General features: G+C 34.7%; 2 protein-coding genes across 3 annotated transcripts; one reads left to right on the forward strand and one right to left on the reverse strand.

The window, feature by feature from the left end:
• The first annotated feature begins 6,655 nt into the window (after positions 1 to 6,655).
• Positions 6,656 to 8,251, forward strand: LOC148869446 (transcription factor MYB114-like). Of its 2 annotated transcripts, XR_016107405.1 has the most exons (4): positions 6,663 to 6,824; positions 6,933 to 7,062; positions 7,212 to 7,676; positions 7,791 to 8,251. XR_016107405.1 is itself a non-coding variant. In XM_088970702.1 (3 exons), the coding sequence occupies exons 1-3, from the start codon at positions 6,698 to 6,700 to the stop codon at positions 7,600 to 7,602; spliced, it is 648 nt and encodes a 215-aa protein (XP_088826828.1). In that variant the 5' UTR covers positions 6,656 to 6,697; the 3' UTR covers positions 7,603 to 7,769. The 2 variants fall into 2 exon arrangements, 1 of the variants encoding a protein (XP_088826828.1); XM_088970702.1 differs by lacking the exon at positions 7,791 to 8,251 and having other exon boundaries at positions 6,656 to 6,824; positions 7,212 to 7,769.
• An 887-nt stretch (positions 8,252 to 9,138) lies between these two features.
• LOC148869447 (RabGAP/TBC domain-containing protein) lies at positions 9,139 to 41,466 on the reverse strand. The gene is made up of 15 exons (XM_088969910.1): positions 41,181 to 41,466; positions 39,796 to 39,969; positions 39,614 to 39,692; positions 39,415 to 39,522; positions 34,998 to 35,082; positions 26,977 to 27,031; positions 26,174 to 26,578; positions 21,987 to 22,103; positions 16,251 to 16,310; positions 15,828 to 15,926; positions 15,611 to 15,733; positions 13,599 to 13,730; positions 12,981 to 13,130; positions 10,333 to 10,433; positions 9,139 to 9,713 (listed from the first exon to the last, which is right to left on the reverse strand). The coding sequence occupies exons 1-15, from the start codon at positions 41,259 to 41,261 to the stop codon at positions 9,389 to 9,391; spliced, it is 2,094 nt and encodes a 697-aa protein (XP_088826036.1). The 5' UTR covers positions 41,262 to 41,466; the 3' UTR covers positions 9,139 to 9,388.
• Between the last annotated feature and the right edge of the window lie 13,238 nt (positions 41,467 to 54,704).

The raw sequence follows: 54,704 nt of genomic DNA on the forward strand, positions 1-54,704 counted from the left end.
GCCACAAAATAACCGTTTAGCTTGGGAAACATTCACATCCCGTTCTGTTTCACCCTTAAGCCAGTTTTTGGCCAAAAACCATTGATTTGGTTAGTGATTGATTGATCCGGACAGTCAAACCATTAATTCGTTCAACCCATTCAATGGTTTTGACCATTTTATTTTAATTACTTTTTTAATATTTTATTTTTAAGTTAGAGTGACCGTCTATTTGAACTAGATGATCGAACGGTTGACTTAGAAACTAGTGGCCAAAACGGTTCTAATCCTGGATCAGTTTTTAAAACCTTGCAAAATAACATTTTCAATGAAAAGTGCAAAACCAATCATTTTCCTCCATTTGAATGCAACCAAAATAACCCTCAGGAAAAAAAAAAAAAAAAAAAAAATCAACCTTCTCCTTAAGGCTAAAGCTAGAACCAAAAGGTGAGATCTTATCAATTTGAAGTGCGTAGGTGGCAAAATCTTATAGACTGAAAACTTTCCCACAAAACTAGAAATGAAGAAAGGATTTCAGAAAAGCCCCAGGCTTTGCAACAGGAAAATTTTCTGGATCATTTACTCTTCCTCACTTGATTTACCTTTCTCAATGTCCAAGAATGGCGTGTGCATCTAATCATAATCATCTGAGACAATAGCGCACAAGTTACTTATTGAATGCAAATCTTCAGTCTTACCCATTCAAAATTCAATGACAGTACCATTTGGGCATCAATGAAAAGAGAATATAAAACTCTTCAATTGTACCATCACACAAAAACTAGTTTATACATCCCCGTTAAAGTCAAACCCTCACCAAATTCAATGATCAATAAACAGTTAGAGAAACCGAAGATGGATTCTACTTCCATAAATTTGATTATCTCTGCGAAGAAAAGTACCCTGATTCAGAGAATAGTGTTTCAACGATGGTTTGAATCCATATAAAGATGTGATAATCATGGCATCCACAATACTTTAGGCTGTCTGTGGTTGCGGTGCACTTTTATTTGCACCAGTACAAATGTATAGGAGTGTAAATGAAAAAAAAAAACGTAAAATTTTAGTTAATTTTGTTTTGAGTTTTATTTAATTCTTCTTTATGTCTTAATTTATTTTATTTATTTTACAATCAAACAAAATAAGCTAAAATTTAAAACGAAAATAAGTCAGAATTTACACTCAAAATATTTACATTGCCATAGTTTTACATCAGTACAAATTTATTTGCATTGCAACCAAATACAACCTTAATATATACATACATAACACCCCAAATACAAATAAAATATATATTATCACAGTACCAGACATCAGGCAATCTTTCCTTGGAATGAAAAAAGGAGAAAAGAATAAAGTAATCCTGGGTAATAATCTTTCTCAATTTAAACAGTGTAATTATTGAACCTAGTAAAGAAGATCTCTCGGATTATTTATAAAAAGTAGGGTGATCCGGTCCTTATAACCATCATTTGAGTAGATCTTCTTTTTATTTTGTATTTATGAGCTCTGACCATCTTGAAAATAGTTTTATATATAGAAAAATTGCCCGATGAAGCTGATCAAAAGGATGCTGATTAGGGCACATCTCTTTTTTTTTTTTTTTATAAAGGGTACATCTCTAGGTGAAAAGATTAAAGAAACCACTGTTTGAACAGAAAACATGGGAGTCTTGTTTTTTCAATTTTCAAACATGTAACTTTGTAGTATTGTCTTATGATATTTGGGTGTGCCCTGGTCCCTGGATGTGCCCCTATCACTTCCTTGGAAAAATGAGAAATGCGAGAATCATAAACTGGCCAGTTAGTTTATATCAATAATGCATGCACAGATGTATATGGAGCCACAGGTTCACTAAAGTATGGTTTGCTCTTAGTTTGTTTGGTTTGAACATCTGAGCAATCTCTCTTTAAGACAGGTTGTTGACTCCAAGACTAAAACATAGATATCGAGTTTATCGGTATCGGTGCATTTAGATATGTATATATAATGCACGTGATTAACGTTTTAAAAGAACTATTCGAAAATGGAATCGTGTTGACTATCGGTTTTTGGGTTGGTGGTCTGACTATCTAGTTCCAACGGATAATTCATTCTGATAAAAAAAGTAAAAATATATAAAAAATAATAATTAAAATAAAAATGACTAAAAATCGTTGAATGAGTCAACGGGTTGATAATTCGACCACCAGGGTCAATAGGATGTTGACTTTTTAATGGTTTTTGGCCAAATACCAGGCTTGGGGTAAAACACAATCGGTTGCCTGGATGATTTCCGGGCCAAACGGTCTAACCGTCCGGGTCAATGGTGGTTTGAAAACCATGCATGTAATATAAAAAAGAATTTAAAGTATTTAAAAAGTTTCACGTTTTTTCTCTAAACCATTAATAATTATAAAATAATAATAATAATAATAATAACAGATAAATATAAATCATATTGATATACCCAACTTTGGGTATTGGACTTGGACATATCGATAGCCTATCCTTGATTCTCTTCTCCAAAAAAGGGTTCAAGGCTATTTTTTGGGCCCTAGAGACCTTGATAAGCACTAGACTCCACCATAGGAGAGAAGAGTACTTAAAAGATGTGAGCAAGTAATGGGACAATGGGCATGCAGCTGAGGTGGAATCGGCCTTCCTCATGATTCACTGCCAAGTGGACCAGAGCAAATACAAATGAATCAATTAATCAATACTTTCTTTTGGTACATGCTACTACCACATGTGCACACACACATATATATTGTCTCATTTGCACTCATTTTGTAAATTTTGCATCTTAAAAATTGATTCTCACAATTCTCCTACCTTAATTCTCTCTCATTTAAAGTGGGGATTGCATCATTTTACTTTTTTTTTTTATTCCTAGACAAAAAGAAAAAAAAACTTCTTCTACCTTCATTCTCTTTTATATAAAATGGGGACCATATCATTATCCTTCCCATTTTACTCCTGCAAACAAACAAAACAAAGTAAACTTAAAACAAAAGTGAATCGGAATTTACAATACTCACCCCATTTGCACTCCCATGCATTTACACCATCTATTTGCATTGCAAACAAATGGAGCCATATTAGCAATTAAAGTCTGTTGGAAACTTTGAAACATGTGTTACAATCTAGAACCTGTAGTCCTAACCCCACATTACATTGGAGCTTTGCCCATGAGAAACTAGCTGCCAAAAGCTTTAACATTTTAACTCAGAAATATAAAATGAAAAGACTTCTTTCTATATGTGAAAAATGCTTTTAGGCTCAAATCTGCCCTATAAAATGGAAGGTGGAGAGATGATTATGTCCACCCTTAGCAAACCCAAATCACAAACTGATTTGGGTTGGCAGGGCAAGGGCCAGGGCCAGGCCCAGGCTGCTGCCCTATTAGCTTTCCTGTAGAAAACAGCCAAGTCACTCAGTGGGAGAAAGGAAAAGCTAAAAAGAGGAAAGGAGCCAAAAGATGAACCATGTCTATCCAAATTCCCAATTGAGCAGTAGTGTGGCTCCATGCCTCCATTACATATAAGGCTTTAATGTACATCAAAGGTAAGCTTCTTGTGACACTAGACAATCACTACAGTATGGAATAGTATCGATCCTCTGAACCACTTCACAGCTCACAGCCTCACACCATGTTTTGCGTGTCACATGGGGCTTTGGTGCAGGAATGATGGAGAGAGGAGGCAGGGGGTCACTCTATTACTTTAGGGAAGATTCGTAGGGCTTTCAGAAAGTGGCATATATTACTTGAATTGAATGCTTGGAAAGAAAGAATCACTACCCAAAAACTAAATTATGCCAGCTTAAAAGCCATAGCTTTTCCAGACAGATTTGCACCAGGACTGTGAGTTTGTGAATGTGTAACATCACATTCCATGTCTCAGACAGACCATATGTACAAAGAAAAGCTTCTTTTGCAGCTTTTGCCATTCTTAGAGCTTCAAAGCTCAGAGCTGTTCAAACCAATATTGGAAGACTGAACCCAAGCAAATCCCACTCAGTATTCTTCTCCATCCATGTACTCTCGTGATACAGCTCTTGGCTATACTTGAAAGGGTCCATGAAACTTTTGTCATCTTCTCTGCAAGTTCCAAAGTTTTGATTTTTGCTTTTGATGCTAAAAACATGAAAGAGAAACATGGGTTGTTGCAGAGCTTTCCAATGTAGCAAATAATAAGAATAATGGAGAAGATTTCTTATTACATTCATGAACGGCAATGGCAGATACCCATCATAACTTCTTAAAGGTGTATCTGCTTTTTGGTTCAAATGCTATGTTGCCCGACCCGATAACTGTTTTGTAATGATGAGAGTGGGTTTAGTGAAAAACCCAGGAAACTTCCACCGCCTAGTAAGTTGTTGTGACTTGTGAGGCTGAGAGGCTCAATCTCAAAAAGGGTTTCTCAGTCATTTTTTATGGTTCAAAAGAACACCATGGACGAGCGGTTCGGATCATCAAACCCGAACTTTTTGGCCCTAGAAAAGTTTGATTCTAGGTTTGCAACTATCGGCCCACCTACACGTGAGACATGATTCGTCTAACAACAACAATAACCCCTAGTAGTAATTAACAAGCCATACGAGAAGCTTTCTTCCATTCTAAACTTTTCATGTCTGTTATCTGGGGCTCATCATCAACAAATGGACCCATTTTCTGCGCATTGCACCATGTAATTAAACCAGTAAGGATATCCAACTTACATACACTGTTCATTGTTGTATAAACTATTGCATCCTTTGAACCTAAAGTAAGGCTATTGTTACAACCCATTTCATTAGTCTGTCAATACATATGCTATCTTAATTAATACCTAAAATTTTAGGTACCCTTTTAGGTCAGCTTCTAACTTTTATTTTGTCAAGGAGCTGATGAAAAAATTTTTGGGGAACATAGTGAGATAGTATGAGAATGAAATTGATCACTAGGGAGTACCCTATGGATGGAAGGTTTGAATTTGTTAGAAGGAAGGATAAAAAATATTAGACCAACATTGCATAGAACCCAGCTTCTATGCTCTAGCTATAGGCAGGCTTCAGGCTTGAAAGCTTGGGCCATACCCAAACAGATTACATTTGGACATTTAATTAACTCTGTTAGAGAATAGGGGTGGTCAGCTTTTGTGGAAAGCCTAGAAGAGACCCACATGTTTGCCATATCACAAAGAACTTTGGACTTTACTAGATTAATTTGTTAGGGGATGGGTCATGCATGGGAAATATCATTTTCCAAGCACGTGACAAGTTTCGGCTGATATGAGTCATAACAAAAGAAAGCCTACACTTTCAGGCTTTTGTATCCATTTAACCTTTCAAGAGCTAGTCCACACTCCACAGTGAGATTATAGAGCTGTAGCAGACTAGACAAACCTTTGGCCTAGCTATCTACGTTGCGCTCTCCCCTTGAATGCTTGAAAAGAAAAATCTTATGTGTTTGTGACCCATTTCTTTAGAATTTTAATTATATGTTGAGAATATCCTCACACAACTTCAGGTTTTTATATCCATTTAACCTTTCAAGAGCTACTCCACTGTGGGATTATAGAGCTGTAGCAGATCGAACATAAACAATATTTGGCCTATCTACGTTGGTTTTCCCTTGCATGCTTGAAAAAAAATTATGGGTTTGTGAGTGATTTATTTAGAATTATAATTATTATATGTTGAGAATATCCTCACTCAATGGTTTTAATCTTCTTTAAATCAAGTATACTTGGTGGAAAAAAAAATCAAAAAAGTTGACAGATATGAGTCAATTACAACAAGAAAGTGGGGAGGTAGCTTTGTTATTTATTGTTGGTGGTTTTTATTTTTAATATTTAAAGAAAACTGGGATGGGGTCTCTGAATTCAAGTGAGTAGAGATTAAGAATGAATGAACTGAGAGGATAGAATAGCTAGCTAGGAGGCTAGCTGCTTAGCTCTGCTGACACTTCTCTTTGTCATTTGTCCCTTTGCTTCCACTGAGGACGCCATTAACTTTAGATTTATGATGCATAAAGAAAGATGAATAAGATTAGAGGAATCAGATCATTATACGGAACCATTTCCTATGATATTTGACAAGGAATCTTAGTGTCATGGACCACATCCATGCATGGGACCCATAAAGAGCTACACTCCAACAACAAGGCTACAAAAACAAATAAGTAAATAAATAAAATCAAGGGTATTAGGAGTTGGGTATTGATATACCAACTATTTTAAGGCTGATAGTATACCTCCCAGATCATGGGGTGCACCATGATGATCAGATAACCTATATTGATTGGAAGATCGGATGGCTATCCTCAATAGTTCAATAAGGAAGGCCATCCAAGGTTAGATCCTATCCATAAAAACTGTGGACTCGACTTCCCTAAAGGAGTGTGAATTTTATCAGACTGTTCACCATGAATGGCTCCTTCACTTTGTATACATGAACATAATCTCTCACATCAAACTATGATAGTGCCCATGATCATGAAGTGTAAAATCTTTCAGTCCCCACGTTTGGAGAGAACACAGATTTGCTTTCAAAGGGCAAGAGAAAAGCTAAAGTGAAAGGCTGAAAGCAGTGTAGGACCCTTGCTTCAATCATTGAACATTGCTAATAGGGAATCCCATGCACGAGTAAAGAGCTCTTGGAAGGAAAGCCATCTTCACTTCTTCTATTTAAAGCATCCCATTTCCTATGTTGTCATACAAAGTATATTCACTCCTTTAGAGAGAGAGAGAGAGAGATGGAACGAGAAGGAACCAAGCAAGTGCTTAAGAAAGGTCCATGGAATCCAGAAGAAGACAGACTACTTAAGAAATACATAGAAACTCATGGAGAGGGAAAGTGGGCAACCGTTTCCAAGAGATCAGGTGATGCTCCCTCTGTTCTATTGATATGCAGGATTTTTTTTTTTTTTTTTTATATGAGTAGCTACTAATCAACTGTCCCAATTTTCCTCTTACTCTCTCTTTGGACAGGCTTGATGAGAGGAGGAAAGAGCTGCAGACTGAGATGGAAAAACTATCTCCGGCCAAACATTAAACGTGGAGGGATGACAGAGGAAGAAGAAGACCTTATCATCAGAATGCATAATCTTCTCGGCAACCGGTCAGTTGCTTAATTTTTCTTATGTTTCTCTTCGGCGGGTGATGAAGTTCTAGTCAGTTGGACTGGAATTTCTAAACAGGAGTACATTCATCCAATCTATAGCAGCTCTTATGAGTTGAAGAAATAATCTGTTTTTTTGGGGGGTGAAGGTGGTCGTTGATTGCAGGTAGGCTCCCTGGTCGAACTGATAATGAAGTAAAGAATTACTGGAACACCCATCTGATTAAAAAGTATCCTCAATGCAAAAAAGTGGTCTCCGACTCAAAGAGGAGGAAGCTCTCTCATTCAACCAATTCTCAACCCATTTGCAGCTCAAGTCCTAACAGCTCCACCATGAAACTAGACGATCAATGTGGTGACAAGGCAACTACCTCCTCCTCCAATGGCGTCAACAGAAGTACCGACAACGACGTAGAATCTCAGCTCTCTGCCGGCCAGGAGACAGTTGACGAGGACGATTTTCTGCTGCAACTAGAACCCAACATTTTGTTTGAATCTCAGTTCTATTTTCCTGAGGAATTCTATCCAGTCCTACTGTAGTCAGTTTGTTCAGGGAGGTGACTCATAATCTTCTACTTATATGTAACAGTCACTTCACTGTCCCCTCTGTTCAGGTTTGCACTTACTGTTAAACTATAATTATTCTGTGTTAGTACGTACTTTAATCCAGTTGCAATGGAAGTCTGATCAATAATCTGTGAATAAAAGATCCGTATCTCTCTATTCAGTGAAAATACAGAAATATCAACATAGAGCCACATGCATATGTACAACCATGAATCGGAGCTGCTGCTTCATGGCATTACTTCACTTTCATCAGTTCCCATTGGCAGGAGAACTAATGGCACTGGCACATCTATATCTCATGATACAGCTCTATGGTACGTATAAAACCGTACGTATCTACCTAAAGCCATGACCAAATATGGGTTGATTCATTCTGTTGTCTGACTCCAATCACTGAAGGATTTCAAAAGCCTGAATTATTTTAAAGAACACTTGAACTGTGTACTTTCGGAGATCCAACAGGTAGAGTGTAGAGATGCCGGTGAGAATTAGAACTTCTATTCTTTCTGAGAAATACCGAATCTAGTAGTCTACTATCGAGAATGGGGTGAAGTTTTGTCTTGTGATTTACGCCTGCAAATTGTAGATCAATTACTTTGAAATCCTAATTCCAAGCTTTTTTCACTGGGCGACTGATACAGGAAATCTGCAGCATAACATGACATGTGCACAAGAGTTTCCTCAACCTAAACCATTGAGCATTTGAGCATATGTTTCACCCTTGAGGCACATCGAATTGTGGCTGAATTCAATGACTTCATTGTTAAATTGCTAAATCAGTTATAAGGCTGCATTTGGCATTCCTTATTTTAAAGACTTATCTCCTTTTTTGCTGTTAAAAACTCAGTGTTTATAGGGGCAATCTAACTGCAAAAGGAGATAAGTCGAGTGTCAAATACAGCCTAAGTAGGTTGCGAACTCCTTAATGGATGAAGCTGAGTTAGGTTGATTACTATGTTGTTATCCACTAGAAGACAAGTGGATAAGTCAAGTCTACCCACTTCGTCCCTTGTCAAACGTCTCCTACGTCCCCTAAAGTTTGTTGGTGTATCTGTTCGAATGATCCGGAGAGTGGGCCTATGAGGATCTGAACTTATACTACATTTCACAAAAACAACCACAAAGAATGATAGTTTTAAGCATTTGATTAAGCGTATCTAATCTGCACACCAAGAGAAGGAAGCGAGATTGAGAAAAACACTAGGGTTTTCTCCATTGTGAATTGTTTTTCTTGTGAGTTCCAAATAAATCAATACCATATGATTTCAAAACAAATTGATTCTCAAAACAAAAGCACATATACCATGTTCTTGATTGTATATGTATTTTTCATTTCCAAAACCAAAACCAAAAATATGCTTTTTTTTATTTAAAGAATATCTTTTCATCTACTTGTTTAATATCATGTTCCATAAATCATGTAAACATCTGTACTACAAAATTCGTTTTTGTTTTTAAAATCATTATTTTGATGGCAAACCAATTTGTTCTTCCTTCTCAAAACGAAAGTACAGTTCAAGAATGTCTTTTTATGTTTTTTGCTAATGTGACAATTTCAAAAAAACAAATGAAAATTACATTATATTACATGATAAACTCCAAGTACCCAAAGAACAGGAACTCTTTTTTCAATTACAATAGAAATATAGAAATGTATGAAGTTGAACACGAGTTCATTTTACAAGTGATCAATTAGAATCTGGGCGTATATTCTTTCAGGATACTACACAGAGCGACCTTCCAAAGAACAGGTATTTTTTTAGTCATCATCTTGTTGAGGGTACAGTGAACCAGTGTCTTCAATGGGCAAGGATGGCGGGGTCCCAGGTGGAATGCAAGCTTCACCGTTCTCGCCTGCACACATGCACAGAGCCTCTGCATCCTTGAGAGTTGCATCAAGATCAATATGGCCACTTAGCTCATTAATGAACTTCAAGACCGTGTCAAAGTCCATCTGGTCTCCCATTATCTTCTTGCGGTATCTCTTCAGGATTGCAACACATACGTACAGGTGAAGATGTTCAGATAAATAATGTGTCCAAAGTACCTCCCACAAGAGCATTATTTTCTCGTATTCAAATTCCCTGTAAAATATGTAGCAAGTATCAGAGTAAAATCAAACTAATACTTTAGGTTCACACAATTTACTATTTCGCTTTTCACAAGAAAAGAATAGACAATTGAAAATAACATAGATCAAACTGAATTAGAAAATCAGGCATTATTGATGCAACAATTAACTTTTACACATTCTTCAAGAGCAGAAATGCTATCACCCTGTAAGCTATAACAAAGCTCAAGTTCCTTGGCAGAGACCTATATAATATCCACACGCCTCCATTTTAATGATTCAAGCTAAACAGAGGTGGAAAATGCCCACGGTAACAGATTTGAATTTTATAACCTTGCTTGATAGAACAAAAAAATTTACATGTTTTCCATTTGCAATTTTACAATTATATAAGACCTTCACCATGAAATTGAGGCAGTAGTGAAGACTTGTCCTTCATGTTACAAGTACATAGGGATCAGACAAAGGCTCAAATTATAAACACATTTGATAAGAAAGAAGGCTACTAGGGATTTTATGCAATGGATACATAGAAGCACTATGTTTTTCATGTAACAAAAACTCGTATCACAGCAATAAAAAGTAATCAACAAGTAAATCCAATTGGCGCATTTCTTAATAGTTTCACTTGCCTCTTGAATTGTATAAGAACCCAGCGAAAACAAAAGAAGTAGTTCAAGCAATCCTTTTGCTTGAAATAATTGTGCAATGGACTGTCTAGCAACTCCACCAGCTGCAATAGTCAAACAATGCTATAACATTAATAAAAAGCACATATTCCTGAGAAAAATGTAGATATAGCTGACTAGACCAATGAACACTCATGTAGGAAAAGCACACACAGACGCACACACATGAAAGCATGTATAACTATTTCATAGGATCAATTATGGCGCACTTAAATCCAGAAATATCCTTGACAGAAGAGTCATGAAACTGCAGTCTAACTAAACAAATTCTGTAATTGCAACTAGATATTGGAGGGGTTGTTTGGATAAATGACAGTACACGTTAAAAAAGAAAGCATTTCTGGAAACACAAATCAAAGATGCCAAGAATCCTAATCCGGTATGACTTCCTAAGTGCAAATTAGCAATTAGATCATTGCACCAACTAATCTAGTGCTTATTAATTTAACAATAGGTGCCGGCCAGCATATAAACCTAATTCTTTTTTTATCGGCATATATAAACCTAATTCTTTTATTATTTCAATAAAAGTCATCTGTTATCCATCAAAAATAAATTAATGTTACGAAAAACCCAAGAAAAGCATATTCGAATGGCACCTAAAATAAAAGTAAAACAGAGATAAAGAGAAGTACAGAGAACACACAGATTTACGTGGTTCGGCTTATAGCCTACGCCCACGGGCGAAGGAGGAGCAGAAATCCACTATGTAGTCAACAATGGAGAAGAAATACAGAATTGTGCACTCACAACCTCACTAACAGAAAACCCTAAAGAGAAGCAAGTGCAGAGATAAAGAGAGTTGTGCACTATGTAGTCAGAAATGGAGAAGAAGTTGTGCACTCACAACCTCACTCACAGAAAACCCTAAATCCCAAATGCACCCCAATGTCTAACTCTTCTCTCCCAAGACAAAAAAGAAGTATACAAGAGAGAAAACCCCCGATATACATAACTCTTCACATTCGGTACGGACCTATATGCTGAATATGGATCAAGTCCTAGCGGCCCAAGCCCTACGCTTCCACCACAAACCACTATGAAATTTTGCCTTAGGGTTTTTCTCAAATTATTTCGGAGCGGATTCATGAAGCGGGTCGCTACAAAGAATTCAAGGCACAAACATAACAATTAATAATAGGTTTTCCCAGAGCAATATAGACTAATAAAGCATAGTGGTTGCATAAAATTGTCATCCCAATTGCACTGTATGTCTAATATACTTGCATAGTTGAACATGTGATTTCTCCAAGAACAAAAAAATTAAAAGTTTACCTGATAATATTTAAAATAAATCCAAAGTGATTTTGTAAGATTCTATCTTTTAAGGATATTCTGAACAATTAGGAAGTAATTTTGTACATAAAAGCCACTTTAAGTCATAAAATTACCTTCATAAAGAATACTTCCCTGGATTACCAAAAGATATCTATTTAAATTTCCTACTTTAAGATCAAGAATTTAAAATTAATGATGTTTGGTCAAAATTTTTAGAATATGGTACCGAGGAAAGCTATATTGTTTAGTGACAGACCAAAAACCATATCTATGACCACATACCATATGAAGTAAACCAATCCTAGTCAGCTCATATCTAGATCAACTTTGACTTACACTCAGGCTCCATTTAGGCTCATGATGAGCAAAGGTTACAACTTACGAGTTTAGTCTAAGATGGAGTTAGCTCATCTTCAGTCAAGTCCAGTTGCAATATTGGGTCCATTAACACCCAAAAGACTCAAAATTTGCAATACCATATAACCCAAAATCCAAGGCCCAATAGCCCCGATTTGGATAAAGAAATGAAAATTAACAATAAATTAAAATATTTACATGAACATACCATTATAATATATAGAAGAATCAATACCACCATAGTTCAGCTTAAGTTCTTTAAAACAATTTGGCTTAATGCTCAGGTTAATTCTACCAATTGGTGTACAGTGGACCGATTGGTATAGCTGATTCTACCAAGGCAGAAGTTTGCTGTACTTACAGGGATCCGATTAATCAACAGACTGGACATTCAGAACCTCTCCATTGAAGGCAACTCAGCAAACACCATAAAATGGTTAGGAAAGCAGGAGGCTGGACCATGGAGACTCAGCCACTTTCTGGCAGAGGCAAGGGACTTATTGGCTTCTTCAAATGCAAATCTGTTCTGGATTACAAGGGAATTTAATGCTATTGCAGATGAGTTAGAAAAACTAGGTTCTCTTCTAGAGAAATTATACTGTGATAAGCTTCCTCCTGTGTAATTTTTAGAGGTCTGACCCCTGTTTGTTTTGTACACCTCCTTGTGTACCCCTCTCTTTTTTCAACGAATTCAGTTACTTTTCTCAAAAAAAAATGCTCAGGTTAATTCTCAAGCCACAAAACTGATCAGCCAAGCCAACCTGGCATCTATTCATTGACAGCCCTAGTTGAAAAATCAAGACTATGATATTTCTAAGAAATCATGGCATGTCCGAAACTCCAAATAAAAGTGCAAGAAAAACAATATGATGGAGCATAACATGTTTGTAATACAAGCTCTCAAGCATAAAATTAGATGCCTGGTGTGCACAAAAAGATTTAGTCATATCACAGACCTTTGATAATGCAAAGAGCTGGGAATGCATTCCATTTTGGTCACGGTTAAAATTGGGACCAAGACGCTCCATCAGCGCAACGAAACACCAAAATGACTCAGATTCATCCTTCATTACATATAATATTGGAGACAAGAGATCACTCATACCCTATAAAATTGGGAAAAAATAAACCACGATCAACTGAATGACCAAATCCGAATGGCAAGATTATATATAGAATAATTGAGAGAATAGCCCAATGATTTATCGCAATTGATAAAATTAAAAAAATATGCCCAAATGCAAGTAACAATATCTGGACAAGAAAGTTGAAACTAGGCAGTATTAGAGGGTAGGAGAATAAAAGAAATGGAAAAGTTAGAGAAAACAGAATTTTAAGAAATAATATAAACTTCAATGGAGTTAGTTATCCTTAAAAAAGTATATATTATATACACATATACATTCATACATAAATATACACATAAATTTGGATCGATAGCTAAACATTGTGCAATCATTCACTGTTGCACTAATTTGCTTATACTAAAACAGGAGAATTTATAGTCATTAACAGAATAATCTATTATGTAACTTTAAAACACTTGGTCACTACCAATATGATCAAGCACTTACTTGACAATAACCAAGATCAAAGTTGTAGAATGAGTACGTCAGAAGTATGTCATGTAAAAGCACCACATTTGTATTGTCATCTCCATCGTAGAAAGAAATAGATCTATCGGTTCTTACCTTGGAACATAATAAAACATGTAATTAACAGCTTATAATTTAATCCTGACTTATCCTTGGAATATTATTGAACAAGTTAAAAAGGTATATGGATCTATAAACAAGGTTACAGTTAAAATAATGAAAATGCATGGCCGGTGTCCAAGATTACAGAATCCATGTAAGGACACAAAAAATTAACAATGTCACTTAAAAAAAAAGTCACTTTCATGGCATCCCAAAATTTCTTAATTGCATAGTAGTAAAAATAATCTAACTTACCAAAAAAAATTCTTTTTTCATTACCATACCTCAAACTTCAAGGCAAAAGGTTACAGATATCAGCAGAATCACTACTTGGAATTTCAAATAACATAACAACTACTTGAATTTCAAATAACATAAAAAACAGTGCTGACCAATTCAACAAACTTTCCCATTTTATTTTGAAGTGGGTTTTGTTGGAAATTAAATGGGCCGTTGCATGGCCCATGCACGTGGCATCAGCTAATGAGAGCCTGTGACATGCATCCTCACCCGAGGCACTTTGAGGTGCATGCAAGCTAGTATGTGGTCCCCCTTGATGTGTGTCCTCACACAAGGAAATTCTGGGATCTGTAGCCCTAACTTACAACGCTCAAAAATATTCAGGAAGCCATGCAAATTTACATGGCAACCCTTGGTTATAAATAGGGAACTTGGTCTCCTAAAAAAGGACTTTTGGCCCTCATTCCTTTTCATTCCCAGCTCTTCAGAACTTCAGCTCTCACCAGCATTCTCTTCCCAACCTTCAAAGCTCACAAACTTACCTTAGCCTATTGGTTTACAATATGAGGCCTAAATACAATTCTGTATTAGGACCTACGTGTGGGCCTATGGTTGGGAATCAGGTGGGGGTGCCCCGTCCAGATAACCTGTAAATGCAAATATGCTGACAGTAGCAGAGCTCAGGGATGCATCAGTTGCACTTACTTTGCTCGAGTGTTCTATTTAATTTGATTTCATTAGAATTTCATTCTTAACTCTAAGTTTTATCTTGACAAATTGTCTATTACTCTGAGATTGGTTATCTTGCAACCCAATTTCACTATATTTAAGGTTTTTCCATTTTGGAAAGTCTATAAATAATAAAATGGGAATTTTGTGGTTTGCCCCACCTCATAAATTTTTATTGGTCTTCTGGTTTTATTTACTAAAACCCCAACCTATGATACAGTACTCCCCCTCCCCCCGTATTTTGATATATTCCTCCACCTGTCAGCTGTCACCATTCTCAACTGTACATATTTTATGAAGTGGGGAAATCAATAAAAACCCCTAATAAAATTATACAACCAAAACCTGAGAACTGAGCTAAATGAACCACTAGAGAAGGATATAATAGCTCTACTTATACAGGATGAGCTGTCCTATAATGGATTCCTTGAGTCTTTCCTTTAGGTAAACCATACACAATCTTATTGGCTGATCTAGGAATCCATACTACAGCATTTTCAATCTGGAAGCAAGATCTCAAAGGTACTGCTGTTCATTCTGGTCTTCAATTCTAAATGAATGCAGTGAGCTTAGTTTTCTTCACTTCAAAGAAAAGCTGGGATAAACCATTATCCAAGACATCAATTTCTCTCCTTGGTTATAACTACCATGACTAAGTCAAACAGATGCATTCATATAAGAAACTTGAAAAAAAGGTAGGAGTACATCCAACAAAGTAGGGTGTGCAAGCATTATGCGGTGCCATACTTGGAGCAAAACAGAAGAGTGAAGTGTAGTGAAAGGTGTCATCTTTTATTTTCTTTTATGATCCATAATGATAGATTTTCTGAAGCAGATTATTTTGCAGAATCTGATATTTGCTCTAGATGCCAACTTAATGCACATAATAAAATGAATGTACAATTAAAAATACTTCAGATACAATAGTGAACCTGCCACTGGTGCTTTATTGTCTCATATTCTGATTTTTTAATTGAAGCAAGATACTCCCTCTCAGCATATGTTGAATCATATTTATGGTACCCCAACAAAAATTTCCATATCTGTAACCAACAAAACAATTGTCAAGTTTAGCATGAATTCAAAAAGGGACAAACATATGAGAAAGAATCTGAACAGAGACACACAAATACAGACCTCATTCCGTAGTTCATGCTCAATTCCCCCATAAAATATTCTCTTTTTTAGAGCCTTTGAATCCATAATTCTTCCTTCATTATCCAAAAAAGTGGTCCACTGCATAGGACCCACTGGTAAGTTTAAGAACTTCCATGTTTGCAGAAATTTCCAGGCCAGAGCAAAAATATGACACCAGTAACTCAATTTATATATGAAATGCAATGCTAAGCATACAAATTTGATCTCTTGCATGCCTCAGATATGCAACATACACCACACATCAGGAATTAAGATGGTGTCAATAATTTTCCTCTTTTTTTATCAATTGCTAAAACCATCCCATATATTACCTGGTGGATTTATAATCCATGATTTTATGACTAACAAATTGATAGTGTCAATAATGGAAACATACTGGAACTAAGGATAGACAACCCATACCTCTTCAGGTCCTAAAGGAGGCTGTCGTGGTTTCCCCCACACAAGTGCCAACTTATCAAACTGCCAAAAGACAACAAGACGATACAAATAATTTGATCTGAAACAGAACACAAGGAGTTCCAAGGATCCATCACATGTAAAAAGAAGAAGAAAATTTACTTTTTTTAAGAAAAAAAAAAAAAGAACCTTGAAACAAACTCAGTTTAAAACACCTGTATAAGTGTGCAAAAGTCTTCCATCAGAAAAGGTATAATAAACCACCTGAATGCTTAACAATTGCACTCATAACCATCATCAGCAAAGTGCCATTCATCTAAAACACTATACATTTTGCTCTAGTACTAGAAATTCTATGTTGAACCAACTAAATGATCAACCATGGGAAACACACCCTTCAGAAAAAAACTATTCTATGAAAAGTACATATTTTAATTCTCTCAACATGTCCAGCTCCAACAAAAGTTTTATATCTTTGCCTTTATGTCTTCCTAATTTCCTAAAATCCTAATTCTCCGTTCCCAAGTAATCACTGCCCACACAAATTTCTCTCCTTAACAAATTATAACAATCCACAAATTCAATTGGCAATAGAAGTCACTCTAAAAAACACAAGTTTTTACTGGAAGAGCATACACTCATTGTGCCTTTTAGGAGAATACTTTGCCACTTTTTGTATTTTATTTTCTTTTCTTGGAAAGAAATGAAGTTCAACCCAGTGCTTTAAAACAAGGATCAAAATATTAATATGCTATGCCCGGTATCATATCTGTATTGATGGACCCCAAAACGCATGGATACACTGACACAATAAAATATTGGAGGTTTATAAGCATCCTTATAATGCTTATAAAATAAAAAATGAAAGAAACAATGGATACTGGCCATATCAATACACACTGATACCCACTTGAGAGTATCGGGTGTATTGATATTTTGATCCTTGTTTTAAAACCCAACCTGAAGGTTGGACCATTTCCCCTCTTGTTTAACGGGTCAGCAGATCAACCTTCCAGCTCAATGGATCAATCAATAATCTCATCAATATAAAACATTCAAAAAAAAATGGTATAAAAACACAGTAACCCCCATAAGGGTAAGAGGGATCAACAGGCCATTGATCAAGTCATCTGAACCGGGATTGTAACTGGGTCACTGCTCTAACCAGACAGGTCAATGACAAATTGAAAACAGTGGTTCAACCAATACTGTGTATTTGAGTCTTTAACAGTATTCTGCTATTTCTTTTACTCTTTGTGAGGACCCAAAAGAGTATTTTAATACACATACAAAAATTGAAAAGCAGAAGTAGAATTTTTTTTCTTTTTATTCTAATCACAATATATATTTGTACAGAAATATATGCAATTTTTTTCTTTAAACACAAAGAAACAAGTATCATATGCATTTCAGTTTTTTGAACTGAAACCATATTAAATCTGAGTTTCTACCCTGCTGTTCAAGGTTCAAAGTATTGGAAAAGCTAAGTGTATCGAAAAGACAAATTTAGACAGATCAGAGATACACCTTGGATACACATGGATACAAACGAAAAATTAAAATACGCATAGAAAAGCATGAAAACACTATAGACCCTCCACTAAATCACAAAATACATAAATAACATTAAATAGAAGGCCTAAATGAGATATATATGCATAAAAATCACATGCTTTACCGATTTTTATGAAAAAAAAGGGAAATTGTCAAAAACTCACCATGAGTTTCAGCATTTCTCTTAAACTCACCACAATTTTTCAAAATGTCTAAAACACACCGTTGTCACTAACTTGATGTTAAAGAGACTAACAGCTATTAATATATTACCATTTTAACCTTCATAGAAAAATATAAAATATATACATATATTTTAATATTTAGATATGACAAAAAAAAGGAAAAAGTTCAAAAAATATTTTCAAATATAAAATACATAAAAACACAGAAATTGGAAAAAAAATATAAAAAATTACAGAAATTTCACACAAAATAAAAAGTCATTTTCAAATTATAGAAACTATAGAATTTGGAAAACAAAATTAGAAAATAAAAATTGTAGAAAAAACACCAAAAATTATAGAAAATCACAGAAATTGCAAATAAATAAAAAAATAAAGAAAATTTTATAGATTGTAGAAAATAGAAAAATGTAAAAAAAAAAAATTGACAAATGAAAAAGACCCTTTTCCTCTAACTCACCATTCAAGGGTGATTTGGTCATAAAAATTGTTATTTATGCTGATATGGACACCTCTGTTAAGAAACGTTAATGGTGTACTAACGGAAGGTGAGTTTTGGAAAATAAAAACTTACTGACAAGGTGAGTTTTAGAAGTTTTGAAAAGTTGTGGTGAGTTTAAGAGAAATGCTGAAAAGTCATGGTGAGTTTTAGACAATTTCCCAAAAAAAATATCATAATCAACATACGGGAACATAAGGGTATTCTCTAATAAGGTTATAACTACAAAATATAACCCTAATAATTATTTAATGAAACATTTTCTGTAACTTTTTAAACAACTATTTATTTATTATTCAAACAATTATTTTGTTTTTTATTCCAAAAATTATAACAAAAATAAAAAAATAAATAAATATGTAACAAAAAATAACTCTATGGATATGATAGATCATCCATAGATTTACAACATAGTAAATATTATGGTTAAATCAAGGATTAAAATATCGACAAGATACACCCGATACAAAGCATATCATATCGGTATCGGTAGGGAAGGGTATGAGATACGCCATGACTAGCACTGTGTCATACAAGTCGTGCATACCGATCCAATACGCCACCGTATCGGTGTGTGTCACACAGTATCGGTCGATACGCACTAATACAGAAGCGTATCGAACTCAAGTTTAACAAAAAAGTGCTTCACTAGAAAAAGGGATTTAACATGATTCAATCCCTAAAACCCAAGTCACCTAGCGTCCAGGAGCATAAGGATCTTAACCATCAAGCCACCTCCTATTTCGTGATAATAAGTGAAATAAATTATCTTTTATAAAAATTAATTCTTACATTTAATCTAAACAAATAATATATTCAATAACTCCAAGTACAAATTAAAAATAATAATATTCAAAATTATTATTATATAAATCAATAAAATAAATAATTTATCAAATCCACATATATACAAATGATTTTTAATTTCAATAAATTTATACAAATAAAAATATTATTAACAAAATAACTATTTTAATACTTAGAACTATTTATGTATACTTGATAAATTATAATAATTATTTTATTAATTATTAATTATTAATTTAATTTACATTAAATAACAATTTATTTATTATTTACAAAGATAAAATATTGTTTACAAATATAAAAATTAATTTTTATTTTAAAAAACATAAAAATAAAAATAGTAATAATGGAATAATTATTTTAGTAATTAAAATTTATGAATTTTCATATGATATGCATCTTCAAAATTTTAATAGATTCGATATATTTTAATTTAAGATTATATATTTTTATAAATTATTAATTGATATTTTCATTTACATTTTATATAAACATATTTATTGTTTACAAAAATAAAAGCATTATTTACTGAACATTTACAAATTAATTTTTAGTTAATTTTTTTGTTGATGTTAAAATTTGAAAATAGTAAATAAAAATAATTGATATAATAATTCAAATATAATGGTTGCTTATGTTTTGTGCCTTGGATTTTAATAAAAACAAAAATTGATGCATCATCAATAAAATTGTATAATATCTATTCATCTTATATCAATAGTAATATATTTCTTCATATATACCATTAAATTATACAATTCCTATGTATTTATGAATTATTTATAGTTATTTTGACACTAAACTTGAAGTTATTAATATAATTATTGAATTTGTATGCATTTCCTTAGCGTATCCAAGCATTTCCATATATGCCCATATCTATATATGTATCCAAGTTGTCCAATATGATACCCGATACCGATACTTTAATCCTGGGGTTAGATCACACCAAAAAATAGAAAAAATAAATAAATATTTTTATTCTAAAAGTTAAAAAAATTAAAAAATAAATATTTCACAAGAAATTTCAATAGATCTATGAATATGGTAAATCATCCATTGATCTGAAACATAGTAAATAGTTATGGTTAATCACACAAATAATTAGAAAAATAAATAAATATTTTTTATTCTAAAAACTACAAAAATATTAAAAAAATAAATATTTCACAATAAATTTCAGTAGATCTATGGATATAGTAGATCATCCATAGATCTACAACACAATAAATCTTTATGTTAGACCATACTGAAAATGAAAAAAATAAATATTTTTTATTCCAAAAATTACAAAAATAAAAAAAAGAATATTGTATAAATAATTTCAATAAATCTATGGATATCGTAGATCATCCATAGATCTATGACATAATTATCCTTCATGGGTAGATTAACCAAAACTATAAAATTCTTTTTTTGTTATTTTATATTTTTCTGAATTTACTTAAAAAATTACATAGATCTATTTAAAGCACAGAAAAATATAGGATTTTCAATACAAGGAGAGTATATCAATGTATATAAAAGCATTTCCAATCATCAAAACAAAAACAAAAAAAAACACAAAATATTGCAACATATTATCAAATAAATTGAAAAAATACCTATTATTGCAATTTTTGAAAAAAGTTAAAAAAACTTTAAAAAAATGATTTTTGGAGGTTGTTTTTGGGTATTTTTTAACGATCTTGCATCCCAAGAATGTGTAGGGATGATATGGTGAGTTTGGGATAGAAAGCAGGCTTTTGGAGAGAGTTAGAAGCCTTCTTTCTCAAAGGTTTTTTAATCCGTCTTTTGCCTATATAGGAAAGTCATACTGTATCAGCCAATACACCCTGATACGACTACGATATGGTCACGATACACCCTGATACGGTCACGATACGGGGTCAGCACGAGAAGAAGACAAGATACAAAGGATTTTGTAGTGTTTCCCGTGCCAACCCCTTAAGGATATGATATGTATCAGTCAATACAGGCTGATACATTGCGAAATTTTGAACCTTGCTGCTGTTTTTTCCCTTTCCAGAAGGTCTAAAATGTTCCTTTTGCAGAAATCACTTGGGGAAAGATGTGGACAGAGAGATTTTATGTTGAAATTTCATAGGTGTCAAAATTATAGGAATATTTATTGATTCAATCACTTAATTACAGAACTTGAGAAGTAAAGCATGTAATGAGACTCACCACAACTTGGTCAAGCAGTATAGAATTCAATCTGGAATCCTACAGCACATCAAATCAACTGATGTCATCCCATTTGGGCTCTTAGTTGAACCTTTATTAGCATTTAGTTGGGCCATGTGATCACTAGAAATTTCCATGACCAAGTGACCATTTCATAAAATGTATCCTATATAATATCCTAAGAAATTATGATAACAACAAGCTTAAAACTTATTAAGCATGTCCATTGCAACTAGATCACCTCAATGTTCCATAAATAATTCTCACATCTTCCCTATACACTTATACAATATATAAATAGTGCTTACATTTATGAAGATGAAGGATCATAACCAGTTACCTATATTCTAGTTAAAATGCATAAATTATGACTCTAGATCAGAAGAGAAAATAAGCTCTCTTTGATGTCTTTATAACCTAGTGTTCCAAATTTATTAAAAACATCATACTCAAAACAAAACATACAGCCATACTACTTAAATAAAACTAAAGGCCCCTTCCAAATACCTCCTTACAATTGACAAGCTCAAAAGTTCCCACTTTGGTGGCAGCTTCTTCACCATGGTTTTGTTTCTTACATGGAATTTTCTGTTTAACAAGGGCAGAGGTCTGCATCAGACAGTCCTGGAGTAGAAGTTTGTAATTTTATTAACAATCCAATCATGCAATTATAATGAGTTAAAATGAAGAGGGATAAGCTTTTAATGGACCGAAATCCAATAGACAGTTAAAATGAAGGGGTTCACTTTTTTGGGCCAAGCTGTAACTTTAATGTGTTTTCTTTCTTTTTCCTTTTCTTGAGATTCTTTGTTGCTCTTGGAAGATAAGCGTGTTCGTCTTCCTTTTGTAAATCTTCTATTGATGAATCAATGAAAGTGTTATTGACCAAAAAAGAAAAAAAGACCATGGACAACCAATGCAGTCTTTGTGGAATTAGAAAAGAAAAGTCTTTCTCTTTCTAATTATTGCAATATATATATATATATATGAAGTATATGTCAGGTTCTTCCCTCTTTGCCATATATCAATATAATCCTTACACCATATATTAAAAAAAAAAGCATGCTATTTAATTACAAGAACAAAATGGAGCAATATTAGTTAATAAGCACGATTCATTAGCAATTGTGCACCTCAATATTACATCTTGTCATGATTCATGCAAGGTAATTCAGAAAATGCCATCAGACAAAACATTGGTGTAGGTAGCTCATTTTCTTAATGAGCTAGAAAAACTTTTGTTGCCAACTTCACTGAAACTAGATAGACTCCTAGCAATTTGGATTGGAGGGAAGGACCTTTGTATACTGGCAGCTCTTCACCTACTTGTTTTTTTGAATTAGAGGATCATTGTCATTACAAATTTTCAACTTATGAAAACTACTTTTTGACATGTATTAATACAAATGCTGCCACCTAAGGGTGTCAATGGACTGGTTTTGGATTGGACCCCATCCAAACCATAACCAATTTGGACGGATGGGACAGACCAACAAGGCATATTGAATTGGACCAGTCCTGACTTAACGGTCCAAAGTGTTTATTGGATTGGATTGGACCTAATCCATATGTAATGAATTTATATTGGATTGGGTTGGATTGAGCCACTATCTGGTCCATTGATAGATGATAAGAATATAGGTTCCAATGGACCAGGTTTCGGTTAGAATTAATCTAAATTAAAACAAATTTGAACAGACTGGACAGTCCAAACATTGTATTGGACCAATCCAAAATGGTCCAAAATATTCATTGGATTGGATTGGACTGTTAGATAGTCTTGTATGCCCTTAGCTTCAATCGGATTTGATGTACTTTTGTTATTTAGTGGAAATAAATTAAAGTGCATGTTTGATTCATGTTGTTTGGTATAATTCTGTGTAAGACCATAAAACTGGACACTTATAGAAACTTGTGTTAGTTTTAAATGTTCACAGCCATTGGATAAGTCTGGGGAGATTTATCCTGCCAAGGCTGATACTGATGTGCCACCAAGTGTTGGGATGGCTTGTTTCGGTCATCAGGGTAAGACCCAAGGCACATGTAGTATGGAATTGCTTGAACCCTTGAACCGGACCAAATTTTCAGTATTGCCCTAGACCTTGGAGACAGATGGGCAAAACTGGAAATTTACACCTGACCCCTAGACTCGATTATGACACATCACTAGGTATCGGATCGAGCTGTCTTTGATGTGTCAATCAGTGAGATCCTTAGTGGGGGCCAAAACCTGGACATGTTGGGGCAGTCTGAGAATTCATCTAAGTGAGTGATCATAGTGACAGAATCAGCCCCTTTGTCGAACAATGGTAATGATCGGGAATGAACTCTCTATGATGGAAACCAAACTGCCGGCAGTTGATTTCAATCGTTGGAATTTTGTTTTGCAAAATTTATATATATATATATATATATATGTATATGTACGGTTTCAAAAGATTTGCAAAAGGTTTTAATTCCTGGGATCCATGTGAGTAGAGAGTGCGGCACTGTTCCTTGCAGCCGGGAGAGAGGTCTTCTCTTGTCGGGCAGTGCTTGATCATTAAGGGCTGAGAAATACCTGATGGGCTAATCTTGCACCTGCCCACAGTCCCTGGGTTTTTATAAGATGGCTTAGCCCAGGGACCACTTAATGTAAGTGTTGGGCCCATAGGGTCCATGTGATGGGCTCAAGGGGGTCACTGAGTCTTTTAGTGAATTCGGCTGGGCCTTGTAATAAAAGTTGGGCCGAACCCATGTGGCTGGTGTATAGATCAATGCTTGGGTCCCACGCCATACAAAGAAGCCCAACTGGACAGCAGATTGGAAACTGGATAAACACTGAACACTTAATGGGCCAAAAGCCCATTTCGAACTGGGCTGATATGATCACCTGTTCATGGGGCGAATCTGAGATTAATGTTAGTAAAAGGATTGGGTCTTTAACCTTATCCACTCTAAGAGACCAAATTCAAATTAGATTTGAATCTGGTAACCTCCTGATAAGATCAGGAATTAACTAACTTAATCTGCAGATAGGATTAAGATTATCCCCTATCCAAATACTGATTTGGATTGGGATAACTCCCAAAATATTGGGAGGTTTCTTAATCAAGAAAAAAGAGGAGAAAACCCTAACAGAAATATCAGATTTCGAACTAGGGTTTTGTATGCAAGAGACACCTCCTGCGAATTGAGATTTGATCTCTCACAGACTCCAAAGAGAAGAGACAGTTCTGCCCTCTTTGTCCCTGGATTTCTCCTCCTCCAACAGCCGCCATTCCTTATTGGAAGATTGGATCTTTGTAGCAACAGGAAATCAAGAAATCAGTTCTTGACAACAGTCTTGCAAGAAAGACCAAAAAGATTCGGTGTTCAAGGTTTCCAGAGGATTCTTGCGAAGAATCCAGTGTGTAGGACGCACCCTGCTGGTTCCGTTCCATCCACAGCCGTGTCATCTTCAGCAGAAGCGGATCTTGGTTTCTTCTTTGGGCGTGAACACCAATTTTGGGAGATATTGTTTCTCCGGATCAGGTATAATCTTTCCTGCTTCCTTAGGTTCAGATCTGGTTTGATTATGGTTCAAGTAGAATCCTTGAATAATGTATTCTAAATTTAGGGAATATGACTCCCAGTTGGAAGAATGTAGGAAATTCTTTGAAATTCGCCCACCCATTCCGCACCCTTCATGGCGTCCATTAGATGGATCCTACCATTCTTTCATGGACCTGATCCATTTGTAATGGACTCGCATTAGACTGGGTTGGATTTAACCAAATCTAATCCAGTTGACACCCCTACTGCCACCCATTCTCAAGATGTGCCTAAATCTTAAAACTCTAAATCATGCACATATGACATCAAACTAATATATTCTATGCTATCAAGATATAGAAAACCAGCAGTATACTCGGGACGTATTGGTCATGGAGACTCGACAAGGGCAGAAATGAAAGCAGTCTTACTTATTGTTAAAATTTACCATTTTGTATATTTTAAAGTGTTAATGCTATAGAGTATATCTAGAAATGTCCAGGTGGTATCTGATGTTGTATTCAGTACCATCATGTCTATACCAGTGCAACAGACATGTATAGGAATCCGGGTATCATAAAATATATTACATCTAACTCAAATTGTGATTACTGTAAATATATTTACCAACTACAGATCGTCAGGATCAAGGTTCTAAATATTGGCACAGGCTGATACGCCCTACCGGCATATCAGCCTGTGTCGGTGGTTTTTTTTATGTTTTACTTAGTTTTTTTTTTTCGAAATCGGTTCAGAGGGGCCGCTTTAAGGCCCGGACACCCTCTGAACCAGTGGCTGACCCGATACAACCCCTGTAGGGGCGTACCAGGAAGCCACTGGCACGATACATATCAGGCCGATACGGGCTGATACGTATCAATACTTTGAACCTTGGTCAGGATAAAACTTTGTTGAGTACTATGTTCTTTTCTTGTGAATAAAAAATGTGAGAAGAGATGTGCACAAAAGGTCAGGATCATTACTCAATTAAAAGTTTTTACTCGTCAGAGAGAGAGAGAGAGAGAGAAAGAGAGATGTGCACAAAAAGAGCTGCATAGCCCACTATGGTCTAAACATCACTGGCATTCACCATGGTATGAATTATATGTAAACGAATATCAGAACAATTCTTATTAAAATAGTGATATTTGAGAAAATTAACAAAGGGAACAAAATATTACCTCCAGGGGATCAGAAGCCACAGGAGCTTCATCGGGAACTTTTACTATGTCATTAGACCTTCCATCATGAACACTACTTGGAAGTGACTGAAACTCATTCTTTCTTTCAAAAGCACCATAGTTGTCGCCATGAATTTCACGAAGGAGTTGTGATGTTGTTTCGCGAGCAAACTTTGTCAGAAGTGAAAATTTCTCTAGTACTTGAATTGAGAGATCATGAGCAGGATCATGAACCCTTTGCCTGCTCTTCTCACTATATAGAGACGCACTTGGACTTCCATCACATGAATCCCTGTCAGTCCTCCCTGAGCTTTCAGCAAAAGGAGATGGACTTGCTGGAACAAGTGTTGATGGGCTATTTGCAACAGAAACAGCCCTTGGCAACTCCAAAGAAGACAAGCTCTTCTGCAATAGCATTTGCAAAAACAGGAACAAAGAAAACATATTACATAAGACAGCCATTTCTTTTTAGTCATTCCACCATTTAGTAAATAAAAGCAAACATAACAATGTCAACTCTGAAACCTAGCACTATGAATGCCAAAAAATGCTTTGAAGACAAGCCCTGGACCAGCTGACCTGGACTATCTACTCTAAGTTATAAAACAATGAATGGAATATCTTAGGAATTATCAAATGCAGAATCTCATAAAATCTCGACCATAAAAGCTGTTTATGGGACAATACAACATTTTGGTGTATGACTTTCAAGGACACAATTGAACCACTTTATGCAGCACCTATTTTTAGCTTACGAACAGAAAGATAATATAATACCAAACCAAAAACAATCAAATTTGCACCTGGAGAGGATCCTGGAAATCGTTCACAAGAAAAACATTTGCATCATCTGCAGACCTGGAAATACAACTCTCCATAAGAAACTAACAAAATCTAGTCCAGTAGATGCACTGATCATTTGTGCTCAGAATCCACAAGCTCATTGTGCATGCAATTATTACATTAACACTAAAAACTCAATAATAATTAACTTGTTACGGCACAAATTTCCTAAGTTAAACAATTGTCTCACTAACAATAATAAATTACAGGTATTACCACTATTGTAGTAAAAAGAAACAAAAGTAATTGGAGTATATGGATGCTGCTATTGTTAGAAGTATTTGGGGGGAGGGTGAGGCCGGATGGAAAGCAAAAATGGCTGTGGGTAGTGCAGGGGGTTTGTTGACTCTTTGGGATCCCTCTATCTGCAGTCTTATTTCTTCTCATGTCAGAAACTTTTCAGTATCTTTGGTGCTGAAATTTACTAATGATAAGGTCTGTCAGGTTAGAAATGTCTATGGCCCTACGGATAGAAGTCGCCGAAATGAGTTTGGGAGGAATTGGCAGGGGTGAGGGCCAATTTGTCTATCCCTTGGGTGATTGGAGGTGATTTTAATGTTTATCTTTCTGCTGAAGAAAAGAACACCAAAGGTAGGAGATCTAGAGAGATGCTCCAGTTTGCAGACTTTATTAACAGATTTGATCTGATGGATCTTCCTCTTCAGGGTAGTCGGTCCACCTGGACGAATAACCAATATTCTCCTACCTTAGTGAGACTAGATAGATTCTTGGTCTCTCCAAGTTGGGAGGAACTGTTTCGTGATTTTAGACGGGCTGCTCTCCCTAGACCAGTTTCTGATCACTGTCCAATCCAGTTGATTTGTGGTTTTCGAGACAAAGTCAAAGCCCCGTTCAAGATGGAGAACTCCTGGTTTGAAGATGTGAATTTTACTCAAGTTTTGATGGCTGTGTGGAGAGGTTTGCAGGTGGAAGGTACTTGTTCTTATATCTTGGCAAGAAAACTTGGTGTAGTTAAAGAGAGATTAAAACTCTGGAAGAAGGAAAATTCTTTGAAGTCAAAAACTGAAAAGCGAGCCCTATTGAGTATCATTGAGGAAGTTGATTCAGCTGAAGAGGTTGGCCCTATTTCCGAGAAAAGCAGGCTTAAAAGATCCCAAGCACAGCTAAGGTATGACAAATTGGCAGTGGAGGATGAAATTAAGTGGAGGCAGAGGGCTAAAGTGAGGTGGCTGAAAGAAAGGGACAAAAATACCCAATTTTTTCAAAAGATGCCAAATGCCAGACTGAGAGTCTCTTCTATTTCTGAGCTGGAGTGGGAAGGAAAGATTGGGGAATCTGATGCTGATATAAAGGTGGTGGCAACAAGTTTTTAAAAAAAGCTCTACACAGAATCTTGGGCTTTTAGACCTTTCCCAGAAATTTCCCATTTAAGCAGTTAAGTGGAGATCAGAAGTTATTCATTGAGAGGCCTTTCTCGGAGGAGGAAATTAAAACTGTTATTTCCATTGCTAGCGGCTGATAAATCGCCTGGTCCAGATGGCCTTACCAATCTGTTCTACATTAAATGCTGGGACACTGTAAAGCAAGACATTATGAATGTTTTTCAGGCTCTTTATAAGATTCTGGCTAAAGTCCTTGCTGAGAGAATGAAAGGGGTGTTAGGAAGTGTTATTTCAAATAATCAAAGTGCCATTGTCCCTGGTAAGCTGAAGCTTGATTTGGTCCTCGTTGCAAATGAATTAATTCACTCAAGAAGAAGAAAAGGAGCTCCAGGTTTAATTTGTAAGCTAGATATTGAGAAGGCTTATGATCATGTTAACTGGAGGTGCATTGATTTGGTTCTGCAACATATGAATTTTGGGCAGAAATGGAGAAATTGGATCAAAGTCTGCACAACCTCTCCTAAGTTCTTAGTCTTGATTAATGGCCAATCAGCAGGTTTTTTTGAAAGTTCTAGGGGGCTGAGGCAGGGTGACCCTCTTTCTCCTTTGCTTTTTATCTGTGTGATGGAAATCCTCACCTTGTTTTGTAAGAGGGCAGCTAATGCTGGCAGTTGGGAAGGCTTTTCTATTTGTCTGAGGGGGGAAGGTCAATATTCTCTAGTTTGCTGATGATACTTTGTGCTTTGTAGATGCTTCTCCGTCCCAGTTGGAACTCATTCTTGGAATCTTAGTCTGGTTTGAGGTGGTTTCTGGGCTAAAGGTGAATTTGAACAAAAGCTATATCATTCCAGTGGGGCAGGTTTGTAACTTAGAGGAGTGTGCTGTGGTATTGGCTTGTAAGACTAATTTTCTTCCTGTGAAGTATTTGGATCTGCCTTTGGGGGCTAATTGGCTTTCTTCTTCGATTTGGGATCCAATCATTGAAAGATTGGAGAGGAAATTATCATCTTGGAAGGCCAAATACCTCTCTTTTGGAGGAAGGGTAACCTTGATAAAAAGTACTCTCTCAAATCTGCCAACTTATTTCCTGTCCCTGATCCCTATCCCAATTGGAGTTGCTAAAAGATTGGAGCAGCTTTAGAGGAATTTCCTTTGGAGGGGCTGGGATTAGGATAACAGGGTTCATCTAGTTAATTGGGATCAAGTTTCTCTTCCTAAAGCTGAAGGTGGTCTAGGAATAAGGAAATTGAAGAATTTTAATACTACTCTCTTGTGCAAGTGGATTTGGAGATTCTTCGCTGAGAGGAATGCTTGCTATAAAGTATGGGGTAGATTGGGGAAACTGGAGAATCAGAGCTCCCCCTCCAAATTGGGGCAATTCTCTGTGGAAAGAAATTATGAAAATTTTTCCTATTTTCTAGGAAGGAATTTCTGTGAATGTGTGTAAAGGTGATAGAACAAAATTCTGGAAGGATAAGTGGTGTTTGGATGGCCCCCTTGCTGGCTCCTTCCCTTACCTTTTTAGGTGTGATGTCAACCAACAGGCTACTGTGGCTCATTACTTCTCTTTGCTTGAGGATTCAGTGTCTCGGTCCCCTCTCTTAAGGAGGAATTTGTTTGATTGGGAACTGGATGAATTTTTGGAGCTGATGACTCTCCTTCATAAGCAGAAGATTGATGTGCTTGGGGTTGATAAGTGGTGCTGGAAATGGAAGCCGGATGGTGTTTTTTCTGTGAAGCTCATGGCTGCTAAATTATGTAGTGTGGGGCATACTGATTTCCCAGCTACACAGATTTGGAATTCTATGAGCCCCTCAAAATCTAATTTTCTGGTTTGAACGATGGCCCTAGACAAATGCCTTTCCAGGTCTATTCTGTTGAGGAGAGGCATTCAAATTCTGGATTCAGCTTGTGTTCTTTGTGGGACAGCTACAGAAACTACAGATCATTTATGTCTTCGATGTCCATTCTCCTTTCAGATTTGGATGCATTTTCTCAAAGCATTGGGTGCTAGGTGGATCATGCCAAGATCAGTTAAGGAACACCTTTGTAGTTGGAAGTTAAAGGGTCTAAGTAAGAGAGGAAAGCTGATGTGGAAGACAATCCCAGCTGCTGTTTTGTGGTCCATTTGGGCTGAAAGGAATAGTAGAGTTTTCTGTAATAGATCTAAAGGTCTTGATGATGTAATTCAGAGAGCTGTGGGCAAGCTGATTTCTTGGATTTCCATTTCTGGGGAGTTCAGAGATCTTAGCTTGCCCGTTTTGTTTCAGTCTTGCTCCTGGTGGAGATTGTAATCCTGGCTGCTCTTCAGACTGCCTTCTTGGGTCTGAATTTCTGTTTGTTTTTGTTTTTTTGTGTTGAATAAAATTACATTACCTCTTACAAAAAAAAAATATCACATACCATTCTTATTATTTTAACAATATACTAGCAGAGGGGCCCTGCGTTGCAGGGGCTCGCTCATAAATTATCAGGCTCGAGCTCGATTCGAATTAGAGACTTGAGCTCGAGCTCGAGCTCAAGCTCGGAAGTTCGATCTCGGCTACCTTTGATTGTAGGTCTCTCAAGCAGCTGAGGTGCCGAGCCGAGGTCTCCCTCAATTGCTGAGATGACAGGGCAGACACTAAAATGGAATAGACCCGCTAATATGCCCAATGTCCCTGCTGCAATATGATGAGAGGCTATTCCTCCCGGAACAAAAGGATCAAAACCTTCCACACCCCACGCGGGATTTACAGGTTGTACTTTTCCAGTTAGTCCATAAGGATCGGACACCCATATGCCAGGACCATACAAACCTGTTACATGAAATGCGCCAAACCCGAAGCAAGCCACCCCTGAGAGAAATAAATGAATTCCAAAGATCTTAGGCAAATGCCAGGACCATCACTGTACTTCAACTAGAATCCCTCTTCTATTAATCCAATCATAATGTTTGTTACTTTGTACATAAACAAACCGTTTAAAATCTTACTCATTTTTTCTATTTCTACCCATCGAGGGGATTCCTCCTATATGTCAAAAAAATTATTCCAGTACACTAGCAGAATTGTGGATAGGGGAACTATACTAGCCACCTACCTAATTTATTGTAGAAATTTTCGGGATCAATGATTGGACCATGCAAAATAGAAATACCTTTTCTAGGATAAAGGAATAGATGACTCGATCCATTTCCGTATCGATCATGATATATGTAATAACTTGGACATCCATTTCAGGGGCTCTTTTACCTTGGAAAATCATAGAGTTACCTCATGGGGAGTTAGCCGCACCTACGAATTATATAAATACTACTGTTGCTTTAGCTTTACCCACGTCAGTGGCATATTTCTATGCGGGTCTTAGAAAAAAAGGATTGGGTTATTTCGCTAAATACATTCAACCAACTCCAATCCTTTTACCAATTAACATCCTAGAAGATTTCACAAAACCTTTATCACTTAGTTTTCGACTTTTCGGGAATATATTGGCTGATGAATTAGTAGTTGTTGTTCTTGTTTCTTTAGTACCTTCAGTGGTTCCGATACCTGTTATGTTCCTTGGATTATTTACAAGTGGTATTCAAGCTCTTATTTTTGCAACTTTAGCCGCGGCTTATATAGGAGAATCCATGGAGGGCCATCATTGACTAGCTTTCAAAATAGTCTTTTTTTTCAGCGTATCCCAACGCAATGTATGTGTGGCTTAAGATAATCTATTTTGGTAACATAATATATACAAATAACATAATAGATACAAAAATAGTCTTAGATTTTGTATTTAAGATCTTGAATATCTAGATAAATACTTTATCTATATGCAATGCAAAATATATGCAATAGGATCCCCATTTTTTATTCGGCTCAATCCTTTTAGAAAAAGATTGGGCCGAGTTTAATTGCAATTCAATTAAGGGAACGAATGGAAATTACTGGATTACAAAGTATCCATTGCTTCGAATTCGAATTTGATCTCCTTCCATACCTCACAAGCAGCAGCTAGTTCAGGGCTCCATTTGCTAGCCTCACGGATAATTTCATTACCTTCACGAGCAAGATCATGTCCCTCATTACGAGCTTGTACACACGCTTCTAGGGCTACTCGATTAGCTACGGCACCCGGTGCATTTCCCCAAGGGTGTCCTAAAGTTCCTCCACCAAACTATTACGGAATCATCCCCAAAGATCTCGGTCAGAGCAGGCATATGCCAAACGTGAATACCCCCTGAAGCCACGGGCAGAACACCTGGTAGAGAGACCCAATCTTGAGTGAAATAAATACCGCGACTTCGGTCTTTTCAATAAAATCATCACGTAGTAAATCAACAAAGCCCAAGGTGATTTCTCTTTCCCCTTCAAGTTTACCTACTACTGTACCAGAGTGAATATGATCTCCACCAGACATACGTAACGCTTTAGCTAGTACACGAAAGTGTATACCATGATTTTTCTGTCTATCAGAGGTTTCCTTAGCAGACGAGGTGTCGAGCTAAGGTCTCCCTTAGTTGACAAGGTGCCAAGCTGAGGTCTCCCTCAGTTGTCGAGGTGCTGAGCCAAGATCTCCCTTAGTGATCGAGGTGTCGAGCCAAGGTCTCCCTTAGTGGTCGAGGTGTCGTCTAGCTCGAGCTTGATTCGAATTAGAGACTTGAGCTTGAGCTTAGAAGTTCGAGCTCGGCTCGGCTCGAGCTCAGAGGTCTCCCTCAGTTGGAGAGAGTGTGTCATTCATGTAATTTATAAGGGGAGAGAGAGAAAGAGATGGCATTCTTGTAATTTGTAAGAAAAAGAGAGAGAGAGAGTGGCATTCTTGAAGTTTGAAAGAAAAAAAAAAGCAAGAGAGAGGGAGAGTTGGTAGAGAGTGGCATTCTTGTAATTTCTATGAAAAAAGACAAAAAATACTGTTAAATTCCATTTCCCTCATCCTCAGGCCTTCTTACATACACATTTCAGCTTAATATATTTATATAGATTATGAATTCGTAGATGTCAAGGTGCCCAGGTAAATTCTAGCCAATAGTGAGGAAACTAGTTGCCTAGGTGATAAGAATCTTATAAAATAAAGAACAAATTTTAGGTTAGTTCCCTAGTTTTATATGCCAAAAAGCATGCACATTGATTGAAATAAAATTCTTTTTATTAAGAACACTAAATTTCCTCTAAAAACATTGAAAATCATCATATCTAAAAAAATTGTCTTTTAGTATAATATATTTAAATACCATCTAAAAGACGGTAGTATTTAAATATATTAATTTCAATATATACAAAAATAACACCAATATAATTAGTATTTAACAAAGCATTTTCATATCAAAATAGCAACTAAAGATAGCTATAACTTTATATAATAAAACTTAAGATAGAGAACAAGGGAAAAAACAAGGGGTTGAGCCGCTGCTTTACTAAATATAAATTTCTATCCTTATCCTTCTCATCTTTCTTTTATTTTTCTCTCCTCAAAACCGTTAGATCTTTTAAATTACAATATTCAAACCTTAAAACAAAAAAAATGATATATACATATACATTATATAATAGAATGTATTAAGACAGACACCTAGGTAGGCATCTTATCACTCAGACGGACACCTAGCTGCTAATAATATGCAGTCAGAGCGTTCAAGTAATATGCCCAACCAAGGGTGCCTAGTCACCCTTGACAATTATATATGCTCTAACCTGCAGCTCAACCCATTTAAGTCAACACCATCACATCTGTGGTTAGTAAAATCATATACAGCAAAAAAGTTCTATGGAAACACTTATAACATTATAGTACAGTAAAGATTTGGTCGTACATTGCTATCAAAAAAAAGGCCATACACAACATAATAAAAAGTCAGCTAAAAATGACCTTTATGGCCAAAACCTTTCTCCTTTAAAACAATACCTAGTGAAAATTTTGCAAAATCATATGTTAAATATACAATCATTCATAATATAGTATATTGTGAATTAGAAAAGAATACTTTAAATTTAATGTTATGCATTTTTAACCAATACTTTAAAAGGACTGATGTCTTCCTAGTTTTGAAAATTCCTACACTCAATATGCTTTATTTCAAAAGGCCATATATACATGTATTGTATGCAAATTTATTTCAAAATCGACTGGAAGATATCAGCAGAAGCAATTAGTAAATAAACACTACAAGGGAAAACAATGGGAAATGAAAACGGAATAACAAGAAAAATTTGAGAAAATAATAAGAATATACTAAATGAGCATTTAAAAATAGCATATAAAAGTCTCAATTTCTATGATATTTCAAATACAGGTACTAATCCAAAAGAAAGTGAAACCAGATACCTCCAAACCCTCTTGTACAAGAATTGGTTGTTTTTGTTAAGTCGTTTTTTGGAACTTATTTTAGCCATAATTGCTGGGAAAAGTTAATACTTCATAACTATCAAGCTTTATGCCCATCAACACGGTAGCAACATGGAAAGGCCTCTCAGGCCAATAGTATTGGATGTTTATCCCCAAAATTTTAGGCATTCTGGATCAACTATATACCGAAACTATAATTGTTTCAACCTGGGCTGGCCAGTTTAGTCTCATTTATATTTGGTTAGTGAGAGGACTTGCATCAAAACCCAAATAATCAAGAAATAAATCAGTAATAACAGGAAACAAAACCAGAACAAAGAGAAACCAACCTCACAAGAAAAGCATGTTCTTTTAATGTAGCAAGGAACTCACGAACACCACCATTGTAGAAGTATAGAGGAGGAAATGCAAGTCCTGCAGAAGACTTCTGGTTATCCATTTTCACATTAAAACCCTGTGCCATTGATTACAACAAATGACCAAAACCTAAATAACCAACTTCTAGATGCATGAACAAAATGCAGCCCAATAGGAACAAGAAGCAACAGTACAATGTCAAGTACAATAAAATGTCTAAATTAATAAGGTCTTAGAAAATGGTTCAAGGTTGGATTGGCATGGGAATACAGAGGCTAACAGGCAAGCACAAAAAGTGATCAAACTTGATCTTCTCTCTGGTATTTTATTCCCTTAAGGAAATTACCCAAGGTCTTGGCTATCTGGAATCTTAGCAAGGGTGGCTCTCAGAATAGTAGTATTTTAGTGTGTAAAAATATGAGATGTTATGAGAAATCAAAAGCATAACTCTTATAACAAGACAGATTAGGAATGTAATTGAGGGCATAGTATGATAGTTTCCTGACTGAGAAACAACAATTTTTATATACAAATCTGGTATATATATAACCAGATTGTTACTGCTGTTATAATCTCAGACAGAAACAGAATCATCATCATCTAAACCTTGTCCCAAATATATGGGGTTGGCTGCATGAATCCTGTTTCACCATTCCCCTGTGTTCAGTGCCATATCTATCATTAAATTCTTGGTGTTTAAATCATTTCTTTCTACCTCCACTCAAGCCCTTTTCAGTCAGAACCCTAGCTCCTCTAGCTCCTTCAAGTTGTAACAGATCACTTTTCCTAATGGACGCTGTAGATGGTCTTCTATAGACATGACCAAACCATACCAATCTAATTTTTCTCCTTTTATCACCTGTCGGAGCTACTCCTAGGTTCCTTCCTATGGTTTCATTTCTGACCCTGTCCTTTCTAGATCAGACAGAAACAGAATAGTAGTTAAAAACTTAAAATTGTCAATGAAAACACAAATTGAGTTCATAGAAAAAGGGTGGGTTTTTACATTGTACCCGGAACCATGTAGAAATGTACATTGAAGTGTTAGGTAGGAAGTTAGGAACAACTACTATTTATCCCAGCTGGCACATGTATGTGCATGTGCATGTGTATAGGTGTATACTGTATACTAGCAGAAGGGCACATGCTACACACGTGTATCTAATGTGAAAATATATATATAATAGTAAAAATTATTAATATGAAAGATAATTTGTTAAAATAAAGCCAAGAAAAAAAGTCACATTATGAAAAATGAATTTTTTTTCATAATCCTAATGTACAAAGATTACTACAACTTCAAAGAATAATTGATTACATGATAATTGTTCTAATCAATAATTGTCAATAATATACAACAAAAAAAAAACAAAATCTAGAGAGTGGATAAATCACTTTCGTTACATTAAAAAAAATAATGTTATAATAAAGTAAAAATAAAAATATAATAATGATTTATTTTGCTATCTTAAAAATATAATAATGAATTGGGCAAACATTGTTTGTCTTTTAGATTTTACTTTCCTGTAAGATTTTCTCTTGGCAGCTACAAAGGCAGAAATTGTGTCACGACATTAAATAAGAATAAAAATATACACAATGAGAGATAAGGTTTTAGTACATTAACTGGTTTGAACCTAGTATGTGTTGGAGTTTGAGGCTTAGTTTTAACCCAAAAAAAAAAGTTTAGATAGTGGTGGAAACAAAAAAACAGATCTCATGCTTAGAAGCAATATAGTGACAATCATACCAAGAAAATAAAAACGTTGTTTCTCTAGGAAATTGGCATATAGCAATGCTATCACCTTCTTTCTCTGAGAAATTAGCAAAGCATTGTTTCTTTTATTACAACCATTTAGACCAAAAGTTGTCAATATTAATGCCAAGCTTGCCATGCATAAATTCTGAGACAATGTTCCCTTGATTTTCATTTTTATTATATAAAATTAAAATCAATAACAACAATAAAGATTTTTGGTAAAATTGTCAAATAATCAACAAATGGCACCATCATAGAGGGTATTGATAAAATAATAATTTGTTGACTCGTTGGTAGCCCTAAATATTGGACTCGAGTAGAGAGAGAGAAGGTATTGTGAGAGAGAAAAAGAGAGTATTAATCAGGATGGTTCTAGGTCTAATTTTTGTTAGTAAATTATTTCTTAATTAATAATTAATTTGGTAAATCAAATAAAAAATAATTTATAGATAACAATTCATTTAATTTAATAAAATAAAATGAATAAATAAATAAAAGTTTGTAGGACAGGACTGGTATAGGGTATCTTGAACCAGACCCGACCCTTTGGCAACCCTAAATATTGAGCTCAGGGGGGAGAGAGAGTGCGACAAATAAATAAATAAATAAGTTTAACAAAATAAATAAACAATGTTTTATTACTAGGATGGGATTGTTACAAGCTATCCCGAACTAGACCTGACCTGTTGATAGCTTTAAATATTGGGCTAGGGGGAGAGAGAGAGAGAGAGAGAGAGAGTATTAATCGGGATGGTTTTGGGTCTATTTTATCATAGTAATAATTTGTAAGTAAATTATTTCTAAATATATAAATAATTTAGTAAATTAATGAATAAAATTTTATAGATAATAATTTATTTAATTTAATAAAATAAATAAATGAATGAATAAAATAAAATTTTATTGGGATAGGATTGGTACAAACTACCTTGAACTAGACCCAACCCATTAACAGCCCTAAATATTGGGCTGATAATAATTTGTTAGCAAATTATTTCTAAATAAATAAATAATTTAGTAAGTTAAATAATAAATTTTTTATAGATAATAATATATTAAGTTAATAAAATAAATCAATGAATAAATAAAAGTTTATTGGGATGGGATTGGTACCCGACCGATTGACAATCCTAAATATTGGGCTCGAGGGGGGCAGAGAGAGAGAGAGAGAGAGAGAGAGTTGAGAGAAAAAGAATCAAGTGAGAGAAAAGAAATAAATATTTGTTTTATATGGTGGCATGACCATAAATAGTAATTATTTCTAAATAAAAAATAATTTAGTAAACTAAACAAATAAAATTTTATAGATAGTAATTTATTTAATTTAATAAAATAAATAAATGAATAAATAAAATTTTATTGGGACAAAACTAGTACAAGCTATCCTGAATCATACCCGACCCATTAACAGCTCTAAATATTGGGCTAATAATAGTTTGTTAGTAAATTATCTCTAAATAAATAAATTAAATAAATAAAATTTTATATATAATAACTTATTTAATTTAATAAAATAAATAATGAACAAATAAAAGTTTATTTGGACGGGAAAGGTATAGGCTATCCTGAACCAGATCCAACCCATTAGCAATCCTAAATATTAGGGGGGGAGGGGGGGCGAAAGGAGGAGGGGGAGGAAAAGAATCAGATGAGAGAGAAGAAAGAGATGAATTTCATTGCTTTTGTTTTATATGGTGGGTGGTGGCATGACCGTAAATAGTTAGATATTCAATAACAAATATGAAAGGGGGAGAAAGTATCATGATTACACTTGTCTTATAAGATGGTATTATTGTAAATAATTAGAAATTTAGTGGCATATTATATAGATGTATTGATGCATAAATAATTAATAGAGAACAAATTTTAGAAATTTATAAGGGCAAATTGGAAAACGAAAATTACATCATGGACGAAAAGAGAGAGTGTGACACTCTTTCTTCTATTATAGGTATATGGATACATATACCCATACACAATTTCTTTTTTCTCCTAATGCCAAAAGCCAAAAGCATTATTATGTGTTTTCTGTACAACTACTTCCATGGAATCACCCTCCAATGTTTACAAATTGATCATTCTTCCTCCAATTAAAAGGAGAGAAGTTCATTCAGATTTAAATTGATCCACTTAATATTCACTATTAAGTGGAAACACCCTGCATGTATTCACTATTACAAATGGAATATCATTGCAAGTTCAAGGATTACCTATCCAGGCCTCATTTTTGCTCTAACTTAATATTGCCTGTCTGTCCACTCTCCATTGCCCTCCCATGCATGCCCATTCAACTCCCCTATATCTTTATTTAGAATTTTTTTAATCCATTCATATTCTTCTCAAATTTTCCTCAAATTCCATATTTCCATCATCAATTACTATTTATGTACATCTCAGTTACATTACAAATCTGGTTAAATTTATGCAACCACCAAGAAAATCACTTTCATGCCCAAAAAAATCCCAAAGAAAAATTCACAAACAAATCAGAAAACAGTTTTTCTAAAACATACTCAGAATCCTCATAATTTATCTCCAATATCAGAAAAAAAAAAAAGTAAACCAAGACCAGATTGTAACAACAAATTATATAGAAAGTATAATTAACAAGAAAATAGCCATCAGCTTACCTGATGATAATACAACAATTATGTATTGCCAACCAAGGGTAGGAGTATGTCGTCGTATGGATCGCACATCAGTGAATGGCACAGGCCTAATTGTATATAGATTCCTATCTGTATGGCAAAAAAAAAGATACAACCATGAAATAACAACTCAGCAACAACAATATCCACTTTACTTACAACATCACATTTTTTATCTGACCTCTCTCAGCTGACCTAGCATTTGAATTTTGTCTTGTTAAATCATTCCCACTTGGAGTCGCTTTGCAAGGAATCCATGTCTGCCACAACCCAAATACAACAATTAATATAAAAAAGGAGGAAAATAAAAGTTATGAATTAATGAATTAGTGGAAAACCAAAAAAGAGGATGAAACGTATTACCATGAAAAGAGAAGAACCTTGCTTGATTAGTCGTAGCCGTCCACTTATCCTTTCAGATGCATATTGGGTTGGATGAATTGTTACATTATCCTTCTGATAAACAACTTGAGCTCTGTCAGCTTCATTCATTACAGTTCTTCCCCCACTACCATTCTGTGAAATACTTGTTGATCCCTTCAATAAATGGAGAAGAAAAATCAAAAGTTAATAAATAAAAATGATGCAGAACACAAGGTATGTGTTTGGTTCCATTTACATTTACTGAGTAAATGGTGCCACATAGGCGCCCCATCAGCAAAGGCCTCATTAATTGCATCCGTACATATAGATGTTTGCTTTTCTGTGTGCCTCTCCCGTTTTAGGAAGCTTCATTTTGGAACCTCTTGAAACAGACATGCGTTTATTGGCACCTTGCTGATGTGGTGCCTAATGGCACCTATGTGTCATAAATGCCCTCATTAATTTCTTTTCTCGGTTTTGCAGCCACACAAGTACAAAACGTTTACTAAATAAATGTAAACTAAACCAAACACCCTAAAGGTGTATATTGTCAATCATTACATTTTTTAAGCTCAAGGCAACAGAATAGCATTCTTGCTTTCATTTGTAAAGACATTATTGGTCACTTTATGGCAAGTGTAATGGTACCTAAAGCCCTAGGGAGTTCGAACATTCATGGTGCATTTGAATTAAATCTCTTATTCATGCCAGTATACTTTGGAGGCCACCACTCCCTGGGATCTATTACCATAACTGCGATGGGTCTACTCAAGATTTTGCCGCTAGTGCTGGTTCTGGTTACGAGTGAGATATCCGGGACAGCTTCAGCAGCTTATTCTAGCTTATTCTGACCAGGGTCCATGTCATCTTTATCCTCTTACCTGAGATTATAACTTGTACCCATTCTAAAATGTTCGAGCATTACTAAAAGCTTTCCTAGACTTCACATGGCCACTGATTCACAATTGCAATCAATTGTTTGATTCCCAGAAATGCTTGGCGTCGGTACATGTTTTATATGCTTTACGAGATATCTTCCACCAAATTGGATGTAGGAGATAGTTGCATTGTTCTTGAAAACAGGCGATGTAATAGAGCAGAAAATATATTTAGGAGTTAGGACTTCTATAGGAATCGATCTCGGTCTTTTTTTTTTCTTGTTAACAAATTTTCTTCCATTTTTGCAAAAATCTGCTCTGGGCAAATTAATGATTAAAAAAAGATCTTCTATCGGAAATTAACCTGCACGGATTGGATAAACCGCAATACAATTCGAATTTAAGAGTTTTTTTAGACCTATTTCGAATTCGATGAGAAATTCGAACATTACCGGAAATCCTAAAAGGGAACCACAATTGTGGTGGAGATCAGAAGAGATCAGTTACCTGCTGTTGAGACGCCGCATAATCGGCATCATCGGACAAATCGTGCGATTCCCCTTCCTGCATCGTTGACGATTCACTCATCAGAGAAGAAGCGAAGAGAGTAGACCTGATCGATTATCTTCGCGACGAAGGAAGAGGAGGGAGTAGGGGCTGAAATGAAAGTTCAGGGTTTTTTTGTATAAAACAGAAAACTTTTGTGCTGGCAGTTCTTTTCGTGGCGTTGATAGCGTTGTGTCTTGGGCGGCAGGATGGCGGGAGTCCGACTCGTTGAAGTTCTACTCGTAACACCGGCCGAATGCGATGAGTACACTTTTCCTAAGAAGTGGTTCTCAGCTTGGGCATTAAACCATAAATCAGTAAATCACGGCCTTCGATCTATTGTTGTGGCCCCCATCTTTATGTCACTTCATCTAATCTAAGATTGGGCACAGCAGTAACCGAAGGCCATGACGAATTTACGATACACCATGTCAGTTCTGATCACGTGAGCGTGGCGATGCACTCATATTCCAATGTACTGGACCAGTCGTAACATGCCACGTTATCATAATATAAGTTTGGGGAGTATGAATCACCTGCCAACAAAACACGTTTCAACCTTCTACCAACATTATCCGCAAATGGAGCGGATTGGATTCGAATCCGACATGTTGGATCCAATCGGATCTGATAAAACTCAATCTGAATTTAAATCCTATAGAATCTTTGGATTTGATTTTATCCAATTTGTTTTCTTTAAAATTTAATAAACTATTAAAAGAAAAAATAAAATATACCAATTTAAATAAAGAAAAAAATATATAAGTATTTTTTAATTAGTTTCATCATATATATACATGTTTTTATAGAAAATAAATAACATAATAAAGTTATAAAAATATAATATAAATAACATATTTATATATAAATATATAACATATATATGTATCATATATATTTATATTTATAAATATAAAACACATTGAATCAGATGGGATAGGGGATAATCCAAATCCGATCCGATTTTTTGGATTCAATCCAATCTGATCTAAAGATTTGACTGCGGGTGATCCAAATTCGATCAAATAGGATCGGATCTCTGATCGAATAGGATCATGATCCAATCCATTTGCACTCCTAAGCAGGTCCCACTTTTTATAATGGGTTCCGGTCTCATGGTGAGATATGCAATATTAGATCAAGTTAGTAGAAGGTTAGAACATGTTTTGCTGGCCAAAAATCCCAACTCAATTTGAGGCAATCTCCTTGTATCGCTAGTCCCCTCAAAAAAAAAAAATAATAACAACAAAACACTAAAATAATCATAAAAAAGTTATCCACACACTGAAGTTCCCATCAAACCAAAAGCAGGATCTGCTCTTCACAAATAGGCGCCTCATAAGCACATCCACCGTGCATTAGGAACATCTCCAATGAATAATAACTAATAAATACGGGAGATGTTCCCAATGCATGGTAGGATGTGGTCTCATTGAACCAAGCTCCTGTTCATTTTTCTGCTTTCATTTTTATTAGAGCAAATTTCTTAAAATACCACTAAGTAGAAAATTGACTAATTTTACTCATATTATTTACATATTGTTTTAAAGCACCCCTAACCTCATAATATAACTGATATATTTTTCAAAAATTTCTAAAATACCCTTTTCTTCTTTTCACTTTCTTCTTGCATATCAGAATTCACCCCAATCCTCTGTTTTTTCCACCATATGAGAGAATTGGATATCTTTTCACTCTCCCTTCTTTTTTAAAACTCCTACCTTCCTCATTCTCTTAACCCCCAGGCCATTCGGTTGTGGTTCTCATAGCCTATCACAGTGGTCTCGGCCTCTCTCAAGTCGTTTAATAATTCTGTAAAGGAGGAAGAGACGGTAACTGAACATGATCAGTAAGTAGTTCCAGGATAAAATCCAGGTCTTCTTTCTGAAAACCTATCTTCTTCTCTCTGCTACTCATACAGGCAACCAAGCTAAAGAGAAGATGCCTTAATACAGTATATATATTCCATATCTAATTTTATTATTTCTTTATGTTTAAGTTGACAAGAAGATACCGATATTCCATTGTCGTTCCAAGGAGATATCCGATTAGTTAGTAGTCATGTCTCATTAAAAATATTAATTGGGATAACTCATGACTAGCTAGAAATGGCTTACCTTATTCATGGTGAATCAATATACAAATCATCAAGGGGCCAATTTCCCCTTTACGCCCGTATGCCTTCCACTCTTCTCCACCTTCGGCCCTCAGTGGCCCTCCCTACGAACACGCCATCGGCTAAACTGTTGATCCATTAGCTATCAGACACTCCTCCGTAATATGCTTAGCTCCTGCAACTCAATCCATACCAGCATTAGTCTCTAGATCGCAGGTCACCTAGGAATAACGTGTTGGAATCCGTCAACTCACATCTTCACCTGTACCTGTGACTTTCTTGCTTCACCGTTTTGCTTTTGAAACAGAAGCTTTGGGGGAATAACTGATGGGGGATGATTCTTATTTGTCCGTGATCAATTATTAATTGAGTTTTATTTTTTTAAATTTAAAAAATAATAGAGGATAAATTTGACATTTTACTTTTTTCATAAATATTTAACGATAATGGAAATTGTCAAAAAACTTAGTAGTACCTTAACACAATATATAAACAGTAAGGTTAGAGTTAGTCAATTTCTTAAATCTTAGGGATACTTTAAGAAATTTGCTCCTTTTATTATGGTAGCTTCTTGTTTTTGGCGCCTATCTAACTAGGTGATCCGCCATGCACAGTTATTGTTTAAAAATATATTTGAAAAATCATCATTGTAAAACTCAATCCTCGAAAAGTTGATGGATGGGTTTAGTGGACCATGGGAGCTTTCGATTATTGATGGAAAAGTTAGCCAATTAGAAGGTTTTACATTGATGTAAATTTCACACAGGAAACAAATGCTTGAAAATATGAACTGGGTGTGAAGTTTTACATCGATTGTGTGTAAATGCAAACCAACGGTGGAGTTTTACATCGATTTGCATTTGCACCGAAAACAAACATAGCCTAAGAGGAAAAAAAAGCTGCACTGGTCCATCAAAATTTATATATTTTTTTATTTTGATATATATATAATATTAGTAAAAATAAATTTCTTTTATTTTTTGGTTATTGAGATGCAAATGTATTCCCTTGTATAGAGAAACACATGAATCAACTATTTAGCATGAGAATCAAATGATGGTGACTTAGCTTATGGGTTCTCTATCTAGTAGTAGGAGAGACTTGGAATCAAAACCCATTGCAATGGGGGTTGGGGGATGGATTGCCCCCTGGTGTGTTGCCCTATAAAGCCAAAAGGATGAGCTTAGCATGAGATCAATAAACAAGTTAAGAAAAAAACAATTTCAGAATTGAATTGATGAAAATAACCAAGATTCACATTAATTTTATTGTATTTTATCACTAACCAAAATAATCCATGAAACAAATCTCCACAAAATTAATAAAAAAAACAGAGGAAAAACTTAATAATCCATGGAAAGGAGCAATGTTTTCTTTAAACTTTTATATAAGAAGAAGATCCATTCACTTGCAAATTTGGGTTTTGACATTAGTTTGGGTAGGGTTTATATTTAGATTGGCCCTTAACCTAACCCAGTCCATCTAATTTATACCCCTAATTTATTAGAGAGATGCAAAAGGGATTAATAGAGATTTAAGGGGAAAAGAAGAATTTAATTTGTTTAACTAAAATAATCCATGAAACAAATCTACATTCAATTAATGTAAGTACCCACGTATTAATTTGGGTATTTTCATTAGTTTGGATATCTACTATACATGTTTAGGTTGGCCTTAACCTAACCCAACCATCTAATTTACACCCCTAGTTTATTAGAGAGAAGTAAAATAGATTAATTGAGATTTAAGAATTTAATGAAAAAGGAAATGTTACAAACATTGACCATTAAGAGAGAGAGAGAGAGTGATCAGATTGGCTGCCCATTGACCGCGCCCTACAAGCCATCCCCTCAATGCACTTGTCATGGGGAGATTATTCTCAATGCATGGAGGGGATGACTTGAGGGGTGTGCTATGTGAGCAGCCGGTCCTATCTTGATTTAAGAATGTCCTTATTAGAGAGTAAGTATGGATTTTATGAGAGACAATAAAGGCTCATGAGGATTTTAATTTTGTTTTTTGTATTTTTAATGGTTTAATTTAAAAATAAATATCTACATGTGTGAGAAATGAGACAAGGAGGAGGTACACGTAAGCTCTATGGTGAGAATACCCCTCACCTCCCCCTCTTTCATAAGTATTTTTTAGGTATTTGAAATCCATGCCATTTTATTACAAAACTATATCAAATCAGTACCATGTCTAAAATCATTTTTTCTTTTTTATTTATTTTTTTTCTAAAAGAACACTCACTATTTGGTTGGGCATTTTTCGAAAAACATTTCTTAAGACCACATCTTGGAAATTGGAAAAGGCATGGTATGAGGAAATGTCCTTTTTGATATTTTCTCATGCTAACAACAATATGCTTACATGGCATTAAAAAATACATATGTAGCAGAAATGGTCCCAAACAAAAGAAAATCCTGTTTTCTTAGAAAATGGCATACCTATGCAAGTACTGGAGAAACAACACTAGTTCCGCCTTTGTCTCGTTAAATTTTAGCATCTTACCCTTATGTAAGAAAGTAATTACCCACCGGAGGCAAGTGGCCCAAAAACTTATCGAGATAAGTACAATTCTCATGGGCCAATCAAATGTGAAAATCCAAGACTACCTTAAACCAGTCCAAAAAACTAGGTAAAAAGAACTAAGCAAAGCCCAGCCCATTAAGCCCATGGGCAAAGCCAAAAATGAATGTGTGAATGGCCACTAATTGCCTTCAGGCAAGCACACAAAATCAACAATATGAATTCAACATAAAGGCAGGGCTACTCGGTCTTCACTCTATTAGGCTATGTCTAACTTGATTAATGATGATAATAGAGATATAGGAAGTTGAGGAAGAATTCTTAAAGAATCTCACAAAATTTGTTAATAACTTTCCTTTCTATTTTTTTTTTATTTTCTATCAAACCAAATCTCTCTCTCTTTCTATATATATACTAAATTAATGTTATGCTAAGTCATGTGGTATCTTTGTATTCCATTACTCCAAGGGAGCAATTGTAGAGGGGGTGCAAAATTCCCTCTAAAAGCCTATAGAGTTGCCATCTTGCATTTCCCTATTTTTGCTCTTTTAATTTAGGGAGAAAACCCAGCATGATTCTGAATTTAGAAAGAACAACCAACACCACTCCAATTCTTGATAAAATAGGAAGAAAACAATCCAGTACCATTCTGAATCGCGATTCCCATTGCTCTCCATACTGGACGAAGCATAGGCGGTTTCTTCACACTTTTTGGATGAAACAGGGGTGAAGTATTAACTAATGATTGTTCACAGAAGTTTGCCACTTTTGTACGTTATATTCTAAAGTTTCAGTCGTTTTTTTAAAGTTCTTTGTCTTCCCATGAAGTGAAAACTTTTTGGCAACCTCCTTATTGTTAAAAACAATCTTTCTATCCCTTATTTTAGATTTCTAACTACTCCCTTTTATTTCTCTACCGAAACACATTATCTGGGAAAGAGCTTCTCTTTTGATTTTTTCCAATCTCTTGAAACCATTAGAACAACCATTGTATATAGCCAATTCATCACGTAATGTAAAAATTTACTGTTTTCCTTTCATTTTGGACATCAAAATAAGGAGCGAAGCCCCCTGTTTCTGTTAGGTTCTGCGTCTCTAGATCAATTATAGAAGAGGGACTTCCACCTGAAGAAAATGGTATTGAGGTGGCAGTCTCAAAACAAGAGGTATTGGTAGCAACAGAAAAATATCATAGTAATAAGGAGGGTTCAAACCGGTCATTTCCTATGGACAGACAAGTGGCGGTCGGTGATGAGATCGATAACTGAGGAACAACCTGCACTCATAAAAAACTTGGGCTGCATTTGGAAACAATGCAAATGGAGTGTAAATCGCAGTTTAAGGTAAATTTGCATTCTGTTAATTTTTGCCTGTATTTGATAACATTACATTTATGCAGTGACAAATAACAGACCAATGCATATTTACATTGATAATAATATGTAAAAGTATATCAATAGAAAATAAGTAAATTTGCATTTAAGTGGGCTTTTGATTAAAAAGAAAAGCATATGCTTTATTGAAATCCATGCTTGCATCCATTACAACTAAAAGTCTGTTTGATAAGAAGACAAATTTGCCCTTGCAAAACTAATCCAACTTTACAATTTATATAAACCGTTTTACATTCTACATATTTGCATTCACATTTATTTGCACCATTTCCAAACACAGCCTTGAGAATTTCTTGAAGGAGGGGCAGATGGAGTTCAAGCCTCCAAAGTTTTATGGAGGACTGAACTGCTTCAAGTAAGTTCTCATATGTTTTTTCAAGTAATGCTTTCTCAGTGAGCTCTTTTCAGTCTGGGTTAAAAATATGGGAAGACACCGTAGTGTGTCTCAGGTTAAGAAGACGGGATAAATGGATCGGATTATGGATATCCGATCCGGGTCCGACCCACAATACCTTTTAAGTGTGGTTAGACCAGCTGTTATTACACAATTCAGTCCATTCGGTTAGACCAGTCGGTTTAATTTTTATTTTAGTTCAATTACTATTATAATAATTGTAAAATTGTAAATATTACTATTATTGATAATTATTAATTATTATAATAGTTCTAACTGATAATAATTATTATAGACAGGTGTGGTTAGATAACCAATTAAATATTTAATTTACTTCAATAATTTTTATAACAATTATTAATTATTATAATAATTATAACTAATAAAATGTGAACAAATTACTGTTATTACTGTTACAAAATTATTGGCTAATTATTGGTAATAACTTCTAAAAATTATCAGAAAATAATAATATATTATTATTATTATTAGTTTATCTGAATATTACTTTTTTAATATTTATCTATATAATTATTCAATTACAGAATTTTTAACAAATTACAGAATTTATTATAAGTTAACATAAAATTACCTGTATCTACAAAAATTATCATAAAATACCATTATTTCCACAAAATATTATAAATTACCAAAACTCATCATAAAACACATAATTTATTAGTGACCAAAAATCATGATAAATTACCACAAATTGTCACATAATTTCCATAAATTAGTATAATTTACAAAAAAAATAATGAAGAAAATAATAAAAAATTATTTACCAGTATTTCCACAAAAACAAATTAAAGAATCTATTAGTGACGTTAATAGAGTACCATAAACTAGTAGAAATTAGCAATAAATTATCAGTAATTTCCATAGAAGAAATAACCAGAAATTATGATAAATTACCACAAATTTTCATAAAATATTAGAAATGTCCAGAAATGACCACAAATCAACACAAAAGTACCAGTAATTACCAACAAATTAAAATAAATTAGTAGAAATTACCTGAATATATCAAAGAATATAAAAATAAATAAATTACCATCATTTAGTACAAATTCACATAAATTACCAATAATCACAAAAAAAAACATAAAATAGTAGAAATGTCCAGAAATTACCACTATTAACAAAAAAGTTTCCAGAAAATATGTCTGATTTCTGGACATTTACCACTATTAGCACAAAATTACCATACATTATCACTATGCTTATGTTAATAGTGGTAATAACATAAAATACGGTAAATTACCAGAAATCATCGTAAATTACCACAAGTTACCAATAATTAGTAGAAATTAGCACAAGAGTATCAATAATTAGTGAAACTAATAAATTACAAAAAATCATGATAAATTACTATAAATTATCACATAGTTACCATAAAATATCATAAATTAGTATAACTTACTAAAAACTACCAAAGAAAATAATAAAAAAATATTTACCAATATTTCCACAAAAATAAATTAAAAAATCTATTAGTGAAGTTAATAGAGTACCATAAATTAGCATAAAATTATCAGTAATTTCCATACAATAGATAACCAGAAATCACGATAAATTACCAAAAATTATCATGAAATATTAGAAATATCCAAAAATTAGCACAAAATTACCAATAAATTAGTAGAAATTACCTGAATTTACCAAAAACTATAACCAAAATAAATTACCATTATTTAGCACAAATTAACATAAATTACCAGTAATCGCCAGAAAAACATAAATTAGTAGAACTGTCCAGAAATTATCACTATTTGCACAAAATTATCAGAAAATATGTTTATGATTTCTGGACATTTAGGGTCAGGGCTGGGAGTTACTTAGAAACTGGGTTCAGGGATGGGGTGTATTGATCCTACAAATCTAACCCATTGCCATTCCTAGACTTAGACAACTTTGACCCAATTGAGAATTTTATATGACTATTTTTATTTCATTTTTTCTTTAACAAAACCCGTAGCATCGCACAGGTCCTGACTAATATATGATATAAAAGATAGAGAATGAAAAATTCGTCATAGTCTAAGTCTCATCCCAACTATACAGGGTTGACTAAGGAGTCAATGCAACTATACTATGTTTATTGTCTTGGAAAATAAATTAATTTGGATAGGAAAACTCGTGAGAATTTTCTTAAGAAATTTTATGGAAAACCCTCAGGACTTTCCTACAATATTCCCCGTATTCCCCTGTGTAGTAATTTCTTGACAAACCAAGGGAGGCTGGAGCTGTGGAATGAGAAGAAATATTCCAACTTCATGATCTGGAGGAAATTTGGCACACGCCCTGGTCCCCTTTGCCACCTATTAATGATTCAGCCATCCTAATTTAGTACCCGGAATTGACTCTAAGAAGAATCACTTAGCCGGGTTTCGACCAAATTTATATGAAGCGGTTCATGTTCTCAGCCTTGTTGGTTTGACTCAAGCGGGTTGGTCTTTCACTTCTGCCTGCGTTTGCAATTCATCATTATCATCATAACCTTATCCCAACTACATGGGGTCAATCACATGAATCTTGTTTTACCATTCTGTCATATTCATTAATATAGTGTTTATGGGTGTTTAAATAATTTTTTATTATTTTAAAAAGGAATATAATGTTTATAGCACGTATATAGTATAATTAAATATTAAATTATGGGTGTTTCTATATCATATACCATATATTGCTAATATTTATTTATAAGTAGCACATCTTCTTACGCTAACATATATAATTCACAAACTACAATTTAGGTTGTAGGCCCGAGATGTAAGCCTGGTTGGACCTAAGCCCGGGTTTTACCCCTTGTAATAGGTGATAAGCCCGCCCTACATGGCTCTCCACAGTAGCTTCTTTTAGTGGTTATTTCTAAGCAGTTCAACTGACACAACTCAATTAAAGCTTTAGTGCTCCTAAAGGCCTGCATTGCCTTTGACTAAAATCTGGGTCAATCTAAGGGCACTCTGTGTTGCATGTAAGGCAATATCTCATTTCTAAGAAAAGTCTACAAATCTTGTTAGAGCATTTGTAATTTTCGTAATAACATGGATATGGATATGGATATGGATAGCAGATATCATTGGTTGAATATAGTGGTATGTTTGGGAGGGGCAGGTCAGACATGGTGGTGCCAAACCCAATCTGTTCACACCCCTTCCAAGGCTTGGCATTGAATTTTGGTCCCTACCACCCTATAATTCACCTTCACACCTAGGGAAAGAAATATACATGTATGTATATATTTAATGATTTTTTTGGGCTTCATGGGACTACAGGACAAGGGTAGGCCATCCCCAAACCCATTGCTCCCCCAACCTTGGTGAAGGCGGGATTCAATCCCAAGTCTCCACTACAATCAACTGGAGATCTTACCAACTAAGCCATTTGGCACCTTAATCATTTTTTTGGGTAAAATATAAAAACCTCTCCTCAGGTTTCACTTTATAAAAAACTTCACTTGTAGTTTTGAAAAAAAAAAATCTATAGTTACCTCCCTCTCATCATTGTCCCAAATGGAAAACGTGTCAAAATACCCATTTTATACTTGTGTCTATCAATATAAATAGAGATTTACTAAAATACCCCTAAAAGAACTTTTAACTTAAACTAAATAAAATCCCTAAGTCATATTGAAAAGAGTAATATAATTTTACTTTGCAAGCTCATAACGATTGAAAGATGCCATAAGAAATAGTAAGGATGACTTTGTAAATTTCAAGTTTCTGTTAATGGGACAATGATAAAGGGAAGCAACTGCAGGTTTTTCAGAACTATATGAGATGTTTTTGTTAAAATGAAACCTCAAGAGAGGTTTTTATGACTGTAAAAAAACCTTAGAGGAGGTTTTTACCCTTTTTGGCTCCATAGGACTACACAATGGGCGATATAACCCATCCACATCCCCAAACCTATACCCCCAACCCTAGAGCAGGCAGGATTTGTCTTCGCTTTGGAGACATTACCAAGCAACCAGTTGACACCTTGCACCTTAGAGGATGTTTGGAAGCATTGACATTTTTCTGAAAAACAGTGCCACATCGGATCCATGTAGGCGATTCTACAAACAACCGCCTACATGATTGTTTGGTTTAAGCATTTTTTGAAAAATTATTGAAAAATGGGCATGCATCGTAAATTGCATCCCAAACGTCAAATTTGACGTTTCATGCATCCATGAACCGTTGCCCCCAACGGTTGAATGATGTGGCACTTACATGTATCCTACTTGTCAAAGGAGTTATGTGCACATACATAAAAAACGGTGATAAAAATCACCTTACCAAACAGCATTAATGTTACTTACTGCCTACATGGTATAAACAGTATCAAACATATGAATGTATTTTTTTTTTTTGTGAAAAATGGGTTTAATAAGTGTAATTTTTTTTTTTAAATCGATCACAGATAATGTCCACACTTCCAAACACCACCTTAATCATTTAGATACTTAATGATTATGGAATTGGCTTGGGCACATCCCCCACCATGGGCAAGACAGATGGTTCCCATTTGAAAAGGACAAAGAAACCATTATTTATAACCATACAGTTCAGGACTTTGGAATGTGATACTTTGCTTTCTCATAATTCCTCTTTGTCAAAATTTGATATGTGCACAAATCACTGTGATCAAACTTTTTCTATTTGGTAAGACAGACTTTCTCTATTTTGAAATTGCATTTTGTCACTAGTCTTCCAATATTGTTATTGTTTATTATCAGAGACCTAATACATACAGTACACAAGAGTAAACAAATATTGATGCCTCAGTTGACTCAATGGAGGACCACTTCTTCCCAATTCCGTCCCCCATGGTTTCAAGCTTTCATCCACTCAAATGTAGAACACATGGAACAGTAGAGCTGCTCCTTTATTAACTATTGCTTGCAATTAAGAAATTCATCTCCACATGCCTTTCAACCCTAATAAGGAATTACAAATGGTTTTATTTTTGAAAACAATCAGAATCACTATATAGAATTTTATCAATTCTCCTTTGTCTTCTTACTCCCAGCCTCAATGATTGGTAGGCCTACCTAATTTGGAGAATGGATTAAAAGAAAAAAGAGACCCCATATTATCATCATCATTATCTAAGTCTTATCCTCATTGTATAAGATTGGTTATCTGTTTCGCCATTCCATTCTATTTAACACTATATCCATTGTTAAACTATAAACGTTTACATTATTTCTTACTACACTCATATCCTTTGAAAGGGACATCAATATAACATCTTCAAAGTTGACAAAAGATTGATAAAGCCAAATAGCTTGGATTAGCTACAGTTATGGCTGTGTTAGGAGCTGTGTAACCACTAATAATGCCCCACATTGGCCATCCTCGCATAATGACGAATAGACTATTGAGTGATTGACAAAGGGATTCTCTATAAACAGATTCTGCATACACTATGAAAGCATTGGAATCTTGTGTATATTGGGAACATCTCCCATGAAATTAACAAATGCACAAGAGATATTTCCAATGTGTAGCTTGATATTATGTGAATAGAATTTCTGCTTGTAAGAGATATGGGCTCGAATGATTGTGGGGCATATACTCTTGGTGGCTGACATGGGACAATATTGTTGGTTACACAACGATCAAGTGCAAGTAATCCGGATTTAAAGCCATGGAGGACATAATTGTTATTTCAACACCCACTCAACCATACATTTTATCATTTTTAATCTTGATTGCATTTATCAAAAACTCTTAGGAATGGCAATGGGGCAGGGACGGGGCCCCACCTTGAACTCAAATACCCACCCTGTCCCCACCCCACACTCCAATGGGACTAAAATCCCAACCCATAGTTATCCTCGTGGGAAACGGGATCCTTATATTTATCCTGCCTTTAGTCGTACAAATAGATCAAATCGGATTCAAATCAGGGTATACCCAAATCTGATTTGATATTGTTCATTGGCGAATCCGATCAGATCTGATAGGTCTCAATCTGAATTTGAATCCTATCAGTAAGTTAGATCTTCAGATCTTATTTGATTCGACTTGTTTTCTTTAAAAATTAATAAATTAATAAAAAACTAAAATAGATCAATTTAAATAAAGAAAAAACAAAAAAAAAAATATAAATATCTTTTTAATTATTTTCATCATATATTTTTTATAAAAAAACTAAATAATACAGCAAATTTATAAAATTACAATATAAATAAATAAATAATATATATATGTATTATATATTTACATAAATAAATATATAACATATATACCAGATCAAATTTCTCGAATCGAATAAAGATGATCCAAATCCAATCCAATCCAAAAATCCAAATAGGAGTAATCCGAATTCTACCAAATAGGACCGAATCCAGGATCTTAAACCCTTACATGATGTAGGAAAAATCAAGGTCTTTTAAATATATTAACCATTGGTATTTATCAAAATTAATGGGTGGATTTTAATTGGCCAAAAGTCAAAACTCGCCCTACGGGTCAAATTGCCTCTACCTTGCATTTGTCAAATTCTGAACCACAACGTGTAACACGCAATTAATGAAAATGACAATTACACCCCACCAAGATCCTCCGCAAAATCTTGTATTGCTTTTCAGCAGTTCAGATTTCAGCCAGACAGACGACGCAAGCAGATAAAGGATTTTACTTTTCACCCACCTAAAACGACATTAATTTCTCTTACGTCCCTACAAATGTCTATAATTCTGATAAATAATATTAAATCATTATTATTTGAGTAAATTTCTTAAATTATTTTTATAGTTTAATTAATTAAATAATCTTATCCTTATTGTTTGAAAATCGACTAATATTACTCTTACTGTTTTTGACAATTACCTAAAACTTCCTCTACCGCTAACATTCCGTCTAACATGTGACATCACATAATGGTTATATTTTTTAAACTCCCTAATATACCCTTTTATGATCAAAAATCACTAAACCCTTCGTAGTGGTTTCTCCAACCAAGCCCTGTTTCGAACCTCATCACCGACTGCTATGTTCAAATTGTAGGCACCTCATCACCGATTGAACCCGAGATGAGGTAGGCGAGGCGAGGTG

The sequence above is a fragment of the Nelumbo lutea genome, chromosome 2 (assembly GCF_056320005.1).
Source record: "Nelumbo lutea isolate HS-2025 chromosome 2, American lotus-T2T, whole genome shotgun sequence".
NCBI lineage: Eukaryota > Viridiplantae > Streptophyta > Magnoliopsida > Proteales > Nelumbonaceae > Nelumbo > Nelumbo lutea.

Coding starts and splice junctions, on each gene's coding strand:
- LOC148869446 (XM_088970702.1), top strand. CDS start 6,698: ATGGAACGAGAAGGAACCAAGCAAGTGCTTAAGAAAGGTCCATGGAAT. Junction 6,825..6,932: donor AACCGTTTCCAAGAGATCAG/GTGATGCTCCCT, acceptor CTCTTTGGACAG/GCTTGATGAGAGGAGGAAAG. Junction 7,063..7,211: donor CATAATCTTCTCGGCAACCG/GTCAGTTGCTTA, acceptor TGGGGGGTGAAG/GTGGTCGTTGATTGCAGGTA.
- LOC148869447 (XM_088969910.1), bottom strand. CDS start 41,261: ATGAGTGAATCGTCAACGATGCAGGAAGGGGAATCGCACGATTTGTCC. Junction 13,731..15,610: donor AGTGGCAGGTTCACTATTGT/ATCTGAAGTATT, acceptor TAATTACATGTT/TTATTATGTTCCAAGGTAAG. Junction 9,714..10,332: donor GTTCTTATACAATTCAAGAG/GCAAGTGAAACT, acceptor CATATTTTACAG/GGAATTTGAATACGAGAAAA.